Genomic DNA, 68981 nt, shown 5'->3' with positions numbered 1-68981 from the left:
GTGGGGATATGCAGAGCACATGGAAACAGCTTCCCAGAGCTGCAGCCAGAGCAAACTTGAGCAAAATGCTCTTCCCCAAGCAGCAGGTGGTAAGCAAGCACCTCCTAAGGAAGGCCAGCAAAAGCATGGGGCAAGGAAAGCTTAGCCTTCAGAAAGTCTTGGCAAAGCCAAGTCTGTTGGAGCTCAGTGCTCCCCCACAAGCAAGGCTGCTCTTTAGAGACTGGCATTTGGAAGAGCAGAAGCTTCACTTACTGTGCTCTCTTGAGGTGCTGCCTGCTCCTCCTGCCTGCTGCTGCCTGCTGCAGGATGCTGGGCAGGGCTGGCCCGGGGCCTCCTCTTCCTCACAGACCTCAGTGGCATCTCCACAAGTCCTTTGCCACACAGCAAATGCCTGAGCCTGGGCACCTTGCTGCAGCCAAGAGCAACCTGATGCTCCAGCGGCCCTGGCAAATGCTCCACTCCCCTGGGGGGGGTTGTTTGGGGGCATTTGTGCCCCCCAGGGCCTTTGTGACCTCACAATCACCCCAGGCTGTCACCAAGGCCCCAGACTGCATCCTGTCACCATGGGGGCACAGGGGGTGGCAAGCAGAGGAGCCTGGGCCACAGCAGGGCTGTCCCTCTAGCTTCCTTTCAATCCCTGCTGCACTCACAGCAGCTCTGAGGCTCTGGCTTCTCTTTGGGAGGCTCTTGGCAGTGGGGCCAGGGCAGGCCTTGCTTGCCTGCTCCTTTCCTCTCTCCTGGGCACCCATGCTCTGCCCTGCTTGCTCTTGGCCTCTCTCCCAGGCCTGGCCTCACTCCTGGGGCCCTGCAATGCTGCAGTGCTGCCAAGGTGCCAGCTCAGGCCACCTCCCCAGTGGAGACCCTCTCACCACTCAGCTCAGCTCCCCCTGCCCCCAGGGTGGCTGTGCCAGCACCCCCAGCTGCCTCCAGCCCAGGAACCACAGAAGGTTCCAGGGAGACCCTAGAGCAGCCTGCCAGAACCTGCAGGGGCTCCAGGAGAGCTGGGCAGGGACTTCTGACAAGGGCTGGCAGTGCCAGGAGCAGGCACAATGACTGCAGCTTGAGGACAGGAGCCTGAGACTGGAGATGAGGAAGAAATTCTTCCCACCAATGGGGAGAGGCAGGAACAGGCTGCCCAGGGGGGCTGTGGTTGCCCTGTGCCTGACAGTGTGCAAGGCTGGGTTGGATGAGGCCTTGGGCAGCCAGCTCTAGTGGGAGGTGACACTGCCTCTGGAGGAAGTGCTGCAATGAGATGATCTTGACAGTGCCTTGCACCCCAAACTAGATGCTTCTTGGGGTCCCTTTCAAACCTGACATCTTGACAGAAAGACAAAGCCAAAGCTAGTTACAAAAGGACTTCCAGAAATGCCTTTAGAAAAATAAACCAAGCCACAAGCAAACAGCAGAGAACAAATCTTCTCTAAATTCCTTTGTTCTGCTCCAGACCCCACAGCTCTGATCAACCTGGAGGCAAAGGCAGGGATGTGGCTGTTGGCCCAAGGAGCAGCCCCTGGCCCAGCACAGCTGAGGCCTTCCTGAGGGGCTCAGCTGGGGCTTGGGCTCTGTCCTGACAGGCACTGGATGTGCCACAGCCCTGGGACACGCTGGGCAGAGCAGGACTCTGCTGCCAGTGCTGAGCCCTGCCTGGCCTGAGGGTTACACTTGGGTGGCTGAGCCCCTTGCCCAAAGAGGGGGAGTGCTGAGGGCAGCAGGGTGGTGGCAGTTGTGCCAGCAGGAGAAGGGGAGCAGAGAGGTTCTCAGGGCAGCAGAGTGGTTGGGTTTGTGCCACCTTAGGAAGGGCACAGGGTGCTGTGTCCCTGCAGTGGAGATCACCGTCCCCAGCTTGGCAGCAGCTGACCCAAGCCAGATCTGGGCCGAGGATGGGGAGCACTCCCCTGCTTTGGTGGGGGGCCCTGGTCCACCTGCATTGTCTGCCCTCCCTCTCCATCAACCTCTACTGACCCCTCTGAACATTCATCTACCTCCAGCATCCCTTTCCCTGCCTGGACACCATGCCCCCTGTGTGGCAGTGCTGTGTCTAGCACTGCACAGAGACTGTGAAAGAATCCCTGCTGGGCAGTCTCAGCTGCTGAGTAGTTTCTCTCTCTCTGATTCACATCTTGCCTTGGATCAGCTACAGTGTGGCCCCAAGGACCAGGCAGTGATCTTAGCCCTGGGGAGGCCACACCTGGAGCACTGGGCTCAGTTCTGGGCCTCTCACTAAAAGGACATTGAGGGACAGAGCTGCTCAAGAGAAGGGCAACGAAGCTGGGGAAGGGGATCACAGTATCACAGTGTCCCAGTGTCCCAGTGTCCCAGTGTCCCAGTGTCCCAGTGTCCCAGTGTCCCAGTGTCACAGAGTCGCAGTGTCACAGTGTCACAGTGTCACAGTGTCACAGTATCACAGTGTCACAGTGTCACAGTGTCACAGTGTCACAGTCTCACAGCGTCACAGTGTCACAGTGTCACAGTATCACAGTGTCACAGTGTCACAGTATCACAGTGTCACAGTATCACAGTATCACAGTGTCACAGTGTCACAGTGTCACAGTGTCACTAAGGTTGGAAGAGACCTCAAAGATCCTCGAGTCCAACCTGGCACCACAGACCTCATGACTAGTCCATGTCAGCAAGTGCCACATCCAATCCCCTCTTGAACACCTCCAGGGATGGGGACTCCACCACCTCCCTGGGCAGCACATCCCAATGAGCAATGACTCTCTTGGTGAAGAACTTTCTCCTCCCCTCGAGTCTAAACCTCCCCTGGCACAGCTTGAGACTGTGTCCCCTTGTTCTGTGTGGAGAACAGGGCTGGGGAGGAGCAGCTGAGGGAGCTGGGGGTGTTGAGTGTGGAGAAGAGGAGGCTGAGGGAGCTCTCCTTGCTCTTGTGAGAATTTGTTTTTAATGTTTGGCTTTGGCCAGGGGAATTGCTGGGGACGGTGAGGTTGGTTGGTTGGTTGTGGTCTTTATTGTGCGGGGTTTGGGGAGAAAAAGCAGGAGGCAGAAGGCAGGAGCCTTTTGGCCTGGCTGTGCCTGGCTGTGTGGGCCCCCAGCAAATGTCAGGGGGATGGAAGTCACCCAGGAGTACCAAGCAGTGTGTGCTAGAGGCTGCCTCCAGTTGACTGGAGAAGGTCTCAGCAGCATCTTCTGCTTGATTTGCTGCTCTAGAGTAGATCCCCACAACAGTTTCACCTCCCTTCCACATCCCTTCATTTTGACCCACAAGCTCTCCACCTGCTCTGCCTCCCCCCTGGGTGGAACTCAGCACATTGCAGTTGCTCTGGCAGCCAGAGAGCAACAGCACTGCCTTGCCTGCTTGCTCTGAGTGTCCTGAGCAGGACAGAGCCAGCTGTGACAGCACTCCGGCCGTGGCAGCTGTGCCACCATGTCTCAGGGACTGCAGTGGAATCATAGTCATGCAGCCTAAGACAGATCTCCAGCTCCTGCTCACTCCCCATGCTCCATGCATTGCTCTGGAAGCATTTCAGAGGGAGCTAATCCTTTTGTTTTCACTCCTGCTGTCCTGCTGCTCCTGGCCACCTCCATGGCCACCAAGCTGCCAGTGAGCCCTGCAGGTGCTGATGGTTCCTTGTTGGCTCTTGCATCTCCCCCAGCACATGGCTCCCCATGCCCTGCCTGCCCTGCAGTAGCAGTGCAGCTGGCACACCACCTCTCCAGCATCCCAGCCTTGTTCCCAGCCAGCCTGCCTTCTCCCCTTTGCCCCTTGGAAGCCAGTTTCAAGCTGGATTGATGAGCCCAGCCAAGCCCTGCCATGTAAACCTCCTCCCCCTTGGACAGAGATGCACCCCACCTGCCAGCAGCAGGCCTGGCCTCATGTGGGGTGAGCCATGGTCAAAACCCCCAAAGTGCTCTTGGAGGCACCAGGCTCAAAGCCAAGAAGCGATCTGCTGAGTCCTCCTCAGTCTTTCTGGCTTGGGGCCTGCCCTTGGGAGGATAGAAGAGAGCACTGCCTGAGCTCCCACTGCCTTCAGCAGCTGACCCAAGGCCCTGCTGCAGTCTCTTTGGAGAGCCCTCAGCTGCCTTCTTTCAAGGGCCTCCTCACCTCTCTGGAAGGTTAACAATGGGCAAGAATCTGTGGGCTGTAGCAGGGGAGGAAGCCTTCTGAGCACATCCTTGGCCCGGGCCCTGGGCAGAGAGCAGAGTTGCCTTTGGAGTGGCTCAGGTCTGCAGATTGGACCTTCTGTTCCCCTCAGAAGGGAGTCAGCCAGAGCAATGCCTCTTCTCTCCTTCTGAGAGCAGATGTTTGGCTGCTAGGCTTGGGCTTGCTGAGGCTTGGGAAGCCTTCCAAGGCAGATGCTTGATGTCTCTGCTGGGCTGGCTGCACTTGCAGGGCATCCTAGCTGTTCTGCAAGGGCACCTGGGGGGCTGGGGGAGTAAGCGAAGCAACTCTGCTGCCACGCCGGGCAGGAACTTGTTGCCACTTGCCCCCGCTGAGGGGCAGGGGGGAGCTGGGCAAGGCAGGAGTCTCTTGGCTGCCTTGCCCATGGCCCTGCTGCACTCCCTCCTTTGCCTTAGGTTACTGCCTTCAGCCTGGGGGGGCAAGGCTACAGGGGCTATTGCCCTTCAGTGCTATTGCATAGGTGTTCCTGACTCTTCTTCAGGGCAGTCAGAGCCTGGCTGCAGCAGGCAGTGTCGCCCTCAGCTTGCCTGATGCTCCTCTAAGGCCAGCAGCTTCCTCTGTCAAGCTGTCAGCCTTGCTTTGAAGCTGTGCTGCAGGCCTGAGTAGAACTTGCAGCTGCTCAGCATGCACAGCTCCCTGCTAGCAAGGAGAGCCTGAGGCACTCCCTACAGCCAGCACCTGAACCACTGCATCCTCCTGGGGAGCTCCGTCTGGGTACCCACCTCCATTTGGGCTGCCATTAAAGGATGACCTCCTTCTGCCAGGCACAGCCCACACAGATCATTCTATTTGCACTGAGACCAGGACAAGGAATTATATATATTTGGGGGGTTTTTTATTGGTTTTTTCATTTTTTTTGGGGGGTATGGGGTGGTGTTTTTTGGGGGTTGTTGGGGTTGGGTTGGGTTGGGTTTGGTATATCTACAGTATTTACACAGTAGTTGAGTGAAGGCTCCACAGCTCAGGCTTTTCACTACTTCCTGCCCAGCACATGGCCTTGCCCTGAGAAGGGAATGAACTGCCTTGCAGCTTCCTCCTGGAGAAAGGGAAGAGGGACAAGAGGTTGTTAGCTCTGTGTGCTGCCTGTGCGTGGGGAAAGCTGAGCCCCTGCTAACTGCAAGCCCTGTGCAACTCCTCCCCCCTTTGAACAGCAGTGTGCTGGCAAAAGCCAGAGGAGCACAGCCTGGGGCAGTAGGTTTGCACAGGGCCCTGTGCAGCCTGGGGCTGGATCCACTTTTCCTTACCTCTCCTCGGGCTCTCCCAGCTGCTGGCTGAGAGTCTCTCTGGAAGGTGATTCTGCCCAGCTTGAAGTCGTAGTTTGGGATTCCTCTGGAAAAGAAGCAGCAGAGTGCCATGAAAGGAGGAATTTGAGAGCAGCTGAAGAGAGTGGCTGAGAGAGGTTGGGCAGCATGAAGTCAGCAGCTGCAGCTGAAGGAGCCAGGGGTGTCCCAGGCAGCCTAGCAGGGCTCCTTCCCTTGCTGAGAAGTGAGTGAAAGGGACATACCTTGGAGCGGCTGCTGGAGCTGCACGAGGCTCAGCATCTTCCTCCTCCTTGCCATCCAGCAGCCTGGGGCCTGCTGCAGCACAAAGTCCAGAGCCACAGGCACTGGGGCCTGCTTCAGCATCCTGTGAGGGAAGAGTCAGGTCCTGCATGCTGTTCCCGTGGGGATATGCAGAGCACATGGAAACAGCTTCCCAGAGCTGCAGCCAGAGCAAACTTGAGCAAAATGCTCTTCCCCAAGCAGCAGGTGGTAAGCAAGCACCTCCTAAGGAAGGCCAGCAAAAGCATGGGGCAAGGAAAGCTTAGCCTTCAGAAAGTCTTGGCAAAGCCAAGTCTGTTGGAGCTCAGTGCTCCCCCACAAGCAAGGCTGCTCTTTAGAGACTGGCATTTGGAAGAGCAGAAGCTTCACTTACTGTGCTCTCTTGATGCTGTGGCTCTTGGCAGCCCGGGGGAGGGACAATAACCACCTGGGGACAGAAGCAGCATGAAAAGAAGCATGACTGAGATCTCTTTCTCTTCATCACCAGCTCTGTCTCACTCTCCCTCAAGACTCCACAAACCAGCACTCCTCCATTTGGATCAGCAAAGACCTCAGCTTTGCTTCTTCAACACCAGCTGAACTGGGAAGTAGACAAACTAAGCCTCCCAGCAACGACTCTGAGCATGGCAAGGCAAGAGAGCAGCAAAGCAGCAGCCCACAGTAGCATTGGGCTTTGAATCAAGGCAGGGCTGCTACATCAGACCCAGGTGCTGAACCACCTTGACTGCAGGCCTCCAGTTCTGGCCACTAGAGACACCCGAAGGGACCTGCCGTGCAGCTCAGCCCCCTGGCCAGGGGTGGGGTTGCAAAGGAACCTGGGGGACTCTCAGATGATGTCCTCTCCTTTGGGGAGGACACAGCAGCAGCAGAATTCTCTCTCAGCCTTGACTTACATGGATGTCACAATCGGTGATGGACACCGCCTCAGCAGGTCTTGTCTGCATCACCCGAAGCTCATAGACCTGGCAGAGTGATGGAGAGAGAGAGATTGCCCATGGCACAGCTCCCCTTGTGCAGAGGGAAAGCTCTGCTGAAGCACAGCACCTTCCTCTCTTCCCTGGGGCAGGATTTCCCTTCTCAGCTCTACTCTACCTTCTCATTGTAGGTGATGGGCACAAGGTCTCCAGTGGTGAGGCAAGGCCAGTGCCTCAAGTGCTGTTCCAATCTGTGCAGGGGGTTAAGGTCAACCATCTGTGTGCAATGGCACATCAACACAAAACTCTGACCCTTCATCTCTCCAAGGTGGCCTAGAAGTCTTCAGGGCTGCAGAGAGCCTCTTGTGGAACAGCAGGCTGTGCAAGCTCCTCTAGAGCACACTCAGGCTCCTTGCACAGCCAGCCCAGGTTCAGGCTGCTTGCCTGCCAGCTCCCCTGTGTCCCAGGAGCTGGCAAGAGCTCTGCAGAGGAGCTCTCCACACTTTGGCTTTGCACAAACAGCAGCAGGGAGAGTGTGAGGCAAGCCTGCCCAGCTCTGCCTCAGCCTTGCAACGGGGAGAAAAGTGCTCCCTGGCTGCTAGGAAGGATACATTGCCCTGACATCCGTGATGCCCCAAAACTCTGGGCTCTGGGGCTGCAATGTGACCTGAGTGCACATTTGCAGCCGGACGCTCTTCACCCGCAGCAGCTCTCCCTCTTCCAGCTCCAGGAGCTGCATCACCTACAAGAATGAAGACAGTGCCCAATGTTTCTCAGCCCCTTGCCTTGCTGGGGCTGCTGCCAGGGAGCACAGCCTGCTGCAGCGCAACGAGCAGGCTGCTTTGCTCGCTGCGTTCAGCTCTCCTGGAGGGAAGCCTGAGCTGGGCCTGGCAGCTCGGGGAGGAACAGGAGCAGCAGAGACAGCCAGGGGCTCTCAGCAAACCTTCTCCCTCTTTCCTCTGGCACTGCCCATTGGCTGCTCCTGCTCCTCACCTTGCCAGGCCTGGTTCAGCCTCAGGCAACTCACCCAAGGTGGGAGGTAGCAGATGCCTTCCTCAGCCACAAATTCCAGCACCCCACAGTGAGTGCTGCGGTTGCGCCTGGCATTGGTCAGCTTGAAGAACATTGGGCAAGGGAGGTTGAGTTGGCCTGGGGAGAAAGCAGGACCAAATTGCCTCTGTTAAAGGCCAGTGCCACACTGCTGAAGCCTTTGGAGACTGCACATTACCAAGAGAAGAGGGCAGAGCCTAGAGGAGAGCATTGCCCTCACACCAGGATTGCAGCTCCTCCAGACCCCAGAGGCCAGGAAGGAGCCTGTGCAGCACTGAGCCAGTGATCCTCCTCCCCGCTGCAAAGCTGTCACTGCTTTTGTCCTCAAAGTCACTTTTGCAGCAGCCACAAGCAGCAGGTTGAGACCAAGAGTTTCCTGGCTTAGCTGTAAGCATTGCCCTGTGCACTGCTGAGAGCTGCTCAGCAGCTTGGCTCGTGCCCTGGGCAGCCCAAGTGTGTTGTTCCCCAGTCAAATATTCACTTACTGAGCTGAGCCAAGGCCGAGGGGGGCAGAATTACTGCAGAGAAGAAGGAGAAGACAGGATTAGGACGAGTGGCAAGGAGCAAAGAGCAAATCCCACCCCATTCTATTGTCCCTTTCTGAAAGTAGGATCTTCTCTGTTGGCCTTAGGGATGGAAAGACAGCAGGCCACGCTGTGTAACCTGACAGAGGGAGGAGATTGCTGTGAGCTGCTTCTGAAGGCAATGCTTCCTCCAGGCACTCTCTTGGCTTTGGCCTTACAGGTGCCCTGAACTGGAGGCCAGCTGAAAGCAAGCTGGCATCAGGCTGGCAGCCTGAAAACTCCCTTGGCCGATCTCTGGGCATTGGTCAAGCGGAGAAGTGAGGTGCAGCAAGGAGGGGCAAGAAGTCCTTAAGCAGGAACTGCCAGGGCTCCTAATGGCCCTGAGCTTTGAGCAGCAAAAGAATGTCCTGTGCTGCTGCTGAGAAAGCAGGCCCCACTGGGTGGGACTTTTCATGACACACTCGTGGGGATCAAGCCCTCAAGGCCTCCTCCTTCCTGCTTCAAGTGCCCCCGGGGGTGCCTGTAGCTGCAGCTGCCAAGCCAGCAGCACCTCTGCAGGCTGTTGAAGCTGCTCCTGCAGTCTGGGCCTAAAGCTCTCTCACTCTCAGGATTCAGAAGCCCTCCTCCCCCAGGCTGCAGCCCCAAGCCAAGGGCACCTACTCTTCCCGCCTGTCTGCACAGCAGGCCTGTGGCTAGCTCCAGCAGCCCTGAACACTGAGAAGCAGCGGTACTGGCAGGAGAACTGGAAGAGAAGAAAGGAGCAGAGCATGAGAAGAGGCATGGAGGGCACCCTGCAGGGCTCCAGCACGCAGCCCCGCAGCTGAGCTAAGGCCAGGCTGGGATCTCACACCGGCTTCTGGCGCCGTGCTGGACGCCGCCTTCTTCTGCGTCTCCTTGGCCGCTGCTCTTCAGCCAGCAGCTGCTGCTGCTGTGGCTCCTCCTGCCTCTCAGCTGGACTCCCTGAAAGGCCAAAGCAAACTCTTAGCCCTGGCAAGGGTGGCAGAGATGGCAGCAGAAGCCAGCAGCGTCTGGTGCTTCCAGCTGCCACGCTCCTGCTCCCCCAGGAGCCTCCCTTTTCCCCTGGCAAGGCCTGGGAATGGCTTGGGCACTTTGCCCTCTGCCAGGGAGGCTTCAGACAACTGTGCCCTGGCTCCAGCTGCCCGGGGCAGTGCTCTGGGCTCACCTGTCTCCTCAGGAACCTGATGGAGCCTTCTCCTTCTGCTAGGGGGAGGCCCATCCGAAGGTCCTGCCTGCTCCTCCTGCCTGCTGCTGCCTGCTGCAGGATGCTGGGCAGGGCTGGCCCGGGGCCTCCTCTTCCTCACAGACCTCAGTGGCATCTCCACAAGTCCTTTGCCACACAGCAAATGCCTGAGCCTGGGCACCTTGCTGCAGCCAAGAGCAACCTGATGCTCCAGCGGCCCTGGCAAATGCTCCACTCCCCTGGGGGGGGTTGTTTGGGGGCATTTGTGCCCCCAGGGCCTTTGTGACCTCACAATCACCCCAGGCTGTCACCAAGGCCCCAGACTGCATCCTGTCACCATGGGGGCACAGGGGGTGGCAAGCAGAGGAGCCTGGGCCACAGCAGGGCTGTCCCTCTAGCTTCCTTTCAATCCCTGCTGCACTCACAGCAGCTCTGAGGCTCTGGCTTCTCTTTCGGAGGCTCTTGGCAGTGGGGCCAGGGCAGGCCTTGCTTGCCTGCTCCTTTCCTCTCTCCTGGGCACCCATGCTCTGCCCTGCTTGCTCTTGGCCTCTCTCCCAGGCCTGGCCTCACTCCTGGGGCCCTGCAATGCTGCAGTGCTGCCAAGGTGCCAGCTCAGGCCACCTCCCCAGTGGAGACCCTCTCACCACTCAGCTCAGCTCCCCCTGCCCCCAGGGTGGCTGTGCCAGCACCCCCAGCTGCCTCCAGCCCAGGAACCACAGAAGGTTCCAGGGAGACCCTAGAGCAGCCTGCCAGAACCTGCAGGGGCTCCAGGAGAGCTGGGCAGGGACTTCTGACAAGGGCTGGCAGTGCCAGGAGCAGGCACAATGACTGCAGCTTGAGGACAGGAGCCTGAGACTGGAGATGAGGAAGAAATTCTTCCCACCAATGGGGAGAGGCAGGAACAGGCTGCCCAGGGGGGCTGTGGTTGCCCTGTGCCTGACAGTGTGCAAGGCTGGGTTGGATGAGGCCTTGGGCAGCCAGCTCTAGTGGGAGGTGACACTGCCTCTGGAGGAAGTGCTGCAATGAGATGATCTTGACAGTGCCTTGCACCCCAAACTAGATGCTTCTTGGGGTCCCTTTCAAACCTGACATCTTGACAGAAAGACAAAGCCAAAGCTAGTTACAAAAGGACTTCCAGAAATGCCTTTAGAAAAATAAAGCAAGCCACAAGCAAACAGCAGAGAACAAATCTTCTCTAAATTCCTTTGTTCTGCTCCAGACCCCACAGCTCTGATCAACCTGGAGGCAAAGGCAGGGATGTGGCTGTTGGCCCAAGGAGCAGCCCCTGGCCCAGCACAGCTGAGGCCTTCCTGAGGGGCTCAGCTGGGGCTTGGGCTCTGTCCTGACAGGCACTGGATGTGCCACAGCCCTGGGACACGCTGGGCAGAGCAGGACTCTGCTGCCAGTGCTGAGCCCTGCCTGGCCTGAGGGTTACACTTGGGTGGCTGAGCCCCTTGCCCAAAGAGGGGGAGTGCTGAGGGCAGCAGGGTGGTGGCAGTTGTGCCAGCAGGAGAAGGGGAGCAGAGAGGTTCTCAGGGCAGCAGAGTGGTTGGGTTTGTGCCACCTTAGGAAGGGCACAGGGTGCTGTGTCCCTGCAGTGGAGATCACCGTCCCCAGCTTGGCAGCAGCTGACCCAAGCCAGATCTGGGCCGAGGATGGGGAGCACTCCCCTGCTTTGGTGGGGGGCCCTGGTCCACCTGCATTGTCTGCCCTCCCTCTCCATCAACCTCTACTGACCCCTCTGAACATTCATCTACCTCCAGCATCCCTTTCCCTGCCTGGACACCATGCCCCCTGTGTGGCAGTGCTGTGTCTAGCACTGCACAGAGACTGTGAAAGAATCCCTGCTGGGCAGTCTCAGCTGCTGAGTAGTTTCTCTCTCTCTGATTCACATCTTGCCTTGGATCAGCTACAGTGTGGCCCCAAGGACCAGGCAGTGATCTTAGCCCTGGGGAGGCCACACCTGGAGCACTGGGCTCAGTTCTGGGCCTCTCACTAAAAGGACATTGAGGGACAGAGCTGCTCAAGAGAAGGGCAACGAAGCTGGGGAAGGGGATCACAGTATCACAGTGTCACAGTATCACAGTGTCACAGTGTCACAGTGTCACAGTGTCACAGTATCACAGTGTCACAGTGTCACAGTGTCACAGTGTCACAGTGTCACAGTATCACAGTGTCACAGTGTCACAGTACCACAGTGTCACAGTGTCACAGTGTCACAGTGTCACAGTGTCACTAAGGTTCGAAGAGACCTCAAAGATCCTCGAGTCCAACCTGGCACCACAGACCTCATGACTAGTCCATGTCAGCAAGTGCCACATCCAATCCCCTCTTGAACACCTCCAGGGATGGGGACTCCACCACCTCCGTGGGCAGCACATCCCAATGAGCAATGACTCTCTTGGTGAAGAACTTTCTCCTCCCCTCGAGTCTAAACCTCCCCTGGCACAGCTTGAGACTGTGTCCCCTTGTTCTGTGTGGAGAACAGGGCTGGGGAGGAGCAGCTGAGGGAGCTGGGGGTGTTGAGTGTGGAGAAGAGGAGGCTGAGGGAGCTCTCCTTGCTCTTGTGAGAATTTGTTTTTAATGTTTGGCTTTGGCCAGGGGAATTGCTGGGGACGGTGAGGTTGGTTGGTTGGTTGTGGTCTTTATCGTGCGGGGTTTGGGGAGAGAAAGCAGGAGGCAGAAGGCAGGAGCCTTTTGGCCTGGCTGTGCCTGGCTGTGTGGGCCCCCAGCAAATGTCAGGGGGATGGAAGTCACCCAGGAGTACCAAGCAGTGTGTGCTAGAGGCTGCCTCCAGTTGACTGGAGAAGGTCTCAGCAGCATCTTCTGCTTGATTTGCTGCTCTAGAGTAGATCCCCACAACAGTTTCACCTCCCTTCCACATCCCTTCATTTTGACCCACAAGCTCTCCACCTGCTCTGCCTCCCCCCTGGGTGGAACTCAGCACATTGCAGTTGCTCTGGCAGCCAGAGAGCAACAGCACTGCCTTGCCTGCTTGCTCTGAGTGTCCTGAGCAGGACAGAGCCAGCTGTGACAGCACTCCGGCCGTGGCAGCTGTGCCACCATGTCTCAGGGACTGCAGTGGAATCATAGTCATGCAGCCTAAGACAGATCTCCAGCTCCTGCTCACTCCCCATGCTCCATGCATTGCTCTGGAAGCATTTCAGAGGGAGCTAATCCTTTTGTTTTCACTCCTGCTGTCCTGCTGCTCCTGGCCACCTCCATGGCCACCAAGCTGCCAGTGAGCCCTGCAGGTGCTGATGGTTCCTTGTTGGCTCTTGCATCTCCCCCAGCACATGGCTCCCCATGCCCTGCCTGCCCTGCAGTAGCAGTGCAGCTGGCACACCACCTCTCCAGCATCCCAGCCTTGTTCCCAGCCAGCCTGCCTTCTCCCCTTTGCCCCTTGGAAGCCAGTTTCAAGCTGGATTGATGAGCCCAGCCAAGCCCTGCCATGTAAACCTCCTCCCCCTTGGACAGAGATGCACCCCACCTGCCAGCAGCAGGCCTGGCCTCATGTGGGGTGAGCCATGGTCAAAACCCCCAAAGTGCTCTTGGAGGCACCAGGCTCAAAGCCAAGAAGCGATCTGCTGAGTCCTCCTCAGTCTTTCTGGCTTGGGGCCTGCCCTTGGGAGGATAGAAGAGAGCACTGCCTGAGCTCCCACTGCCTTCAGCAGCTGACCCAAGGCCCTGCTGCAGTCTCTTTTGCCCCAACTCTAGCATATCAATTTCTTCTTCAAGCCCCTTTTTTTCAGTCCCTTTGCAAGGAAAGGCTCTGCTGGCAGCATTCCCGCAGGCAGGAGGTGAGGTGAGGGGGGCTGGGAAACTATGCCCAGGGAGCACACAAGGAACACACAGTGCACAGTGGAGAGTTACTTCTCAATGCACAGGTTTAGCTGAACGATTTTTCTGGGTTTGTGAGGCATTTTTAATAAGAGCAAGGCCAATGCCAAGTGCAGCCTTACATCCCACGTCCCCTTTCAGACCAGGGAAGTCACAGGTTCACGCAAAAAGCAGGCAGGCAGCCTGTAGGGAAGGCAAAAGGACAACCTGGTGGAGTCGCCGTCACTGGAGGTGTTCAGGAGGAGACTTGACAGGGTGCTTGGTTACATGGGTTAGTTGATTAGGTGGTGTTGGGTGATAGGTTGGACGTGATGATCTTGAAGGTCTCTTCCAAGCTGGTTTATTCTATTCTATTCTATTCTATTCTATTCTATTCTATTCTATTCTATTCTATTCTATTCTATTCTATTCTATTCTATTCTTTGGAGAGCCCTCAGCTGCCTTCTTTCAAGGGCCTCCTCACCTCTCTGGAAGGTTAACAATGGGCAAGAATCTGTGGGCTGTAGCAGGGGAGGAAGCCTTCTGAGCACATCCTTGGCCCGGGCCCTGGGCAGAGAGCAGAGTTGCCTTTGGAGTGGCTCAGGTCTGCAGATTGGACCTTCTGTTCCCCTCAGAAGGGAGTCAGCCAGAGCAATGCCTCTTCTCTCCTTCTGAGAGCAGATGTTTGGCTGCTAGGCTTGGGCTTGCTGAGGCTTGGGAAGCCTTCCAAGGCAGATGCTTGATGTCTCTGCTGGGCTGGCTGCACTTGCAGGGCATCCTAGCTGTTCTGCAAGGGCACCTGGGGGGCTGGGGGAGTAAGCGAAGCAACTCTGCTGCCACGCCGGGCAGGAACTTGTTGCCACTTGCCCCCGCTGAGGGGCAGGGGGGAGCTGGGCAAGGCAGGAGTCTCTTGGCTGCCTTGCCCATGGCCCTGCTGCACTCCCTCCTTTGCCTTAGGTTACTGCCTTCAGCCTGGGGGGGCAAGGCTACAGGGGCTATTGCCCTTCAGTGCTATTGCATAGGTGTTCCTGACTCTTCTTCAGGGCAGTCAGAGCCTGGCTGCAGCAGGCAGTGTCGCCCTCAGCTTGCCTGATGCTCCTCTAAGGCCAGCAGCTTCCTCTGTCAAGCTGTCAGCCTTGCTTTGAAGCTGTGCTGCAGGCCTGAGTAGAACTTGCAGCTGCTCAGCATGCACAGCTCCCTGCTAGCAAGGAGAGCCTGAGGCACTCCCTACAGCCAGCACCTGAACCACTGCATCCTCCTGGGGAGCTCCGTCTGGGTACCCACCTCCATTTGGGCTGCCATTAAAGGATGACCTCCTTCTGCCAGGCACAGCCCACACAGATCATTCTATTTGCACTGAGACCAGGACAAGGAATTATATATATTTGGGGGGTTTTTTATTGGTTTTTTCATTTTTTTTGGGGGGTATGGGGTGGTGTTTTTTGGGGGTTGTTGGGGTTGGGTTGGGTTGGGTTTGGTATAGCTACAGTATTTACACAGTAGTTGAGTGAAGGCTCCACAGCTCAGGCTTTTCACTACTTCCTGCCCAGCACATGGCCTTGCCCTGAGAAGGGAATGAACTGCCTTGCAGCTTCCTCCTGGAGAAAGGGAAGAGGGACAAGAGGTTGTTAGCTCTGTGTGCTGCCTGTGCGTGGGGAAAGCTGAGCCCCTGCTAACTGCAAGCCCTGTGCAACTCCTCCCCCCTTTGAACAGCAGTGTGCTGGCAAAAGCCAGAGGAGCACAGCCTGGGGCAGTAGGTTTGCACAGGGCCCTGTGCAGCCTGGGGCTGGATCCACTTTTCCTTACCTCTCCTCGGGCTCTCCCAGCTGCTGGCTGAGAGTCTCTCTGGAAGGTGATTCTGCCCAGCTTGAAGTCGTAGTTTGGGATTCCTCTGGAAAAGAAGCAGCAGAGTGCCATGAAAGGAGGAATTTGAGAGCAGCTGAAGAGAGTGGCTGAGAGAGGTTGGGCAGCATGAAGTCAGCAGCTGCAGCTGAAGGAGCCAGGGGTGTCCCAGGCAGCCTAGCAGGGCTCCTTCCCTTGCTGAGAAGTGAGTGAAAGGGACATACCTTGGAGCGGCTGCTGGAGCTGCACGAGGCTCAGCATCTTCCTCCTCCTTGCCATCCAGCAGCCTGGGGCCTGCTGCAGCACAAAGTCCAGAGCCACAGGCACTGGGGCCTGCTTCAGCATCCTGTGAGGGAAGAGTCAGGTCCTGCATGCTGTTCCCGTGGGGATATGCAGAGCACATGGAAACAGCTTCCCAGAGCTGCAGCCAGAGCAAACTTGAGCAAAATGCTCTTCCCCAAGCAGCAGGTGGTAAGCAAGCACCTCCTAAGGAAGGCCAGCAAAAGCATGGGGCAAGGAAAGCTTAGCCTTCAGAAAGTCTTGGCAAAGCCAAGTCTGTTGGAGCTCAGTGCTCCCCCACAAGCAAGGCTGCTCTTTAGAGACTGGCATTTGGAAGAGCAGAAGCTTCACTTACTGTGCTCTCTTGATGCTGTGGCTCTTGGCAGCCCGGGGGAGGGACAATAACCACCTGGGGACAGAAGCAGCATGAAAAGAAGCATGACTGAGATCTCTTTCTCTTCATCACCAGCTCTGTCTCACTCTCCCCCAAGACTCCACAAACCAGCACTCCTCCATTTGGATCAGCAAAGACCTCAGCTTTGCTTCTTCAACACCAGCTGAACTGGGAAGTAGACAAACTAAGCCTCCCAGCAGCGACTCTGAGCATGGCAAGGCAAGAGAGCAGCAAAGCAGCAGCCCACAGTAGCATTGGGCTTTGAATCAAGGCAGGGCTGCTACATCAGACCCAGGTGCTGAACCACCTTGACTGCAGGCCTCCAGTTCTGGCCACTAGAGACACCCGAAGGGACCTGCCGTGCAGCTCAGCCCCCTGGCCAGGGGTGGGGTTGCAAAGGAACCTGGGGGACTCTCAGATGATGTCCTCTCCTTTGGGGAGGACACAGCAGCAGCAGAATTCTCTCTCAGCCTTGACTTACATGGATGTCACAATCGGTGATGGACACCGCCTCAGCAGGTCTTGTCTGCATCACCCGAAGCTCATAGACCTGGCAGAGTGATGGAGAGAGAGAGATTGCCCATGGCACAGCTCCCCTTGTGCAGAGGGAAAGCTCTGCTGAAGCACAGCACCTTCCTCTCTTCCCTGGGGCAGGATTTCCCTTCTCAGCTCTACTCTACCTTCTCATTGTAGGTGATGGGCACAAGGTCTCCAGTGGTGAGGCAAGGCCAGTGCCTCAAGTGCTGTTCCAATCTGTGCAGGGGGTTAAGGTCAACCATCTGTGTGCAATGGCACATCAACACAAAACTCTGACCCTTCATCTCTCCAAGGTGGCCTAGAAGTCATCAGGGCTGCAGAGAGCCTCTTGTGGAACAGCAGGCTGTGCAAGCTCCTCTAGAGCACACTCAGGCTCCTTGCACAGCCAGCCCAGGTTCAGGCTGCTTGCCTGCCAGCTCCCCTGTGTCCCAGGAGCTGGCAAGAGCTCTGCAGAGGAGCTCTCCACACTTTGGCTTTGCACAAACAGCAGCAGGGAGAGTGTGAGGCAAGCCTGCCCAGCTCTGCCTCAGCCTTGCAACGGGGAGAAAAGTGCTCCCTGGCTGCTAGGAAGGATACATTGCCCTGACATCAGTGATGCCCCAAAACTCTGGGCTCTGGGGCTGCAATGTGACCTGAGTGCACATTTGCAGCCGGACGCTCTTCACCCGCAGCAGCTCTCCCTCTTCCAGCTCCAGGAGCTGCATCACCTACAAGAATGAAGACAGTGCCCAATGTTTCTCAGCCCCTTGCCTTGCTGGGGCTGCTGCCAGGGAGCACAGCCTGCTGCAGCGCAACGAGCAGGCTGCTTTGCTCGCTGCGTTCAGCTCTCCTGGAGGGAAGCCTGAGCTGGGCCTGGCAGCTCGGGGAGGAACAGGAGCAGCAGAGACAGCCAGGGGCTCTCAGCAAACCTTCTCCCTCTTTCCTCTGGCACTGCCCATTGGCTGCTCCTGCTCCTCACCTTGCCAGGCCTGGTTCAGCCTCAGGCAACTCACCCAAGGTGGGAGGTAGCAGATGCCTTCCTCAGCCACAAATTCCAGCACCCCACAGTGAGTGCTGCGGTTGTGCCTGGCATTGGTCAGCTTGAAGAACATTGGGCAAGGGAGGTTGAGTTGGCCTGGGGAGAAAGCAGGACCAAATTGCCTCTGTTAAAGGCCAGTGCCACACTGCTGAAGCCTTTGGAGACTGCACATTACCAAGAGAAGAGGGCAGAGCCTAGAGGAGAGCATTGCCCTCACACCAGGATTGCAGCTCCTCCAGACCCCAGAGGCCAGGAAGGAGCCTGTGCAGCACTGAGCCAGTGATCCTCCTCCCCGCTGCAAAGCTGTCACTGCTTTTGTCCTCAAAGTCACTTTTGCAGCAGCCACAAGCAGCAGGTTGAGACCAAGAGTTTCCTGGCTTAGCTGTAAGCATTGCCCTGTGCACTGCTGAGAGCTGCTCAGCAGCTTGGCTCGTGCCCTGGGCAGCCCAAGTGTGTTGTTCCCCAGTCAAATATTCACTTACTGAGCTGAGCCAAGGCCGAGGGGGGCAGAATTACTGCAGAGAAGAAGGAGAAGACAGGATTAGGACGAGTGGCAAGGAGCAAAGAGCAAATCCCACCCCATTCTATTGTCCCTTTCTGAAAGTAGGATCTTCTCTGTTGGCCTTAGGGATGGAAAGACAGCAGGCCACGCTGTGTAACCTGACAGAGGGAGGAGATTGCTGTGAGCTGCTTCTGAAGGCAATGCTTCCTCCAGGCACTCTCTTGGCTTTGGCCTTACAGGTGCCCTGAACTGGAGGCCAGCTGAAAGCAAGCTGGCATCAGGCTGGCAGCCTGAAAACTCCCTTGGCCGATCTCTGGGCATTGGTCAAGCGGAGAAGTGAGGTGCAGCAAGGAGGGGCAAGAAGTCCTTAAGCAGGAACTGCCAGGGCTCCTAATGGCCCTGAGCTTTGAGCAGCAAAAGAATGTCCTGTGCTGCTGCTGAGAAAGCAGGCCCCACTGGGTGGGACTTTTCATGACACACTCGTGGGGATCAAGCCCTCAAGGCCTCCTCCTTCCTGCTTCAAGTGCCCCCGGGGGTGCCTGTAGCTGCAGCTGCCAAGCCAGCAGCACCTCTGCAGGCTGTTGAAGCTGCTCCTGCAGTCTGGGCCTAAAGCTCTCTCACTCTCAGGATTCAGAAGCCCTCCTCCCCCAGGCTGCAGCCCCAAGCCAAGGGCACCTACTCTTCCCGCCTGTCTGCACAGCAGGCCTGTGGCTAGCTCCAGCAGCCCTGAACACTGAGAAGCAGCGGTACTGGCAGGAGAACTGGAAGAGAAGAAAGGAGCAGAGCATGAGAAGAGGCATGGAGGGCACCCTGCAGGGCTCCAGCACGCAGCCCCGCAGCTGAGCTAAGGCCAGGCTGGGATCTCACACCGGCTTCTGGCGCCGTGCTGGACGCCGCCTTCTTCTGCGTCTCCTTGGCCGCTGCTCTTCAGCCAGCAGCTGCTGCTGCTGTGGCTCCTCCTGCCTCTCAGCTGGACTCCCTGAAAGGCCAAAGCAAACTCTTAGCCCTGGCAAGGGTGGCAGAGATGGCAGCAGAAGCCAGCAGCGTCTGGTGCTTCCAGCTGCCACGCTCCTGCTCCCCCAGGAGCCTCCCTTTTCCCCTGGCAAGGCCTGGGAATGGCTTGGGCACTTTGCCCTCTGCCAGGGAGGCTTCAGACAACTGTGCCCTGGCCCCAGCTGCCCGGGGCAGTGCTCTGGGCTCACCTGTCTCCTCAGGAACCTGATGGAGCCTTCTCCTTCTGCTAGGGGGAGGCCCATCCGAAGGTCCTGCCTGCTCCTCCTGCCTGCTGCTGCCTGCTGCAGGATGCTGGGCAGGGCTGGCCCGGGGCCTCCTCTTCCTCACAGACCTCAGTGGCATCTCCACAAGTCCTTTGCCACACAGCAAATGCCTGAGCCTGGGCACCTTGCTGCAGCCAAGAGCAACCTGATGCTCCAGCAGCCCTGGCAAATGCTCCACTCCCCTGGGGGGGGTTGTTTGGGGGCATTTGTGCCCCCCAGGGCCTTTGTGACCTCACAATCACCCCAGGCTGTCACCAAGGCCCCAGACTGCATCCTGTCACCATGGGGGCACAGGGGGTGGCAAGCAGAGGAGCCTGGGCCACAGCAGGGCTGTCCCTCTAGCTTCCTTTCAATCCCTGCTGCACTCACAGCAGCTCTGAGGCTCTGGCTTCTCTTTGGGAGGCTCTTGGCAGTGGGGCCAGGGCAGGCCTTGCTTGCCTGCTCCTTTCCTCTCTCCTGGGCACCCATGCTCTGCCCTGCTTGCTCTTGGCCTCTCTCCCAGGCCTGGCCTCACTCCTGGGGCCCTGCAATGCTGCAGTGCTGCCAAGGTGCCAGCTCAGGCCACCTCCCCAGTGGAGACCCTCTCACCACTCAGCTCAGCTCCCCCTGCCCCCAGGGTGGCTGTGCCAGCACCCCCAGCTGCCTCCAGCCCAGGAACCACAGAAGGTTCCAGGGAGACCCTAGAGCAGCCTGCCAGAACCTGCAGGGGCTCCAGGAGAGCTGGGCAGGGACTTCTGACAAGGGCTGGCAGTGCCAGGAGCAGGCACAATGACTGCAGCTTGAGGACAGGAGCCTGAGACTGGAGATGAGGAAGAAATTCTTCCCACCAATGGGGAGAGGCAGGAACAGGCTGCCCAGGGGGGCTGTGGTTGCCCTGTGCCTGACAGTGTGCAAGGCTGGGTTGGATGAGGCCTTGGGCAGCCAGCTCTAGTGGGAGGTGACACTGCCTCTGGAGGAAGTGCTGCAATGAGATGATCTTGACAGTGCCTTGCACCCCAAACTAGATGCTTCTTGGGGTCCCTTTCAAACCTGACATCTTGACAGAAAGACAAAGCCAAAGCTAGTTACAAAAGGACTTCCAGAAATGCCTTTAGAAAAATAAACCAAGCCACAAGCAAACAGCAGAGAACAAATCTTCTCTAAATTCCTTTGTTCTGCTCCAGACCCCACAGCTCTGATCAACCTGGAGGCAAAGGCAGGGATGTGGCTGTTGGCCCAAGGAGCAGCCCCTGGCCCAGCACAGCTGAGGCCTTCCTGAGGGGCTCAGCTGGGGCTTGGGCTCTGTCCTGACAGGCACTGGATGTGCCACAGCCCTGGGACACGCTGGGCAGAGCAGGACTCTGCTGCCAGTGCTGAGCCCTGCCTGGCCTGAGGGTTACACTTGGGTGGCTGAGCCCCTTGCCCAAAGAGGGGGAGTGCTGAGGGCAGCAGGGTGGTGGCAGTTGTGCCAGCAGGAGAAGGGGAGCAGAGAGGTTCTCAGGGCAGCAGAGTGGTTGGGTTTGTGCCACCTTAGGAAGGGCACAGGGTGCTGTGTCCCTGCAGTGGAGATCACCGTCCCCAGCTTGGCAGCAGCTGACCCAAGCCAGATCTGGGCCGAGGATGGGGAGCACTCCCCTGCTTTGGTGGGGGGCCCTGGTCCACCTGCATTGTCTGCCCTCCCTCTCCATCAACCTCTACTGACCCCTCTGAACATTCATCTACCTCCAGCATCCCTTTCCCTGCCTGGACACCATGCCCCCTGTGTGGCAGTGCTGTGTCTAGCACTGCACAGAGACTGTGAAAGAATCCCTGCTGGGCAGTCTCAGCTGCTGAGTAGTTTCTCTCTCTCTGATTCACATCTTGCCTTGGATCAGCTACAGTGTGGCCCCAAGGACCAGGCAGTGATCTTAGCCCTGGGGAGGCCACACCTGGAGCACTGGGCTCAGTTCTGGGCCTCTCACTAAAAGGACATTGAGGGACAGAGCTGCTCAAGAGAAGGGCAACGAAGCTGGGGAAGGGGATCACAGTGTCACAGTATCACAGTGTCACAGTGTCACAGTGTCACAGTGTCACAGTGTCACAGTGTCACAGTATCACAGTATCACAGTATCACAGTATCACAGTGTCACAGTATCACAGTGTCACAGTGTCACAGTGTCACAGTGTCACTAAGGTTGGAAGAGACCTCAAAGATCCTCGAGTCCAACCTGGCACCACAGACCTCATGACTAGTCCATGTCAGCAAGTGCCACATCCAATCCCCTCTTGAACACCTCCAGGGATGGGGACTCCACCACCTCCCTGGGCAGCACATCCCAATGAGCAATGACTCTCTTGGTGAAGAACTTTCTCCTCCCCTCGAGTCTAAACCTCCCCTGGCACAGCTTGAGACTGTGTCCCCTTGTTCTGTGTGGAGAACAGGGCTGGGGAGGAGCAGCTGAGGGAGCTGGGGGTGTTGAGTGTGGAGAAGAGGAGGCTGAGGGAGCTCTCCTTGCTCTTGTGAGAATTTGTTTTTAATGTTTGGCTTTGGCCAGGGGAATTGCTGGGGACGGTGAGGTTGGTTGGTTGGTTGTGGTCTTTATTGTGCGGGGTTTGGGGAGAGAAAGCAGGAGGCAGAAGGCAGGCGCCTTTTGGCCTGGCTGTGCCTGGCTGTGTGGGCCCCCAGCAAATGTCAGGGGGATGGAAGTCACCCAGGAGTACCAAGCAGTGTGTGCTAGAGGCTGCCTGCAGTTGACTGGAGAAGGTCTCAGCAGCATCTTCTGCTTGATTTGCTGCTCTAGAGTAGATCCCCACAACAGTTTCACCTCCCTTCCACATCCCTTCATTTTGACCCACAAGCTCTCCACCTGCTCTGCCTCTGGACACAGGACTCAAGGTGTGGCCTAACCAGTGCAGTGTACAGGGGCACAATGACTTCCCTGCTCCTGCTGGCCACTCTGTTCCTGATGCAGGCCAGGATGCCATTGGCCTTCTTGGCCACCTGGGCACACTGCTGCTTCATGTTTAGGCAGCTGGCAATCAGCACCCCCAGGTCCCTTTAGGCCTAGAGAGGCTCTCTAGAGGCTCCCCAGGACTCTAGAGAGGCTGCATTTGGGCTCTAGAGAGGCTCCATAGAGGCTCCATAGGATGCTACAGAGGCTAGGGTTGGGTAGGCTAGGCTAGGGTGGGGTAGTCTCTATCTGGCAACAGAGGCATCTGTAGAGGCTCTCTCCAGGCTCTAGAGAAGCTTCTTAGGGCTCCTTAGGGCACTCTAGAGGCTCCACAGGGCTACTTAGAGTTCTAGAGAAGCTCCATAGAGCTCCATAGTGCTCTAGAGAGGCTCCTTAGAGGCTCTAAAGTGGCTCCTTAGGGATCTATAGAGGTTCTGTAGGGCTCTTTAGGGCACAGTAGAGGCTCCATGGGGCTCTATATTGGCTCCTTAGGGCTCTCTAGTGGCTCTCTAGAGGCTCTGTAGAGGCTCCATAGGGTTCCACTGGGCTATATAGAGGATCCTTAGGGCTCTAGAGAGGCTCCTTTGGGCTCCATGGGGCATTAGAGACAATACATAGGACTCTCTAGAGGCTCATTCAGGCTCTCTAGTGGCTTTCTAGAGGCTCCATAGTACTCCATAGGGCTACACAGGAGCTCTATAGAGGCTCTCTAGAGGCTCCATGGGGCTCCATAGGGCTCCATAGAGGCTCCATTGGGTATTACAGAGGCTGCATTGGGCTCTAGAGAGGCTCCATTGACACTATAAAGGGCACTACAGAGGCTCTCTAGAAGCTCCATAGGGCTCTAGAGAGGCTCCATAGGGTTCTATAGCAGCTGCATTGGGCTCTATAGAGGCTCTCCACAGGCGCCTCAGGGCTAGGCTAGGGTGGGGTAGGCAATGCTAGGGTGGGGTAGGCAATGCTAGGTGGGGGTAGGCTCTATCTGGCAACACAGGCATCCATGGAGGCTGCACTGGGCTCTAGAGAAGCTTCTTAGCGCTCCTTAGGGCACTCTAGAGGCTCCACAGGGCTCCATAGGGTTCTATAGAAGCTCCATAGGGCTCTAGAGAGTCTCCATAGGATGCTACAGAGGCTCCATAGGGATCTATAGAGGCTCCATTAGGCATTATAGAGGCTTCACTGGGCTCTATATAGGCTATATAGAGCTCTCTGGAGGCTTCAAAGGGCTCCATAGAGGCTCTCCCGAGGCTCCATAGGACACTACAGAGGTGCCTTAGGGCTCTATGGAATCTCTGTACAGGCTCTATAGAGGTTCCATAGGGCATTATAGAGGCCACGAAGGGCTCTATAAAGGCTCTTTGAAGGCTTCTTAGGACACTCTAGAGGCTGCATTGGGCTCTATGGAGGCTCTATAGAGCACCATGAAGCCTCTATAATGCCTAATGGAGCCTACCTAAATCCCTATGCAGACCTATGGAGCCTCTGTAGCATCCTATGGAGCCTCTACAGAGCCCAATACAGCCTCTATAGAACCCTATGGACCCTTCATAGAGACCTCTGGAGCCTCAATAGAGCCTCTGTAGAAGGTCTCAGCAGCATCTTCTGCTTGATTTGCTGCTCTAGAGTAGATCCCCACAACAGTTTCACCTCCCTTCCACATCCCTTCATTTTGACCCACAAGCTCTCCACCTGCTCTGCCTCCCCCCTGGGTGGAACTCAGCACATTGCAGTTGCTCTGGCAGCCAGAGAGCAACAGCACTGCCTTGCCTGCTTGCTCTGAGTGTCCTGAGCAGGACAGAGCCAGCTGTGACAGCACTCCGGCCGTGGCAGCTGTGCCACCATGTCTCAGGGACTGCAGTGGAATCATAGTCATGCAGCCTAAGACAGATCTCCAGCTCCTGCTCACTCCCCATGCTCCATGCATTGCTCTGGAAGCATTTCAGAGGGAGCTAATCCTTTTGTTTTCACTCCTGCTGTCCTGCTGCTCCTGGCCACCAAGCTGCCAGTGAGCCCTGCAGGTGCTGATGGTTCCTTGTTGGCTCTTGCATCTCCCCCAGCACATGGCTCCCCATGCCCTGCCTGCCCTGCAGTAGCAGTGCAGCTGGCACACCACCTCTCCAGCATCCCAGCCTTGTTCCCAGCCAGCCTGCCTTCTCCCCTTTGCCCCTTGGAAGCCAGTTTCAAGCTGGATTGATGAGCCCAGCCAAGCCCTGCCATGTAAACCTCCTCCCCCTTGGACAGAGATGCACCCCACCTGCCAGCAGCAGGCCTGGCCTCATGTGGGGTGAGCCATGGTCAAAACCCCCAAAGTGCTCTTGGAGGCACCAGGCTCAAAGCCAAGAAGCGATCTGCTGAGTCCTCCTCAGTCTTTCTGGCTTGGGGCCTGCCCTTGGGAGGATAGAAGAGAGCACTGCCTGAGCTCCCACTGCCTTCAGCAGCTGACCCAAGGCCCTGCTGCAGTCTCTTTGGAGAGCCCTCAGCTGCCTTCTTTCAAGGGCCTCCTCACCTCTCTGGAAGGTTAACAATGGGCAAGAATCTGTGGGCTGTAGCAGGGGAGGAAGCCTTCTGAGCACATCCTTGGCCCGGGCCCTGGGCAGAGAGCAGAGTTGCCTTTGGAGTGGCTCAGGTCTGCAGATTGGACCTTCTGTTCCCCTCAGAAGGGAGTCAGCCAGAGCAATGCCTCTTCTCTCCTTCTGAGAGCAGATGTTTGGCTGCTAGGCTTGGGCTTGCTGAGGCTTGGGAAGCCTTCCAAGGCAGATGCTTGATGTCTCTGCTGGGCTGGCTGCACTTGCAGGGCATCCTAGCTGTTCTGCAAGGGCACCTGGGGGGCTGGGGGAGTAAGCGAAGCAACTCTGCTGCCACGCCGGGCAGGAACTTGTTGCCACTTGCCCCCGCTGAGGGGCAGGGGGGAGCTGGGCAAGGCAGGAGTCTCTTGGCTGCCTTGCCCATGGCCCTGCTGCACTCCCTCCTTTGCCTTAGGTTACTGCCTTCAGCCTGGGGGGGCAAGGCTACAGGGGCTATTGCCCTTCAGTGCTATTGCATAGGTGTTCCTGACTCTTCTTCAGGGCAGTCAGAGCCTGGCTGCAGCAGGCAGTGTCGCCCTCAGCTTGCCTGATGCTCCTCTAAGGCCAGCAGCTTCCTCTGTCAAGCTGTCAGCCTTGCTTTGAAGCTGTGCTGCAGGCCTGAGTAGAACTTGCAGCTGCTCAGCATGCACAGCTCCCTGCTAGCAAGGAGAGCCTGAGGCACTCCCTACAGCCAGCACCTGAACCACTGCATCCTCCTGGGGAGCTCCGTCTGGGTACCCACCTCCATTTGGGCTGCCATTAAAGGATGACCTCCTTCTGCCAGGCACAGCCCACACAGATCATTCTATTTGCACTGAGACCAGGACAAGGAATTATATATATTTGGGGGTTTTTTTATTGGTTTTTTCATTTTTTTGGGGGGGTATGGGGTGGTGTTTTTTGGGGGTTGTTGGGGTTGGGTTGGGTTGGGTTTGGTATATCTACAGTATTTACACAGTAGTTGAGTGAAGGCTCCACAGCTCAGGCTTTTCACTACTTCCTGCCCAGCACATGGCCTTGCCCTGAGAAGGGAATGAACTGCCTTGCAGCTTCCTCCTGGAGAAAGGGAAGAGGGACAAGAGGTTGTTAGCTCTGTGTGCTGCCTGTGCGTGGGGAAAGCTGAGCCCCTGCTAACTGCAAGCCCTGTGCAACTCCTCCCCCCTTTGAACAGCAGTGTGCTGGCAAAAGCCAGAGGAGCACAGCCTGGGGCAGTAGGTTTGCACAGGGCCCTGTGCAGCCTGGGGCTGGATCCACTTTTCCTTACCTCTCCTCGGGCTCTCCCAGCTGCTGGCTGAGAGTCTCTCTGGAAGGTGATTCTGCCCAGCTTGAAGTCGTAGTTTGGGATTCCTCTGGAAAAGAAGCAGCAGAGTGCCATGAAAGGAGGAATTTGAGAGCAGCTGAAGAGAGTGGCTGAGAGAGGTTGGGCAGCATGAAGTCAGCAGCTGCAGCTGAAGGAGCCAGGGGTGTCCCAGGCAGCCTAGCAGGGCTCCTTCCCTTGCTGAGAAGTGAGTGAAAGGGACATACCTTGGAGCGGCTGCTGGAGCTGCACGAGGCTCAGCATCTTCCTCCTCCTTGCCATCCAGCAGCCTGGGGCCTGCTGCAGCACAAAGTCCAGAGCCACAGGCACTGGGGCCTGCTTCAGCATCCTGTGAGGGAAGAGTCAGGTCCTGCATGCTGTTCCCGTGGGGATATGCAGAGCACATGGAAACAGCTTCCCAGAGCTGCAGCCAGAGCAAACTTGACTGTTGTCGGACAAGAGGGGACATGGGTCCCAGGAACACCTGTGCAATTCAGGCCTTGAAGAATTCTCTGTTGATAATATACTGGCGGAGTAGGAGATGTGAGAAAGTGCTGATTGCTTGGTATGCTGAAGTCCAGCTGCCCCTGAGATGGGAGGCAAGCAAGATAAGGAGGAGGCGAGATCTGGGTAAGAGAGCAATTAGGCCGGATAGAAGAATTCCACAGAGTTGTGAAAACAATGATGTAACCTGTTAGAGAGAAACCAATAGTATGTTGCCAAGTGGGCATAATTATAGCAAACTGTATATAAGATGTGTCTGATGCTCAATAAAGTGGAATCCGCTGATCAAATTGGTCGTTAAAGCGGCCCCCTTCTTGCAGTAAGTGGCGCTCGAACACGGGATCCTAATGAAGTCAAACGTTAGGGTTTAAGAAGTTCTTCGGGATGTTGGGAGATTCGCAGTAAGCCGGGAGGCAAGAAGACGGCCAGCCCGGGGTAGCAGGACCGGAGGCTGCAAGAAAAGGGAAGACAGCCTTGAAGCCGAAGACGCTGTAGAGCCGGAAACTGCTTAAACGAGGACTGTGCGCACAGGTATTAACGTTTAAATACGGACATGGATAGGCAGGCAGCGTATGATTTATTTATATGCTTGTTAGAAAAGCGACAGTGTAAGTTAAATTTTACAAAGGAGTTGGTGCCGCTGTTAAGCTATGCAGGAGAGTTAGGATATTTTAAGGACCCAAATGAGGTGTTTGAAAGATTGCAGTGGAAAAAGTCTGGACAAGACTTGTGGCTGCATGGCTTAGATGATGAAAAACGAGCAAAGGAGTGTGGAAAATGGTGGAAGATGGTTATGACAGCATTGGATCAGCATCGTGCTGAGCAAATGGCAGCTTATCAAGCCAGGGTACGATTAGATTATACAGACCCAAATGGAGCAAGTGTTACACATGCTGGGTTGCCTTTGTCAGAAGAGGTTCAGGATTATTTAAGAAAGGAGAAGGCTGCGTGTGTAAAAGGGTTAGGTGGCAGAGTCGAATTACAATCTGTAACACAGGACTCTGCTGAGGAGCCTTCCCCGTCTCTTTTAGCTGAGCAAATTGTACAGGAGAAGAAAGTAGGTGAGGGAGAGGAGACAAACAGGGCGATAGATCCTGGAGGTGGTGTTAAAGATCATGTAAGAAAGCACACAGAGTATTGGCGAAAGGTTGCAGAACACTTAAATGCCGAAGGAGATCAGGAAGGGCTTAGCCGGCTGGCTGCTTCACATCAAGCTTTTCCAGTGATGTATACACAGGTCCCTGGGGAGCAAAATGTTTTTCAGGCTGATGTAACCCAATTGCCATGGAAATTGTTATCTCAATTACGACAGACTGCGAGTCAGTTTGGGGTTCAATCTGAACCAGCTAGACAGATGATTGATTTTATTTATATGAACTATAATATGTTACCTAGAGATTCTTATAATGTTATGAAGCTGATCCTAACAGCATCTCAATTTATGACATTTTTGAATGAGTGGGAACACCTAGCTAGACAATCAGCTGGAGTACAAAGACAGCAAAACGATCCATTATTTGGTGTAACAGTAGATCAGTTGTGTGGAACGGGACAGAATGAGAGACCAGAGTTACAGGCACTTTTACAGCCGCCTGTTTTGCAAGCATCAGCCCAGATAGTAAGGATGGCTTTTGACAAGCAGAAGGATGGAAATGCAAATCCTCACTATATGGGAATTAAGCAAGGTAGACAGGAACCTCTTGGTGAATTTGTGGATAAGTTGCTTGCTGCACTTAGAGCAGCAAGCGTAGGAGAAGGTATCCGAGAGGCAATTTTAAGGCAGTGTTTAATGCAGAATGGGAACCAGCAGACGCAGCAGCTTATTACATCAGCAGATCCTAGATGGACGGTAGCCGAATTGTTGCAGAGGGCTCAGGACTTGCCAAGCAATCCGATGGCCATGTTGACGGAGGTGATTGATAAGGGATTACAAAAACAGGCTGAGGTGTTGTCAATGACAATGACAAAACAGCTTGAGCATAGTCAACAGGTTATGGCAGCCTTAGTACCTTTGCGCACAGACTCGAAAGGGCAGGGCCGACCCTATAAGCAGTCATCAGACGAAATACAGTGTCATCGAAAAGCGTAAGGCGGAGATATTGTCTAAAGTAATGCCCGGACTTTTGGCCCATAGATCCGCTTTAGGGCATTTCCCTAGCGGAGATAGTTATTTTGATGAAGCTTGTTGGAGAGAATACAGGAACAAGTTGTGGGACTTGGTTATAGATGGTCATAAAACTGCTGTAAAGCTGCAAAAGTCGTGGCGAGAATGCATGAACTGTGTTAAAACCTACGAACTGAAACAGCGAATGGCTGCTGCAGTTAGAGCAACTTTGTCAGGACGAGATGCAGCGCCAGGTGTATCTGAGTTGCAGCTGAAAGATGTGTCTGAGAACTGTCGACCGATCGACCGGGGCCGCCCCCGATACATCTTGCGGCGACCACACCGCGTTTACCAGCCGTCACCACTGCCGTTTGCACACAGCGGGGAACCTTCCTCTGACATCACCAGTGACGGCTCGGATTCGGAAGACAATACCGGCAGCGAGGAATTCAAACAGCGCTGACTTTGCTTTACGGCCCCTCTTAGAAAAAATGGAGCGCTTGGAGGCTCGCGGTTACAGCGTTCCTGCCACCGCACTCCTCCCGCGAGCCCTGCCGGCCCCCGCGGACACCGACGGCTCCGACCAAGGCGGTACCGGCTGACGCACCACCGACACCGACAGCACCGACAGTAGCAGCGGAGCAGCTGCCACGGCAGCAGCCCCCACCCCTTTCCCCCGCAGCGGCTTTAGCCGCACTACTCTGTTTTGATTTAAAGCAACAGTACTCATTTTGTCATTTCTGATTGTAACGTCTTTCAGAGATTTGTTATTCAGAGTTTTGTTAAGTTTTTCTAATAAGCATAATGAATAAGTAAGCATTTGGTATTTATAAGTACTTAGTACATAGTGATTGCAGTAAGGTGTATGCACTTAGTTAAGAGTTCAAATTGTAAGATTTTCTTTTGGTTCGAACCTTCTTAGTTGTCTGCCTAGGCATTTCAAAGGAGCTCCATGTAATATAGTTAAGGAATGTATAAACAGCTTTTAATTTTGGAAAGTGTTTTTTCGTTAATGTAATAATTTTATTTCTTTTTAGACACTGATTTGATGGATTAATTTTAACATAGTTTTTTAAGGTTTTAAGGATTTTTTGGTATTAGCATAAGTTAAGGTTTGTAGTAAATAGGTATTAATTTTAACAACTATTCCTTCACTAATGTGCAGAAGAACCAAGACTGAGAGGAAACAGCATTTCCCATGAAGTCAAACATCGATCACAATAACTGTTCTGATAATCTGGGGTCAAAAGCATCAATCAAAAAATATTTTGTCCTGAATGCTGAATTTGAAAATAGGCAGTTTGGGCTGGTAAATACAGAAAACCTATTTTGTGCTGAGAAAAAGGATTTAAATCCCCATGGAAAATTATTGAAAGGGATTGGCATAAGTGGGAAATAAAGACTAGAGAAATTTTAGTTGGGAAATCTCAGGAATAATTAAAAGGATTAGTAAAAGGAAAAGTAAGAGACATAAGATTTTGAAGGAAGAGGAATTGAAATAACAAAAGCACAATGGGAAATGGTAAACAAACTAACCAAGGAAGTAGAGAAGAGACTCCAAATGGAATTTTGAAGTGGGTTAAGGAGTTAAAAAATCTGTAGGGCTCCTGAAGAATGTAACTGCTGCCGAGAAGAAAATACACCCGGCTGCTGGTTGCACCCCAGCAGGCCGAGGAGGCAGAGTTCACATATACTTGGTGGAGCCTAATTTTGATCCTAACCCTATTTGTACATAAGTAGTCCAATCGAAATCAAAAACCACATTCCCATGTGTGGAATCTTGATCAGACCGGAGAGAAAAGACTTGAACTTGAAAAAGCAATGGTAAATTTTTCTGCTACAGTTGAAATCATGATGAATGCAAGCATAGATGCAATAAAAGTGCAGCAAATTGAAATCAATAGTCTCTCGAAAATATCTACTCAGAATAGATTAGCTTTGGATTTTTTATATGTTAAGGAAGGGGGTGTATGTGTAGTCATAAATGTAATTTGTTGTAGTTATGTTAATCTAGATAAACGAGTGAAAACAGATTTACAGGCGATTGTAAACCACAATCAGATATTACATCAGATTTCTTTAGATGATACTTCTTGTGGATTTAAAGAAATATGGGATAAATTAACTTTCTGGTTACCAAATCTAAATTGGCTTAAACATTTGTTTGTAATACTGTTGGAACAATTGTAATATTGCTATGCATAATACTCTGCAATTGTTGTTACAAAATACTAAGACCTTTAAGTAAGATTGCTCATGTCAACGAGTTACAAGTAGAGAATTATGATCAGAATGTGATCAGAACAGATGACCTTAATTATGATCCAATTAAGAAGGTTCTGAAATATCTGGAAATTTTAACACAAATCAATGGTGACAAAAAAAAAAAGGGGGGAATTGTGATGAATATACTGGTGATTCGTGTTAAAATTGTAAGACTTAGAGTGCACTGGGATTAAGGGTCAGGATCTTGTGAGGCCTGTTTAGAGGGTAAAGAGAAAGAAACCTATCTTGCAGACTTGCAAGGACACTGTCTGGTTAATTGGAGACATCACGGCTGAGAAGGAGCTGTCTTAAAGATAAACATTCAGAACTGGGAATTTGTTTTCTTCAGATAAGAAGCCTGCACAATTGAGCATGTGTGAAAGTGGATGCTCTGACCCTTACCACACTGAATGTAGGGAGAAGGGATTTGACCACCTATTCTAAGACTATCATATGCCTCCCTTCTATTTAGCATAAGTTTGCTTATATAGATGATGAAACTATATAAGATGAAGAAAACTATTGTAAGGTTGCTTTTTGGGTGAAGTTGGTACCAATAAGAGATCAGTATTACTAGGATGAGCAAAAACACATTATTATGGGTAATTTTATATTGGGCAAAGCAATGAAGCTCTTTTGCTCTTGCTGATTGCCTGCAAGTTTTCTGTCTGTGAAGCTAGAGCCTGGCCAGATCTACCTTTACAGATTAAAGAAATCTTGCTACCATTAAACAAATTATGATTTTTGACCATCCTAGAGAAAATAAAGATGCAACATAACAGGTAATAATGAATTGATTGAACTTTTTCAGACATGTCTGATAGGGATACCCAGACTTAATGTAAATATGTTTGTTAATTATAGTAGTAAGTTTTAAGGTTCTTAGGTATTATTGTACTCATTTTGATTATTGTTAAACTTGTTTATAATTGTATTATGCAAAGTGTTCAAAGAATAACTTCCAAGGCCTTACTTGCACAAAAGAAAAACGGGGGAATTGTTGTCGGACAAGAGGGGACATGGGTCCCAGGAACACCTGTGCAATTCAGGCCTTGAAGAATTCTCTGTTGATAATATAGTGGTGGAGCAGGAGCTGTGAGAAAGTGCTGATTGCTTGGTATGCTGAAGTCCAGCTGCCCCTGAGATGGGAGGCAAGCAAGATAAGGAGGAGGCGAGATCTGGGAAAGAGAGCAATTAGGCCGGATGGAAGAATTCCACAGAGTTGTGAAAACAATGATGTAACCTTTTAGAGAGCAACCAATAGTATGTTGCCAAGTGGGCATAATTATAGCAAACTGTATATAAGATGTGTCTGATGCTCAATAAAGTGGAATCCGCTGATCAAATTGGTCGTTAAAGCGGCCCCTTCTTGCAGTAGGGCAGTGCTCTGGGCTCACCTGTCTCCTCAGGAACCTGATGGAGCCTTCTCCTTCTGCTAGGGGGAGGCCCATCCGAAGGTCCTGCCTGCTCCTCCTGCCTGCTGCTGCCTGCTGCAGGATGCTGGGCAGGGCTGGCCCGGGGCCTCCTCTTCCTCACAGACCTCAGTGGCATCTCCACAAGTCCTTTGCCACACAGCAAATGCCTGAGCCTGGGCACCTTGCTGCAGCCAAGAGCAACCTGATGCTCCAGCGGCCCTGGCAAATGCTCCACTCCCCTGGGGGGGGTTGTTTGGGGGCATTTGTGCCCCCCAGGGCCTTTGTGACCTCACAATCACCCCAGGCTGTCACCAAGGCCCCAGACTGCATCCTGTCACCATGGGGGCACAGGGGGTGGCAAGCAGAGGAGCCTGGGCCACAGCAGGGCTGTCCCTCTAGCTTCCTTTCAATCCCTGCTGCACTCACAGCAGCTCTGAGGCTCTGGCTTCTCTTTCGGAGGCTCTTGGCAGTGGGGCCAGGGCAGGCCTTGCTTGCCTGCTCCTTTCCTCTCTCCTGGGCACCCATGCTCTGCCCTGCTTGCTCTTGGCCTCTCTCCCAGGCCTGGCCTCACTCCTGGGGCCCTGCAATGCTGCAGTGCTGCCAAGGTGCCAGCTCAGGCCACCTCCCCAGTGGAGACCCTCTCACCACTCAGCTCAGCTCCCCCTGCCCCCAGGGTGGCTGTGCCAGCACCCCCAGCTGCCTCCAGCCCAGGAACCACAGAAGGTTCCAGGGAGACCCTAGAGCAGCCTGCCAGAACCTGCAGGGGCTCCAGGAGAGCTGGGCAGGGACTTCTGACAAGGGCTGGCAGTGCCAGGAGCAGGCACAATGACTGCAGCTTGAGGACAGGAGCCTGAGACTGGAGATGAGGAAGAAATTCTTCCCACCAATGGGGAGAGGCAGGAACAGGCTGCCCAGGGGGGCTGTGCTTGCCCTGTGCCTGACAGTGTGCAAGGCTGGGTTGGATGAGGCCTTGGGCAGCCAGCTCTAGTGGGAGGTGACACTGCCTCTGGAGGAAGTGCTGCAATGAGATGATCTTGACAGTGCCTTGCACCCCAAACTAGATGCTTCTTGGGGTCCCTTTCAAACCTGACATCTTGACAGAAAGACAAAGCCAAAGCTAGTTACAAAAGGACTTCCAGAAATGCCTTTAGAAAAATAAACCAAGCCACAAGCAAACAGCAGAGAACAAATCTTCTCTAAATTCCTTTGTTCTGCTCCAGACCCCACAGCTCTGATCAACCTGGAGGCAAAGGCAGGGATGTGGCTGTTGGCCCAAGGAGCAGCCCCTGGCCCAGCACAGCTGAGGCCTTCCTGAGGGGCTCAGCTGGGGCTTGGGCTCTGTCCTGACAGGCACTGGATGTGCCACAGCCCTGGGACACGCTGGGCAGAGCAGGACTCTGCTGCCAGTGCTGAGCCCTGCCTGGCCTGAGGGTTACACTTGGGTGGCTGAGCCCCTTGCCCAAAGAGGGGGAGTGCTGAGGGCAGCAGGGTGGTGGCAGTTGTGCCAGCAGGAGAAGGGGAGCAGAGAGGTTCTCAGGGCAGCAGAGTGGTTGGGTTTGTGCCACCTTAGGAAGGGCACAGGGTGCTGTGTCCCTGCAGTGGAGATCACCGTCCCCAGCTTGGCAGCAGCTGACCCAAGCCAGATCTGGGCCGAGGATGGGGAGCACTCCCCTGCTTTGGTGGGGGGCCCTGGTCCACCTGCATTGTCTGCCCTCCCTCTCCATCAACCTCTACTGACCCCTCTGAACATTCATCTACCTCCAGCATCCCTTTCCCTGCCTGGACACCATGCCCCCTGTGTGGCAGTGCTGTGTCTAGCACTGCACAGAGACTGTGAAAGAATCCCTGCTGGGCAGTCTCAGCTGCTGAGTAGTTTCTCTCTCTCTGATTCACATCTTGCCTTGGATCAGCTACAGTGTGGCCCCAAGGACCAGGCAGTGATCTTAGCCCTGGGGAGGCCACACCTGGAGCACTGGGCTCAGTTCTGGGCCTCTCACTAAAAGGACATTGAGGGACAGAGCTGCTCAAGAGAAGGGCAACGAAGCTGGGGAAGGGGATCACAGTATCACAGTATCACAGTGTCACAGTGTCACAGTGTCACAGTGTCACAGTATCACAGTGTCACAGTATCCCAGTGTCACAGTGTCACAGTGTCACAGTGTCACAGTATCACAGTGTCACAGTGTCACTAAGGTTGGAAGAGACCTCAAAGATCCTCGAGTCCAACCTGGCACCACAGACCTCATGACTAGTCCATGTCAGCAAGTGCCACATCCAATCCCCTCTTGAACACCTCCAGGGATGGGGACTCCACCACCTCCCTGGGCAGCACATCCCAATGAGCAATGACTCTCTTGGTGAAGAACTTTCTCCTCCCCTCGAGTCTAAACCTCCCCTGGCACAGCTTGAGACTGTGTCCCCTTGTTCTGTGTGGAGAACAGGGCTGGGGAGGAGCAGCTGAGGGAGCTGGGGGTGTTGAGTGTGGAGAAGAGGAGGCTGAGGGAGCTCTCCTTGCTCTTGTGAGAATTTGTTTTTAATGTTTGGCTTTGGCCAGGGGAATTGCTGGGGACGGTGAGGTTGGTTGGTTGGTTGTGGTCTTTATCGTGCGGGGTTTGGGGAGAGAAAGCAGGAGGCAGAAGGCAGGAGCCTTTTGGCCTGGCTGTGCCTGGCTGTGTGGGCCCCCAGCAAATGTCAGGGGGATGGAAGTCACCCAGGAGTACCAAGCAGTGTGTGCTAGAGGCTGCCTGCAGTTGACTGGAGAAGGTCTCAGCAGCATCTTCTGCTTGATTTGCTGCTCTAGAGTAGATCCCCACAACAGTTTCACCTCCCTTCCACATCCCTTCATTTTGACCCACAAGCTCTCCACCTGCTCTGCCTCTGGACACAGGACTCAAGGTGTGGCCTAACCAGTGCAGTGTACAGGGGCACAATGACTTCCCTGCTCCTGCTGGCCACTCTGTTCCTGATGCAGGCCAGGATGCCATTGGCCTTCTTGGCCACCTGGGCACACTGCTGCTTCATGTTTAGGCAGCTGGCAATCAGCACCCCCAGGTCCCTTTAGGCCTAGAGAGGCTCTCTAGAGGCTCCCCAGGACTCTAGAGAGGCTGCATTTGGGCTCTAGAGAGGCTCCATAGAGGCTCCATAGGATGCTACAGAGGCTAGGGTTGGGTAGGCTAGGGTGGGTTAGTCTCTATCTGGCAACAGAGGCATCTGTAGAGGCTCTCTCCAGGCTCTAGAGAAGCTTCTTAGGGCTCCTTAGGGCACTCTAGAGGCTCCACAGGGCTACTTAGGGTTCTAGAGAAGCTCCATAGAGCTCCATAGTGCTCTAGAGAGGCTCCTTAGAGGCTCTAGAGAGGCTCCAAAGGGCTCTCGAGAGGCTCCATAGGGTTCTAGAGAGGCTCCATAGGCCTCCAGAGAGGCTCTAGGGAGGCTCTAGAGGGGTCCCTAGGGGTGTATAGAATCTGTGTAGAGGCTCCCTAGGGCTCTCTACAGGCTCTACAGAGGCTCCTTAGGGAACTGTAGAGCCTCCACAGGGCTACTTAGGGCTCTAGAGAAGCTCCATAGGGCTCCACAGTGCTCTAGAGAAGCTCCATAGGGCTCTCTAGAGGCTCTAAAGTGGCTCCATAGGGATCTATAGAGGTTCTGTAGGGCTCTTTAGGGCACAGTAGAGGCTCCATAGGGCTCTATATTGGCTCCTTAGGGCTCTCTAGTGGCTCTCTAGAGGCTCTGTAGAGGCTCCATAGGGTTCCACTGGGCTATATAGAGGATCCTTAGGGCTCTAGAGAGGCTCCTTTGGGCTCCATGGGGCATTAGAGACGATACATAGGACTCTCTAGAGGCTCATTCAGGCTCTCTAGTGGCTTTCTAGAGGCTCCATAGTACTCCACAGGGCTACACAGCAGCTCTATAGAGGCTCTCTAGAGGCTCCATGGGGCTCCATAGGGCTCCATAGAGGCTCCATTGGGTATTATAGAGGCTGCATTGGGCTCTAGAGAGGCTCCATTGACACTATAAAGGGCACTACAGAGGCTCTCTAGAAGCTCCATAGGGCTCTAGAGAGGCTCCATAGGGTTCTATAGCAGCTGCATTGGGCTCTATAGAGGCTCTCCACAGGCGCCTCAGGGCTAGGCTAGGGTGGGGTAGGCAATGCTAGGTGGGGGTAGGCTCTATCTGGCAACACAGGCATCCATGGAGGCTGCACTGGGCTCTAGAGAAGCTTCTTAGGGCTCGTTAGGGCACTCTAGAGGCTCCACAGGGCTCCATAGGCTTCTATAGAAGCTCCATAGGGCTCTAGAGAGTCTCCATAGGATGCTACAGAGGCTCCATAGGGATCTATAGAGGCTCCATTAGGCATTATAGAGGCTTCATTGGGCTCTATATAGGCTATATAGAGCTCTCTGGAGGCTTCAAAGGGCTCCATAGAGGCTCTCCCGAGGCTCCATAGGACACTACAGAGGTGCCTTAGGGCTCTATGGAATCTCTGTACAGGCTCTATAGAGGTTCCATAGGGCATTATAGAGGCCACGAAGGGCTCTATAAAGGCTCTTTGAAGGCTTCTTAGGACACTCTAGAGGCTGCATTGGGCTCTATGGAGGCTCTATAGAGCACCATGAAGCCTCTATAATGCCTAATGGAGCCTACCTAAATCCCTATGCAGACCTATGGAGCCTCTGTAGCATCCTATGGAGCCTCTACAGAGCCCAATACAGCCTCTATAGAACCCTATGGACCCTCCATAGAGACCTCTGGAGCCTCAATAGAGCCTCTGTAGAAGGTCTCAGCAGCATCTTCTGCTTGATTTGCTGCTCTAGAGTAGATCCCCACAACAGTTTCACCTCCCTTCCACATCCCTTCATTTTGACCCACAAGCTCTCCACCTGCTCTGCCTCCCCCCTGGGTGGAACTCAGCACATTGCAGTTGCTCTGGCAGCCAGAGAGCAACAGCACTGCCTTGCCTGCTTGCTCTGAGTGTCCTGAGCAGGACAGAGCCAGCTGTGACAGCACTCCGGCCGTGGCAGCTGTGCCACCATGTCTCAGGGACTGCAGTGGAATCATAGTCATGCAGCCTAATGTTGTCAGGCAAGAGGGGACATGGGTCCCAGGAACACCTGTGCAATTCAGGCCTTGAAGAATTCTCTGTTGATAATATAGTGGTGGAGCAGGAGCTGTGAGAAAGTGCTGATTGCTTGGTATGCTGAAGTCCAGCTGCCCCTGAGATGGGAGGCAAGCAAGATAAGGAGGAGGCGAGATCTGGGAAAGAGAGCAATTAGGCCGGATGGAAGAATTCCACAGAGTTGTGAAAACAATGATGTAACCTTTTAGAGAGCAACCAATAGTATGTTGCCAAGTGGGCATAATTATAGCAAACTGTATATAAGATGTGTCTGATGCTCAATAAAGTGGAATCCGCTGATCAAATTGGTCGTTAAAGCGGCCCCCTTCTTGCAGTAAGTGGCGCTCGAACAGGGACCCTAATGAAGACAAACGTTAGGGTTTAAGAAGTTCTTCGGGACGTTGGGAGATTCGCAGTAAGCCGGGAGGCAAGAAGACGGCCGGCCCGGGATAGCAGTACCGGAGGCTGCAAGAAAAGGGAAGACAGCCTTGAAGCCGAAGACGCTGTAGAGCCGGGAACTGCTTAAACGAGGACTGTGCACACAGGTATTAACGTTTAAATACGGACATGGATAGGCAGGCAGCGTATGATTTATTTATATGCTTGTTAGAAAAGCGACAGTGTAAGTTAAATTTTACAAAGGAGTTGGTGCCGCTGTTAAGCTATGCAGGAGAGTTAGGATATTTTAAGGACCCAAATGAGGTGTTTGAAAGATTGCAGTGGAAAAAGTCTGGACAAGACTTGTGGCTGCATAGCTTAGATGATGAAAAACGAGCAAAGGAGTGTGGAAAATGGTGGAAGATGGTTATGACAGCACTGGATCAGCATCGTGCTGAGCAAGTGGCAGTTTATCAAGCCAGGGTACGATTAGATTATACGGACCCAAATGGAGCAAGTGTTACACATGCTGGGTTGCCTTTGTCAGAAGAGGTTCAGGATTATTTAAGAAAGGAGAAGGCTGCGTGTGTAAAAGGGTTAGGTGGCAGAGTCGAATTACAATCTGTAACACAGGACTCTGCTGAGGAGCCTTCCCCGTCTCTTTTAGCTGAGCAAATTGTACAGGAGAAGAAAGTAGGTGAGGGAGAGGAGACAAACAGGGCGATAGATCCTGGAGGTGGTGTTAAAGATCATGCAAGAAAGCACACAGAGTATTGGCGAAAGGTTGCAGAACACTTAAATGCCGAAGGAGATCAGGAAGGGCTTAGCCGGCTGGCTGTTTCACATCAAGCTTTTCCGGTGATGTATACACAGGTCCCTGGGGAGCAGAATGTTGTCCAGGCTGATGTAACTCAATTGCCATGGAAATTGTTATCTCAATTACGACAGACTGCGAGTCAGTTTGGGATTCAATCTGAACCAGCTAGACAGATGATTGATTTTATTTACATGAACTATAATATGTTGCCTAGAGATTCTTATAATGTTATGAAGCTGATCCTAACAGCATCTCAATTTATGACATTTTTGAATGAGTGGGAACACCTAGCTAGACAATCAGCTGGAGTACAAAGACAGCAAAACGACCCACTATTTGGTGTAACAGTAGATCAGTTGTGTGGAACGGGACAGTACGAGAGACCAGAGTTACAGGCACTTTTACAGCCGCCTGTTTTGCAAGCATCAGCCCAGATAGTAAGGAGGGCTTTTGAAAAGCAGAAGGATGGAAATGCAAATCCTCACTATATGGGAATTAAGCAAGGTAGACAGGAACCTCTTGGTGAATTTGTAGATAAGTTGCTTGCCGCACTTAGAGCAGCAAGCGTAGGAGAAGGTATCCGAGAGGCAATTTTAAGGCAGTGTTTAATGCAGAATGGGAACCAGCAGACGCAGCAGCTTATTACATCAGCAGATCCTAGATGGACGGTAGCCGAATTGTTGCAGAGGGCTCAGGACTTGCCAAGCAATCCGATGGCCATGTTGATGGAGGTGATTGATAAGGGATTACAAAAACAGGCTGAGGTGTTGTCAATGACAATGACAAAACAGTTTGAGCATAGTCAACAGGTTATGGCAGCCTTAGTACCTTTGCGCACAGACTCGAAAGGGCAAGGCCGACCCTATAAGCAGTCATCAGACGAAACACAGTGTCATCGAAAAGCGTAAGGCGGAGATATCGTCTAAAGTAATGCCTGGACTTTTGGCCCATAGATCCGCTTTAGGGCATTTCCCTAGCGGAGATAGTTATTTTGATGAAGCTTGTTGGAGAGAATACAGGAACAAGCTGTGGGACTTGGTTATAGATGGTGATAAAACTGCTATAAAGCTGCAAGAGTCGTGGCGAGAATGCATGAACTGTGTTAAAACCTACGAACTGAAACAGCGAATGGCTGCTGCAGTTAGAGCAACTTTGTCAGGACGAGATACAGCGCCAGGTGTATCTGAGTTGCAGCTGAAAGATGTGTCTGAGAACTGTCGACCGATCGACCGGGGCCGCCCCCGATACATCTTGCGGCGACCACACCGCGTTTACCAGCCGTCACCACTGCCGTTTGCACACAGCGGGGAACCTTCCTCTGACATCGCCAGCGACGGCTCGGACTCGGAAGACAATACCGGCAGCGAGGAATTCAAACAGCGCCGACTTTGCTTGACGGCCCCTCTTAGAAACAATGGAGCGCTTGGAGGCTCGCGGTTACAGCGTTCCTGCCACCGCACTCCTCCCGCGAGCCCTGCCAGCCCCCGCGGATACCGACGGCTCCGACCAAGGCGGTACCGGCTGACGCACCACCGACACCGACAGCACCGACAGTAGCAGCGGAGCAGCTGCCACGGCAGCAGCCCCCACCCCTTTCCCCCGCAGCGGCTTTAGCCGCACCACTCTGTTTTGATTTAAAGCAACAGTACTCATTTTGTCATTTCTGATTTTAACGTCTTTCAGAGATTTGTTATTTAGAGTTTTGTTAAGTTTTTCTAATAAGCATAATGAATAAGTAAGCATTTGGTATTTATAAGTACTTAGTACATAGTAATTGCAGTAAGGTGTATGCACTTAGTTAAGAGTTCAAATTGTAAGATTTTCTTTTGGTTCGAACCTTCTTAGTTGTCTGCCTAGGCATTTCAAAGGAGCTCCATGTAATATAGTTAAGGAATGTATAAACAGCTTTTAATTTTGGAAAGTGTTTTTTAGTTAATGTACCAATTTTATTTCTTTTTAGACACTGATTTGATGGATTAATTTTAACATAGTTTTTTAAGGTCTTAAGGATTTTTTGGTATTAGCATAAGTTAAGGTTTGTAGTAAATAGGTATTAATTTTAACAACTATTCCTTCACTAATGTGCAGAAGAACCAAGACTAAGAGGAAACAGCATTTCCCATGAAGTCAAACATCGATCACAATAACTGTTCTGATAATCTGGGGTCAAAAGCATCAATCAAAATAATTTTGTCCTGAATGATGAATTTGAAAATAGGCAGTTTGGGCTGGTAAATACAGAAAACCTATTTTGTGGTGAGAAAAAGGATTTAAATCCCCATGGAAAATTATTGAAAGGGATTGGCATAAGTGGGAAATAAAGACTAGAGAAATTTTAGTTGGGAAATCTCAGGAATAATTAAAAGGATTAGTAAAAGGAAAAGTAAGAGACATAAGATTTTGAAGGCAGAGGAATTGAAATAACAAAAGCACAATGGGAAATGGTAAACGAACTAACCAAGGAAGTAGAGAAGAGACTCCAAATGGAATTTTGAAGTGGGTTAAGGAGTTAAAAAATCTGTAGGGCTCCTGAAGAATGTAACTGCTGCCGAGAAGAAAATACACCCGGCTGCTGGTTGCACCCCAGCAGGCCGAGGAGGCAGAGTTCACATATACTGCTGGAGCCTAATTTTGATCCTAACCCTATTTGTACATAAGTAGTCCAATCGAAATCAAAAACCATGTTCCCATGTGTGGAATCTTGATCAGACCGGAGAGAAAAGACTTGAACTTGAAAAAGCAATGGTAAATTTTTCTGCTACAGTTGAAATCATGATGAATGCAAGCATAGATGTAATAAAAGTGCAGCAAATTGAAATCAATAGTCTCTCGAAAATGTCTACTCAGAATAGATTAGCTTTGGATTTTTTATATGTTAAGGAAGGGGGTGTATGTGTAGTCATAAATGTAAGTTGTTGTAGTTATGTTAATCTAGATAAACGAGTGGAAACAGATTTACAGGCGATTGTAAACCACAATCAGATATTACATCAGATTTCTTTGGATGATACTTCTTGTGGATTTAAAGAAACATGGGATAAGTTAACTTTCTGGTTACCAAATCTAAATGGGCTTAAACATTTGTTTGTAATATTGTTGGAACAATTGTAATATTGCTATGCATAATACTCTGCAATTGTTGTTACAAAATACTAAGACCTTTAAGTAAGATTGCTCATGTCAATGAGTTACAAGTAGAGAATTATGATCAGAATGTGATCAGAAGAGATGAACTTAATTATGATCCAATTAAGAAGGCTCTGAAATATCTGGAAATTTTAACACAAATCAATGGTGACAAAAAAAAAAAAAAGGGGGGAATTGTGATGAATATACTGGTGATTTGTGTTAAAATTGTAAGACTTAGAGTGCACTGGGATTAAGGGTCAGGATCTTGTGAGGCCTGTTTAGAGGGTAAAGGGAAAGAAACCTCTCTTGCAGACTTGCAAGGACACTGTCTGGTTAATTGGAGACATCACGGCTGAGAAGGAGCTGTCTTAAAGATAAACATTCAGAACTGGGAATTTGTTTTCTTCAGATAAGAAGCCTGCACAATTGAGCATGTGTGAAAGTGGATGCTCTGACCCTTACCACACTGAATGTAGGGAGAAGGGATTTGACCACCTATTCTAAGACTATCATATGCCTCCCTTCTATTAGCATAAGTTTGCTTATATAGATGATGAAACTATATAAGATGAAGAAAACTATTGTAAGGTTGCTTTTTGGGTGAAGTTGGTACCAATAAGAGATTAGTATTACTAGGATGACCAAAAACACATTATTATGGGTAATTTTATATTGGGCAAAGCAATGAAGCTCTTTTGCTCTTGCTGATTGCCTGCAAGTTTTCTGTCTGTGAAGCTAGAGCCTGGCCAGATCTACCTTTACAGATTAAAGAAATCTTGCTACCATTAAACAAATGATGATTTTTGACCATCCTAGAGAAAATAGAGGTGCAACATAACAGGTAATAATGAATTGATTGAACTTTTTCAGACGTGTCTGATAGGGATACCCAGACTTAATGTTAATATGTTTGTTAATTATAGTAGTAAGTTTTAAGGTTCTTAGGTATCATTGTACTCATTTTGATTATTGTTAAACTTGTTTATAATTGTATTATGCAAAGTGTTCAAAGAATAACTTCCAAGGCCTTACTTGCACAAAAGAAAAACGGGGGAATTGTTGTCGGGCAAGAGGGGACATGGGTCCCAGGAACACCTGTGCAATTCAGGCCTTGAAGGATTCTCTGTTGATAATATAGTGGTGGAGCAGGAGCTGTGAGAAAGTGTTGATTGCTTGGTATGCTGAAGTCCAGCTGCCCCTGAGAAGGGAGGCAAGCAAGATAAGGAGGAGGCGAGATCTGGGAAAGAGAGCAATTAGGCCGGATAGAAGAATTCCACAGAGTTGTGAAAACAATGATGTAACCTTTTAGAGAGAAACCAATAGTATGTTGCCAAGTGGGCATAATTATAGCAAACTGTATATAAGATGTGTCTGATGCTCAATAAAGTTGGAATCCGCTGATCAAATTGGTCGTTAAAGCGGCCCCCTTCTTGCAGTAGTTGTGCTCATAGTAAAGAACTTCTTCCTCATCCAATCCAAACCTACCCTGCTCCAGTTTCAAGCCACTGCCCCTGGTCCTCTGGCTGCATACCTTTGGAAACAGCTCCTCCTCAGCCCCCTTCAGCCACTGGAAGGCTACTGTAAGGTCTCCTTGGAGCCTTTGCTCCCCAAGCTGAACTCCTTCAACTCTCCCAGACTGTCTTTATAGGAGAGATGCTCCACGCTGCTGCTCTCAGCTTTGTGGCCTTCCTTGGGGCCTCTTGGTATAGAATCATTGAATCACTAAGGGTGGAAAAGACCTCAGAGATCATCAAGTCCAACCTGCCACCCAACAGCTCCTGACAACTAAACCATGGCTCCAAATGCCAAGGTTGAACACCTCCAGGGATGGTGACTCCACCACCTCCCTGGGCAGCACATCCCAATGGCCAATTTCTCCTCAGCTCCAGCCTGAATCTCCCCTGGCACAGCTTGAGACTGTGGCCTCTTGTTCTGCTGCTGGGTGCCTGGGAGAAGAAACCAACCCCCACCTGGCTACAACCACCATTCAGGGAGTTGGAGAGAGCAAGAAGGTCTCCCCTGAGCCTCCTCTTCTCCAGACTAAACAGCCCCAGGGCTCTCAGTCTCTCTTCACATGGGAGATCCTCAAGTCCCCTAAGCATCCTCCTGGCTCTCCCTTGGACTCTCTCCAGCAGGTCTCTGTCTCTCTTGACCTGGGGAGCCCAGAGCTGGACACAGGATTGCAGCTGTGGTCTGAGCAGGGCAGAGCAGAGGGGGAGCAGAACCTCCCCAGCCCTGCTGGCCACACTTTCCTTGCTGCACCCCAGGACCCCATTGGCTCTCTTGGCCCCCAGGGCACATTGCTGTCCCATGCAGAACTTGTCCACAAGGACTCCATGGAGCTGCTCTCCAGCAGGACAGCTCCTAACCTGTCCTGGTGCCTGCTGTTACTCCTCCCCAGATGCAAGACCCTGCTCTTGTCCTGGCTGACCTCCATGAGGTTTGCCTGCAGCCAGCTCTCAGCTCTTCCAGAGTTCCCTGGATGACAGCACAGCCTGAGGGGTGTCAGCCACCCCCACCCCCCAGTTCTGACTTCAGCACCTCACAAGAATTAAAGATGATTGGTGAAACTCAGGTGGTTGACACCTGAGCAACAAATGATTTGGCATTCTGAAGGTCTCAAAAGAACCTTGGTTTGTTTTGCCCTTTCCCTGAGGACTCCTAGCTGATCTTGCCCTGTCTGCAAGCACAGGTAGCATGAAGATTGATGTGAGAAACTCACCTTGTGTGGCTGGCAGTGGGAGAGGTTATCAAATTGCTGGCTGTGAGGCACAAGGGGAAATGGTTTGGAACAGGGGATCAAAAGAAGTGAAGAGAGTATTTCGTTGTCTGGAGCTCCTCACAGGAGCCCTGAGCAGCATCCAGGCTCCCACAGGCAGCACATCCTTGAAGAGGTTGAAACAGGACCTGGGAGTGCTGGGGGGCAGCAAGCTCTGCATGGGACAGCAATGTGCCCTGGGGGCCAAGAAGGCCAACGGGGTCCTGGGGGGCATTCAGGGGAGTGTGTCCAGCAGAGCCAGGGAGGTTCTCCTCCCCCTCTACTCTGCCCTGCTGAGACCCCACCTGGAATATTGCATCCAGCTCTGGGCTCCCCAGGTCAGGAGGGACAGGGACTGCTAGAGAGAGTCCAAGGGAGGGCTGCAAGGCTGCGGAAGGGACTGCAGCACTGCCTGGGGAGGAGAGGCTGAGAGCCCTGGGGCTGTTGAGTCTGGAGCGGAGAAGGCTGAGAGGGATCTGATCAATGGCTATCAAGAGCTGAGGGCTGGGGGTCAGGAAGGAAGGGACAGGGACAGCCTCTGCTCACTGTGCCCTGGGATAGGCCAAGGGGCAATGGATGGAAACTGCAGCACAGGAGGTTGGGGATGAAAGAAGAGAGCCCTTTGGTTTCAACTTCCCCCTGTGAAGATGAGTGGGGCTGCCTGATCCACAGAGGCTAAGAAGAAGAACCCCAGAGCCCCTGCGATGATGGTAGAGAGGGGGAAGGCAGACTAGAGCCCAGGCCAGGAGGAATGGCCTGGCCCAGGCAACCCCCGAGGGAGCCCCAGCCCCAGGGTCCCCCAAGGGGAGGGAAAAAGCAGCCAGAAAAGGTCTGAAGAACCAAAAACCAAACCTTTAGTGAACAACACAAACAGAGGGGGGAACCGCGCCGCAGAGGGGAGGGGACAGGGCCGGGAACCGCGAAGTGGGGTAGGGGGAACCGAGCTGCAAAAAGGGACGGGGCCGGGACGCTGCAGACGGGACGGGGCCGGGGCCAGGGAAGCCGCGGACGGGGACCGGGGTGGGGACCGGGGCAGGGACGGCGCGGACGGGGACCGGGGGCAGGGACGGGGCGGACGGGACGGGGCCAGAGGCAGGGGCGCGGCGGACGAGACGGGGGCAGGGACGGCGCGGACGGGACGGGAGCAGGGACGGGGGCAGGGACGGCGCGGACGGGACGGGAGCAGGGACGGGGGCAGGGACGGCGCGGACGGGACGGGAGCAGGAACAGGGGGCAGGGACGGCGCGGACGGGACGGGAGCAGGGACGGGGGCAGGGACGGCGCGGACGGGACGGGAGCAGGGACGGGGGCAGGGACGGGGGCAGGGACGGCGCGGACGGGCCGGGACCAGGGACCGGGGCAGGGACACGGCGGACGGGAGGGGCCCAGGGACCGGGGCAGGGACGGCGCGGACGGGACGGGCCCAGGGACCGGGGCAGGGACGGCGCGGACGGGACGGGCCCAGGGACCGGGGCAGGGACGGCGCGGACGGGACGGGCCCAGGGACCGGGGCAGGGACGGCGCGGACGGGACGGGCCCAGGGACCGGGGCAGGGACGGCGCGGACGGGACGGGCCCAGGGACCGGGGCAGGGACGGCGCGGGACCAGGGACCGGGGCAGGGACGGCGCGGACGGGACGGGACCAGGGACCGGGGCAGGGACGGCGCGGACGGGACGGGACCAGGGACCGGGGCAGGGACGGCGCGGACGGGACGGGACCAGGGACCGGGGCAGGGACGGGATGGGGACCGGGACCGCGGGCAGGGACGCCGCCGACGGGACCTCCAGCTCGGGCTGGGGTCCTGGCTGCTGAAGTTTTCACTGGATGGGGGCTGGAAGGAGAGAAGTTGCTGCCGAAGCCTGGGAGCACTCTGGGGCTCCTCTTGCTGCACTGCCGTTCACAGGGCCTGAAGGATGCTCCGGGGCTGCAGAGAGAGGAGAGAAGGGCATCAGGCAGCTCTGGGGCACAAGCAGCAAACGCAGCTCCCCTCCTGAGGCACACCCAGGCACTGGCACCTCCCTGCTCTCCCGCCCTCCCCCCAGCACCAACCATGCCCCTGCCAGGGCTTTGCCTCGCAGCTGGCACAGGGCTGGCACAGCAGCAGGCTGCAGGCTGCCGCGGGGCAGGGCTCACTCCTGGCTGAGTGGTTCCCAGGGCAGCCTCACCTGGGCTGCAGAGGACAGGGCAGCTCTGTTCCTGCTCTGGAGTTCCACTGCCCACTCTCCGGGGGGCAAAGGGCTCTGGGAAAGGCAAAGAGGCCATTGGCACCCAGGCAGGCTCAGGGCAGAGGCCACAGGCAAGGTGCAGCTGCAGCCATGGAGCAGGGCCCACACTGGGGAGCACAAGCAGCTGCTGGCAGCTCTCTCACCTCTCAGCTGCCTCCTGCTTCAGGGCAGAGGCTCTGCAGTCCACAGGGAGCCTGGGCACAGAGGGTGTCCGTGGGGCACAGGCCAGCTTGCAGGGCCTGCAGGCAGGGCAGAGATGGTTAGTGCCAGGGGGGATCCTGACTGCCCCTGGCACGGGGCTGGGAGGCACCTGGGTGCTGCGTGGCTCCCTCCCTGGGGGCCAGGGGTCGCACTCGCACCGTGACGGCCACGGCGCCCTCCTGGGGGGAGGGACCAGCACCATGGCGGCGACGACGACGCAGGGCTGAGGGCACTGCCCCTGGGGTCCGCACAGCACCGCTCCAAGGACAGCACTGGCTGAAGAACACAGCTCCGGGCTCCAACGTCCTGAGGGCGCACTCTCGGGAGAAAAAAAGGTCAGGCAGGGAGGGGAAGCGGCGGAGGGGGAGCCGCAGGCTGGAGAAAGCCTGGACACCCCCAGCCCCCCACCCGGGACCCTGCTCCCACACCCCCCCTGTGGTAACTCCCACCGGTACCCCCGAGAGCTGCCCTTCCAATACCCTCCAGCCCTACAGGTTCCCAGCGTCTGCAAGGATCCTACATCACCCTGGGGTCCCCACAGCCACCCTAACGCTCCTACAACCGCCCCGGGACGCCCCCACATCCAGAGCCCTGATCCCTGATCCCCAACCCCCTCCCCACGCCCACACCCCCGGCCTCTAGCCCTTCCCGGCGCCCTCCCCAGCTTCCCCCCGGCGCTGCCACCGCCGCCTCCAGCACTCCCTGCCTCCCCCAGCCCCCGCTCCCCGCAGCCGTCCCCATCCCTCTGCCTCGCCGCTCCCGGGGCCCCAGCGCTACTCACCGCCGCCTGCGCCGCAGGGCTTCAAACGCTGCCGCCGGACACGCCCCCTGCGCTCACCGGCCGGTGCCCGAACGCAGCCCCCCATTGGCTCTCCAACGCCGACAGCCCCGCCCCCTCCCGCCCGCGCAGAGCACCATGGGAGCCGTAGGCCGCCGGGGCCCGGCCGCCATCTTTGCCCTCAGCCCCAGCCCTGCCCTGGCAGCTTCTCCTCCCAGCTCCCTGCCGGCAGCTCCGGCCCCGACCAGCCCCCGCGGCCAGCCCAGCGCCGCCTGCCCCTCAGCAGCGCTGAGAAGCCAGCACCGGGCACCCACCAGGGCCCGCACGGGGCACGCCCAGGGCTGTCCACACCTCCCCAGGGGCTCTGCTCTCTCACCCGGGGCTGGAGGCACTCTGGGGCTGCTCCTGCTGCGCTGCTGCTCAGAGGGCCTGAAGGATGCTCTGGGGCTGCAGAGAGAGGAGAGAAGGGCAGCAGGCAGCGCCGGGCACACCCAGGCCCTGGCAGATACCTGCTCTATTGCCCTCCCCCAGCACCAACCATCCCCATGGCAGGGCTGTGCCTCCAGCTGGCACGGGGCTGGCACAGCAGCAGGCTGCAGCCACCCCCCAGCACCAACCATCCCCATGGCAGGGCTGTGCCTCCAGCTGGCACGGGGCTGGCACAGCAGCAGGCTGCAGCCACCCCCCAGCACCAACCATCCCCATGGCAGGGCTGTGCCTCCAGCTGGCACGGGGCTGGCACAGCAGCAGGCTGCAGCCTGCCCCAGCACCAACCATCCCCAGGGCAGGGCTGTGCCTCCAGCTGGCACGGGGCTGGCACAGCAGCAGGCTGCAGCCACCCCCCAGCACCAACCATCCCCATGGCAGGGCTGTGCCTCCAGCTGGCACGGGGCTGGCACAGCAGCAGGCTGCAGCCACCCCCCAGCACCAACCATCCCCATGGCAGGGCTGTGCCTCCAGCTGGCACGGGGCTGGCACAGCAGCAGGCTGCAGCCTGCCCCAGCACCAACCATCCCCAGGGCAGGGCTGTGCCTCCAGCTGGCACGGGGCTGGCACAGCAGCAGGCTGCAGCCACCCCCCAGCACCAACCATCCCCATGGCAGGGCTGTGCCTCCAGCTGGCACGGGGCTGGCACAGCAGCAGGCTGCAGCCACCCCCCAGCACCAACCATCCCCATGGCAGGGCTGTGCCTCCAGCTGGCACGGGGCTGGCACAGCAGCAGGCTGCAGCCACCCCCCAGCACCAACCATCCCCATGGCAGGGCTCTGCTCCAGCTGGCACGGGGCTGGCACAGCAGCAGGCTGCAGCCACCCCCCAGCACCAACCATCCCCATGGCAGGGCTCTGCTCCAGCTGGCACGGGGCTGGCACAGCAGCAGGCTGCAGCCACCCCCCAGCACCAACCATCCCCATGGCAGGGCTCTGCTCCAGCTGGCACGGGGCTGGCACAGCAGCAGGGCTCACTCCCAGGGCAGCCTCACCTGGGCTGCAGAGGCCTTGGCAGCTCGCTGCCTGCTGCGCAGCTGGGGGATGCGGCTCCGCTGTCCACCCCCGGGGGGGCAAAGGGCTCTGAGGGAGGCAAAGAGGCCATTGGCACCCAGGCAGGCTCGGGGCAGAGGGCACTGGCAAGGTGCAGCTGCAGCCATGGGGCAGGGCCCACAGTGGGGAGCACAGGCAGCTGCTGGCAGCTCTCTCACCTCTCAGCTGCCTTCTGCTTCAGGGCAGAGGCTCTGCAGCCCACAGGCAGCCTGGGCACAGAGGGTGTCCGTGGGGCACAGGCCAGCTTGCAGGGCCTGCAGGCAGGGCAGAGATGGTTAGTGCCAGGGGGGATCCTGACTGCCCCTGGCACGGGGCTGGGCCCTGCCCTGTCCCCATTTCCAGCTCTCCTCACTCTGAGCTATTTGCAGAGCCCCAGAAGCAAGGAGGTCTCCCTGGGGGTGTCCTGCACCACCAGGGCCAGGTGGGGCTCAGCCTCTGCACAGCCACAGGGCTCCAGAAGAGCCAGAGCCTCTTTGCTGCACCAGCCAAAAGCCACCCCAAAGATGCCCAGGCCCCCAAGGGCACAGCCCTGACCCCCAGTGCCAGGAGAGCAGATGCCCAGCCTGCTCCCAGCCAGCACTCCTGAAGCAATCTGGAGGATGCTCCAGGGCCAAAGGGAGGAGCAGGAGCAGGAAAAGCTTCCCTTGGAATGCTCTCTGCCCTGTGCAGCCGTGCCCAGGTGAGCTCAGCCTGTGCCTGCTGGCCAAGTGCCTCCTGCCCACCCTCTGCCCTCCACAGAGCTGCAGCCATCCCCACAGGAGGCACCCAGCCATGGAGGGCAGGATCCCCAAAGCCACAGGGAAGGCCCCAGGGCAGCACTCACTTGGGCACCGAGAGGGCATCCTGCTTGTGCTGCCAGCCTGGGGGCTCCAGGCCCCTGCAGCCCAAGGGCTCAGGGCTGCTGCCTGAGGCTGGCAGCCTGCAGACCTGGTAGGTGACATTGAGCTCATGGCTCCTGGCAGCAGCTGCAGCCCTGGGGCAGAGAGAGACAGAGCCAAGGAGCAGTCAGGGGCTGAACCTCAGCCCCTGGCACCCAAGACAGGCTCAGCACCACCAGCAGCACCTCTGAGCCCCCTCCTCAGCTGGGGCACAGCCTGGGGGGAGCTCTGGGCCAGGCAAGCTTTGAGGCAGAGCTCATCCCTGGGGCAGCTACGTGCAGGAGGAGGGGGCACACACTGTGCCAGGGCAAGTGGCACACAGGGGGGCCTTCTGCTTGGCTTTTTCTCTTCAGCAACCCCTGCCCAGGTGAGCTCAGCCCACTGCTGCCCACCCCCCAGCCCTGTGCCCCCTGCCCACCCTCCCTCCCCACAGAGCCGCAGCCACCCCCCCAGGAGGCACCCAGGGGGTCCCCAACCCCGCAGGGAGGGCCCCAGGGCGGCACTCACTTGGGCACCGAGAGGGCATCCTGCTGCCGGAGGAGGTCCTGGCTGGGGGGCTCCAGGCCCCTGCAGCCCGGGGGCCCAGGGCTGGCTGAGGCTGGCAGCCTGCACACCTGGGAGGTGCCATCCAGGTCAGGGCCCGGGGGCAGGGCACAGCCCTGGGGAGCTGCCAGCGGCGCCAGGGGCAGGCGGCTCCGGGAGAGCCTCTCCGGGCACAGGCTGGAGCCGCAGGGCCAGGCTGGCAGCGCCACAGGGGCTGGGGGGGCTGCAGCCGGGGGGCAGGGGCTGGGGGGGCTCTGTGCCGCCCTGGCAGCCTCTGCCAGCTGCCCACTCGGCCGCCGGCGTTTGGGCCGCGGGGAGAGGCTGCAGGCAGAGGCCGGCTGGGCAGGAGTTGGCATCTCAGGGGACCTCCTCCTCTTCCCGATGGGGCTGAGGGCCAGCAGCCTGGCACTGCTGAGCGCAGCCAGGTGCTGCCAGCCTGGCAGGGGAGAGCTGGTCACGGGGGCGCCAGGCACAGCCACGCAGCTCTCGGCTGGAGGAGCAGAGCAGAGACCGAGTCAGCTCCCTGGCTGCAGCTCCCAGGCCCTCCCCCCCTGCCCCCCACCCCCCTCAGCTCTTTGCTGGGACTGCCCCAAACCACACCAAGCCCAAGAGCCAGCACCAACCATCCTGGGCCCAGAGCAAGTGCCCCGGGGCAGGGCCTGGCCTGTGCCCAGCAGCAGCCTCTGCAGAGCCAGGCTCTGCTGCTGGCCTCATGCATGGGCACCGAGGATGAGGAGGAAGAGGTCAGCCCTGCCCAGACACAGGCTGCCAGCAGCCAGGCCACAGCTGGGCTGAGCGGGGCAGATGCAGCCCAGAGCAGTCACCCACAGGAGATAAAGGCAGGCTCAGCCCCCACTGGGTGCCAGGGCAGGAGAAACTTCTGCCCCTGCCCTGTGCCCACAGCTGGCAGCTGCCCCCCACCACCCCCCAGCCCTGCAGCAGAGCCTGGGACAGAGGAGAGAGAGGGCACCAACCTGGATCCTCAGCAGCACTGCCCTGCTGGCTCCTCTGGGCTGGGCTGGCCCTGCTGGCCTCTGCAGCCCTCCCTGGGGAGGAGGCCTGCTCCTGGCTGGCAGCAGCCTCCTGAGGGGCCAGGGGCTGCAGTGCCTCAGAGGCCACAGCAGCAGCAAGGAAGCTGCCAGCCTGGGGCAGGGACTGCTGCTCTGGGGAGGAGCTCCTGGCAGCAGCTGCAGCCCTGGGGCAGAGAGAGACAGAGCCAAGGAGCAGTCAGGGGCTGAACCTCAGCCCCTGGCACCCAAGACAGGCTCAGCACCACCAGCAGCACCTCTGAGCCCCCTCCTCAGCTGGGGCACAGCCTGGGGGGAGCTCTGGGCCAGGCAAGCTTTGAGACTGAGGGGTGCCCAGGCTGGCACTGCAGGACCTGAGCTGGGAGATCACCTGTGGGCTGCAGGGCACCCAACAGCAGCCCCAGAGCTGTGCTGGGCCTCAGGCACACAGCACAGGCAGCCTCCCTCGGGAGACCTTCCCCCTGCCAGGACATTGGGGCACAGACAGCAGCAGGTGGTGCCAGGGCAGCACCTCGGGGAGCAGAGGCAGCAGCAGAGCCCTGGGGGAGGCAGCTCCAGGCCTGGCAAGAGGCACTGAAGGCTCTCAGCTGCTGTGCCTGGAAACCTTCCCTGCTGACCCTTCCAGGGGAGCTTCTCCCCTGGGACTGGCTCTCTAGGAGCCAAATCCCACCTCAGAGGGCAGGCACTGCTCTGTAAGCCAAGGCCTGGGCCCTCCCCCACCTCCAGCACCCTCAGGGGGCTGCACACCACAGGAAGGTTGAAACTCTCTGAGCAGCCAGGAGCAAGTGGCACAGGGAGGGGGCACAAGGACACTCACCCCTCTGGCTGGCTGGCAGTCAAGCCCTGCAGGAGGGGGGCTGCTTCCTTTGCTTCCTGCTGCACATCTGCCTGCTGGATGGCTGGGGCAGACCTTTCCTCTGCAGCCTGCAGCAAGCCCCCAGAGCAGCATCAGGCCAGAGCTGAGCTGAGCCTGGGCCCCCAGCTGCCCCTTCCCTGCCAGGCTCAGAGCTTTCTCCAGCACTCCACAGCCCAGCACCTGCTGAGCCCAGACCTCCCAGAGCAGCTCAGCTCCTGCCCTCTCCCAGCCTGCCCAGTGCAGCCCAGCAAGGTACCTGAGCTGGGTCCCATCACCAGGCCAAGCCCTCCTCTCACCTCCTCCAAGGCCAGCTGCAAGGCAGCAGGACACCCAGCTGCCAGCTCCTGCTGCTCTCCAGCACTCTCCCCACCAGGGAGCTCCAGGCACGCCTCGGGCACAGCCTCCTCCACCCTACACAAGTCACAGCAGCAGCCCCTGAGCCAGGGAAGAGCCTCTGGGGAAGCCATCCCTTGGCCTACCAAGGTTTGGGATGGAGCCAAGGGCAGCTTTGGCCTTTGTCCCCCAGCTCTGGGGGCTGCCAGGCTCCTCACTCCAGCTGGGCAGCGGAGAGGCTGTGGCACAGCAGCAGAGCAGCTCAGCTGCGTCCTGGCAGCCACTTGGGCTGCAGCCAGCAGCCAAACTCTGCAAGCTCCTGGCCCTGGGGGACCCCAAGGTGCCAGCCCAGGCTCCCTCCCTCCTGCCCAGCAGCCTCACCTGGGCAGCTCCAAGGGGCTGGAGCCGAGGGCAGGCAGCGGCTCTGGCGCCTGGCTCTGTGCCCCGCGGGCAGCATCCTCATAGGCACGGAGCTTGGCCTGCAGCTCTGCCACCTGTGAGCAAGGGGCAGCCCTGGCTCAGAGCATGCCCTGAGCCCCAGCAGCTCAGCAGGCTGGGTGCCAGGCAAAGCAGAGCCGCAGACAGAGCCCAGCCCTGCCCCCGGCAGCTCACCTCCGCTCTCAGCTGCGCACACAGCACAACGTACGGACAGACGTGGGAGTCCGGGCTCGGCAGGTTGCTCTTGAGCTGCGGGGAGAGGGAGGAGCGGAGCTGAGAGCAGCACCGGGACAGCTCCTTCCCCTCCGCTGAGGCGGCAGCGGGGCAGCTCCTCAGCCTGCCCTGGGCTGGTGGGGCCCGAGGGGCTGCAGCTGACTCTGAGAGGGGCTCCAGAGGCAGCCCGGCTGCAGCAGGGAGGCAGCAGCCCGCAGCAGCCTGCCCCAGGCTCCTTCCCGGGCAGCCCCAGCAGCTGCCGGCCGCGGGGCGAGGTGCTCACCGAGACCTGGATCTCCTTGGCCCTGCTGGCATACTTGAGGGTGTTGAGGGTGTCCTGGCAGCAGAGCGGCGAGGGGCTGAGGGCAGCCAGCATCAGGGTGCGGCAGTTGCCGCCGATGGAGTCCTTCAGCAGCCGCGTCAGCTTGCTGTCCCGGTACGGGACGTGGCTCTGCTTGCCCTGCCCGGCACAGCGAGGCTCCGCTCAGGGGCTGGCCCTCGGCTCCCAGCCCCCGGCTCCCAGCCCCGGCCAGGCCCAGCCCACGGCAGCTCTGCCGTGGGGACGGCGCTCAGGGCCCCTCAGCGGCAGCCTCACCTTGGCCCCAGCCAGCGCCTGGATGACGCTGAGCAGGGCCAGCAGCGAGCGGTTGATGCTGGCTCCCTCCCGCAGCCGCTCGCCGCTGGTCTTGGCCACCGCGGCTCGCTCCGAGCCGGCCAGGTCGACCAAGCTCATCTTGGCCACCCGCACGGCCCCAGCGAGGCCCTCGGCGCGGTCCTGCTGCTTCACGTAGACCTGGCAGGGCACACAGAGGGCAGGCTGCAGCTCCGCAGGGCGCTCGGGCTCGCCGCTCGCAGCCGCGGCAGCAGCCCTGGCACGCCGGCCCTGGCACAGCATCGCCGCCTGCCCCCCTCCGGGCAGCGGTGCCAAGGGCTGCCCCAAGCACCACCCCTCACCTGCAGCACGGCGTGGGAGCGGGAGGAGGAGGCGTTGGCATCGGTGGCATGCTGCGTGCGGTTCCTGCTGCCCCCGAGCAGCATCTGCAGGAGCTGCTCTGCCGAGCTGGGCTGGCGGGGAGCAGGCAGAGGGCAGGGATCAGCGCAGCCCCGGCACGGGCACCGAGCGCCCACAGGCTGAGGCCTCCTGCGCCCCTGCAGGGCTCCTCTGGCCTCGGGCTCAGCGCTGCTGCCAGCCGGCACCCACCCAGCCGGCACCCCCGGGGCCCCGCAGCCCCTGCCCCGGGGCCCCGCAGCCCTCCCCTCCCCCTCCAGCTCCCCCGGTCCCAGCTGGCACCCCTGGGGCGGGCACAGCGCTGCCCACACCTTGTGCCTGCTTCCACCCCCACCTGCTGGATGGAGAGGCCCTGAACCACAGCTCCTCTCTCAGGATCCTCCCGGATGGGCAGAGGGCCCTTGGGCTCCAGCAGGTCACGGATCTGCTCGTTGTAGACCTGCAGCAGGCAGCTCCAGCTCAGGATGAGGCTTGGGGCCCCAGAGGGCAGCAGGCAGAGGAGCTTGGGACCCCAGGGCCTGCTGCCCACCCAACAGCACCTCTGGCACCTGCCGCCAGCAGGAGCAGCTGAAGGTGCCCTAAGGCAGGGGACAGCTCAGGAGGCTTCAGCAGCCAGGCACTGAGCCACTGCTCCTCCAAAGCCCTTGCAGCCAGGAAGCCCTCATTGCCCTGTGGCCCCCAGCTCCAGAGGGGGCAGGCCAGCAGCACCAGCCCGGCAGCCTGCTTCCAGTCTGGGGCTGCCCTGGGCACAGCTGGCAGCACAGGGGTAGCCCTGGCACTACAAGCCCAGACCTTGGAGGTGGTGGCCTGGCAGCAGGAGGGGCACAGCTGGGCACAGCCTACCTCCAGGTAGGAGACCAGGACCTCGCAGCTCTTCTGCTCCTGCCTGGCCTCCAGCCTCCTGAACAGCTCCTCCATGGTGAGGTAGATGATGCCAGGGCTGTTCTCCGAGCCCAGCATGGTGTAGGTTTTCCCTGCTCCGGTTGCTCCGTAGGCAAACACTGGGAGGAGAAAGGGAGGAGCCCTGAGAGCAGCCTCCATCGACAGCAGCACTGGGGGGATGCTGCCAGCTCTGCCTCAGCTGGGGACACAGCCCCAAACCCAGCTCCTGCTGTGGGGCACTGCTGCCTCCCACTCACATCCTGTCCAGCAGGGCCCCCGGGGCCCTCTGCACCAGCCTGCTGCCCAGCCTGCACAGGGCTCCCAGCTGATGCCACCCCACAGGCAGGACTCCACACTCATCTGGGCTTGTCTCTGCTCTCCTCTTGCTGGCCTGGGCCCTGCCTGCCCCCAGAGCCCTCGGATGACATCTCCAGGCCAGCACTGGCCCTGTCCCGGCCACACTTGTCACGGCCCCAGCTTGGTGCCAACAACAAGGTCAAGGCTTTCTCTTTCTGCAGAGCCGCTGCGTCCCCACTGCTGCCACAGCCGCTCAGGGCTTCTGGAACCAACCCCCAGCTCTGCTGAGCCCACCCAGAGCAGGGGCAGATGGGCAGGAGCTCCTGCAAGGGCCAGAGCAGGCTGCTAGGGCTCACCAGAGCAGTTGTAGCCGTCGAGGAGAGTATCGACCATCTGGCGGGTGGTGTGCTGGAACACCTCCTCCTGGGTGGCCTGCTCAGCAAAAACCCGGTCGAAGAGGAACTTCTGATGTTTGCCTGGGTTCTTGCCGCGGCCAGCAGGCAGCACACCGCCGGAGGCACCAGGGTCGAACAGGAGGGTGTGATGGTCGACCACCCTCAGCAGCGGGTGCTGCGCGGCTCCCTCGCCGGGGGCCGGGGGTCGCACTCGCACCATGACGGTCACGGTGCCCTCCTGGGGGGCAGGGGCCGCCGCCATGGCGGCGGCGGCGACGAAGGTGACACAAGGCTCAGGGCACTCCCCTTAGGGTTCGCACAGCACCGCCACAAGAAAAGCACCGCTCGAAGGAAAGCGCCGGCTGAAGAACACCGAAGAACACAGCTCTGGGCTCGAAAGTCCTGAGAGTGCACTCTGAGAAGAGACAACAAGGGTCAGGCGGGGAGGGGAAGCGGCGGAGGGGGAGCCTGAGGCTGGAGAAAGCCTTTACCTCTCGAGCCCGGAGCCTGCTCCCGAGCCCCGCCTGCCCTAACCGCCGCCGCTGCCGCCGGGGCTGCCGTTACACCCCCCCAGCCCTGCGCCTTCTCCCCGTCCGGAAGGAGCCTGCATCCCCTGCGGGTCCTCACAACCGCCCCAACGCTCCGACCCCACCGCGGGTCCCCAGAGCCCCTCCACAGCCTCGGCCGCGATCCACCGGCCCCGGCCCCGCCACGCTCCCCGGGCCCCGGCCCCGCCACGCACCCCCGGGCCCGCGACGCTCCCCCGGCCTCGGTCCCGCGACGCTCCCCCGGGACCGGCCCCGCGACGCTCCCCCGGGACCGGCCCCGCGACGCTCCCCCGGGACCGGCCCCGCGACGCTCCCCCGGGACCGGCCCCGCGACGCTCCCCCGGGACCGGCCCCGCGACGCTCCCCCGGGACCGGCCCCGCGACGCTCCCCCGGGACCGGCCCCGCGACGCTCCCCCGGGACCGGCCCCGCGACGCTCCCCCGGGACCGGCCCCGCGACGCTCCCCCGGGACCGGCCCCGCGACGCTCCCCCGGGACCGGCCCCGCGACGCACCCCCGGGCCCCGGCCCCGCGACGCTCCCCCGGCCCCGGCCCCGCAACACAACGCTCCCCCGGGCCCGGCCCCGCAACACAACGCTCCACAGCCTCGGTCCAGCAACGCTCCCCCGGCCCCGGCCGCGCAACGCAACGCTCCCCCGGGCCCGGCCCCGGCTCCGCAACGCTCCACAGCCCCGGCCCCGCAACGCTCCCCCGGCCCCGCACCCAGCACTGCCCAGGGCGCTTCCACCGCCGCCTCCCGCAGCCCGCCGCAGCCCCGCAGCCCCCACAGGCTGCCCCTGACCTCGCAGGCTGTCCCGGATCCCGCAATGCTGCCTCAGCCCCGCAGCCCGCCTCAGCCCCGCGGAACCCGCAATCCTGCCTCAGCCCCGCAGTCCCCGCAGTCCTCCCCTGCCCTTCCAGGCTGCCCCCGGCCCCCGCAGCCGTCCCCATCTCTCTCCCGTAGCCCTTGGGGCACCGGAGCGCCTCTTACCGCTGCTTCCACCGATGAGGGCTCAAACAGTCCCGCCGACCACGCCCCCTGCGCTCATTGGTCAATCGTCGAGCAGAGCCTCCCATTGGCTCTTCAGCAACGCGAGCCCCGCCCGCTCCCGCCCACGAGCCCCGCCCGCTGCCGGCCGCTCCGCCCGCGAGCCGCGGCCGCTCCGCGCAGTGCACCATGGGAGCTGTAGGCCGCCGGGGCCTGGCCGCCATCTTTGCCCTGAGGAGCCAGCCCCGGGCACCCCTCAGGGCCTGCAAGGGCTCCCCCGCCCCGGCCCCGGCCCCGGCCCCAGCGCTGCCCACACATCGCCAAGGGCTCTGCTCTCCGAGCCGGGGCACGGAGCACTCTGGGGCTCCTCTCGCTGCGCTGCCGCTCAGAGGGCCTGAAGGCTGCTGCGGGGCTGCCGAGAGAGCAGAGAAGGGCAGGAGGCAGCGCTGGGCACAAGCAGCAAACGCAGCTCCGCTCCTGCCGGCTGCCACAGTCCCTGTCCCGAGCAGAGGCTTTGCTTCAGAGGGCAGCTGGCAATCAGCTGCTTAACCCAGCCCCACGCTGGCCCCGAGCTCCTTGCCCAGCTGCTGCTCGTGGGGCAGGAGTTGCAGTAGGGAACCAGAGAGCTGCAGGGCAGTGCTGAGAGGTTCTGCTCTTGAATCCTGCCCTGCAGGTCCTGACCTGCTGCCCTGGCTCTGCTGCAGGCACCTGGTCCCCATCCTCACTCCCAGCCTGAGGCATAGATTGCTCTGCCTGCCCTGCTGCCTGCATCAGCTCTGTGCCTGCTGCCCACCCCCGGGGGGCAAAGGGCTCTGAGGAAGGCAAAGAGGCCATTGGCACCCAGCCAGGCCCGGGGCAGAGGCCTCCCTGCAGCCCCATGTCCCCTGGGTGCCAGCTCTGGGGACCCAGAGGCTCTGGGGAGCAGAGGGCTGGTGGCACTGAGGCTGCTGGATTGCCTTTCGTGCCCAGCCAGCTCTGTGCCCTTGGGGCTGTCCTGGGCCGCTGGCAGCAGTGCCAGGCAGGGCTTCTGCCCACACAGACAGCTGCTCTGGGGCACCGAGGTACCCCACAAGTGGCACTTGGCATCCCCACCCTGCCCCCCAGGGACAGCCCCAGGGACAGTGGCTGTGCCAGCCCCTGGGCTCAGGGCACCTCCAGCCCCACAGACTCCCTGAAGGCCCCCAGGGGGCACAGCCCTCACAGGGTAGGGGACAGTGTGGGGGCTTCGGGCTGCCCCTGAGCTGCCAAGCAGCTCCCCAGGGATTCCTCTTTGCCCAGCTCCTCCCCAGCCAGGATCCAAGCACAGAAAGTGTGGAGTCTCCTTCTCTGAAGCCTTTCCATCCCTGTCTGGATGTGTTCCTGTGGTTTGGCTGTGGTGCTTGGGGCTATGCTTGAGGGGTGACCCTTGCAGAGCAGGGTTCTGGGTTGGCCTTGGTGACCCTGAGGCTCTTTTGCAACCTGAGTGTTTCTGTGACTCTGTGACTGGCAGTGTGGAACCACAGCATCCCAGGTCTGTTGAGGGTGGAAGCAGCTCTGCTCCTTCTGATGTCATTAGAATACACAAACACAGCTCCTGGCCCACAGCTGCCCAGCTCCAAGGCAGACCATGCCTTGGGCCCAGACCCCACCTCAGGCACTCCTCCTTGGGCATGAGTGGAAGCCTTACTCTTGGGGGCAGGAGGGGGAGAAAGAGGAGGAGTTTGGACACAGGCAGGTGTGAAGCTGGTTATAACAGAGGTCTCCTTTTCAATGGGACAGGTTACAAGAAGAAGAAGAAGAAGAAGAAGAGGCTGCCACAAGAAGGCAAAGAATACCCAGGAGGAAAGCTTTCCCCACCAGGATCCAGAGAAGATCAGAAGGAGCAGCAGGACTGCACCAGAGAGACAGCTTTGGACCCTCACAGTGGTGGTAGCCATAAACTTCTTCCTCTCTTCACTTGACCTTTCCACCTTTCTCCTCTCACTTTTCCCTACCTATTGCACACCAGCTTATGGGCAAACAGTGCCAGAGGGCACTGCCAGCAAGTCTGCTGCTGGCACCAAGCTGGGAGGAGTGGCTGACACACCAGAAGGTTGTGCTGCCATGCAGCAAGACCTGGACAGGCTGAGAGCTGGGCAGGGAGAAATTTGATGAAGTTCAACAAGGGCCAGGGGAGAGTCTTGCACCTGGGAAGGAACAACTCCATGCAGCAGTACAGGCTGGGGACTGAGCTGCTGGAGAGCAGGGAAGGGGAAAGGGACCTGGGGGTGCTGCTGGATGGGAGGTTGAGCATCAGCCAGCAATGTGCTCTGGTGGCCAAGAAGGCCAAGGGCATCCTGGGGTGGGTTAGAAGGGCTGTGGTGAGTAGGTCAAGAGAGGTTCTCCTCCCCCTCTGCTCTGCCCTGCTGAGGCCACATCTGGAATCTTGTGTCCAGTTCTGGGCTCCTCAGGTCAAGAGGGACAGGGAGCTGCTTGAGAGAGTCCAGCACAGAGCCACAAAGATGCTGCAGGCAGTGGAAGATCTTCCTTAGGAGGAGAGCCTGAGGCAGCTGAGGGCTCTGGAGCTTGCAGAGGAGGAACCTGAGGGTGAGCTCCTTGCTGTGGCTAAAGCTGTGCAGGGGGAGTGCCCAGAGGCTGGAGCCAGGCTCTGCTGGGGGATGCCCAATGGCAGCACAAGGGGCAGTGGTGGAAGCTGAGGCAGAGGAAGTGCCATGGAAAGAGGAGGAAGAATTTTTCCCCTGTGAGGGTGAGAGAAGCCTGGAGCAGGCTGCCCAGGGGGGTTGTGGAGTCTCCCTCTGTGGAGCTATTCAAGACCTGCCTGGCTGTGTTGCTGTGTGAGCTGCTCTGGGTGCTCCTGCTCTGGCAGGGGGGTTGGCCTGGATGAGCTCTGGGGGTCCCTTCCCCCCCTGGCATTCTGTGATGACACAGTGAAGGTTCACTGTTGATGGCAGTGAACCCCTGGTGTAGTCTCCTGAGTTGTTGCATTTGAGATCACTCTCACAAAGCACCACCAGTCCCCTGTCTGGACCATGACTCACATCCACAGCTCTCTGAGATACTTCCAGGGATGTGACTCTACCACCTCCCCAGGCAGCCTTCCCTATGATTCTATGATTCAAGGGCTTGCTGTGCACTCTCTCTGCCAGATTACATCTTAGGAGGACTTTCAGTGACCACAGCCCTGGCATGACACCTGCCCTTGCTCATTGCAGGCTCCACTCCCTCAGTTATGGCCCATAAGGAGTTGCTTGTGGGTGCTATTTCATTTGGAGGGGAAGCAGACATCTCTAATGAATATTTCCTTTCTTTTGGAGCTCCTGACACAAGGAGCTGGTCTGTAATTAGTTACTGGTGGTTTCCAACAATAAGTCTTGCAGCAGCAAGGAGGAGGAAGCTATGTCCTGAAGAATTTAGTAGCTAGAGGATTCCTGCAGGAGATTGACCACATCCAAGTGCCAGGTGCTGCACATTGGCCACAGCAACCCCAGGCAGTGCTACAGGCTGGGCTCAGAGTGGCTGAGAGCAGCCAGGCAGAGAGGGACCTGGGGGTGCTGGTGCACAGCAGCTGAACATGAGCCTGCAGTGTGCCCACAGGGCCAAGAGGGCCAAGGGCATCCTGGCCTGCATCAGGAGTAGTGTGGCCAGGAGGAGCAGGGAAGTCATTGTGCCCTGTGCTCAGCACTGCTTAGGCCACACCTTGAGTCCTGTGTCCAGTTCTGGGCCCCTCAGTTTCAGAAGGACATTGAGAGACTTGAAGGTGTCCAGAGAAGGGCAATGAAGCCAGGGAGGGGTCTGGAGCACAGCCCTGGGAGGAGAGGCTGAGGGAGCTGGGGTTGCTTAGCCTGGAGAAGAGGAGGCTCAGGGGAGACCTCCTTGCTCTCTACAACTCCCTGAAGGGAGGTTGTAGCCAGGTGGGGGTTGGTCTCTTCTCCCAGGCAAGCAGCACCAGAACAAGAGGACACAGTCTCAAGCTGTGCCAGGGGAGGTTTAGGCTGGAGGTTAGGAAGAAGTTCTTCATAGAGAGAGAGATTGGCCCTTGGAATGTGCTGCCCAGGGAGGTGGTGGAGTCCCCATCCCTGGAGGTGTTCAGGAGGGGATTGGATGTGGCACTTGGTGCCATGGTCTAGTCATGAGGTCTGTGGTGACAGGTTGGACTCGATGATCCTTGAGGTCTCTTCCAACCTTGGTGATACTGTGAGCCTGTGATACTCTGATGCTGTGATACTGTGAAGTTTCTCAATGTCCTTCTTAAACTGAGGGGCCCAGAACTGGACACAGGACTCAAGGTGTGGCCTAAGCAGTGCTGAGCACAGGGCACAATGACCTCCCTGCTCCTGCTGGCCACACTCTTCCTGATGCAGGCCAGGATGCCATTGGCCCTCTTGGCCACTTGGGCACACAGCAGACTCAGGTTCAGCTCCTGTCCACCAGTACCCCCAGGTCCCTCTCTGCCTGTCTGCACTCCAGCCACTCTGTCCCCAGCCTGTAGCTCATTAGAGAACATTTCTGGTCCCTGACAAAGCAGTAAAAGCTCATATTACCAAAACTGCCCAGGGATTCTTTCTTTGCTCACATAGCTCTGCTTTCATTTGGGGAAACTCGAGGACAAGGTTAGTAGATTGACTTTTGTTCAGCTAAGTGCCATAAATTGGACCTGAGTGCTCCTGTATGGCTGGTTTCCATCACTGCAGACACTGAAGGCTTTTGAGGAGGCATGGGGGTGCACTAGAAGAGCATCAAGCACTCAGGTCCTAATAAATCTGGGGAAAAAGTTTTGTTTCCACCTCAGCTTCTCTGTTCTGTGGTCTGACAGTGCCTCCATCCAGGGCAACATGAAGACTTTGAAGCAGGCAGAATGTTTTAGGCTAGCTTGGGTCATTAAGCATGCATTCCAGACACCAGTGGCACGTTAGCACTTGGGGTCAACACCTGCTGATGGCATCAGGATGTTTGCATCTCCTCTGAGCCCTCCATAGTCATGGCTTAGAGACAGTGTGTTGGATTGGACGGGCTTCTTCTGGTGTTCATAGAAACACAGAATCAGCCAGGCTGGAAAAGACTTCAGAGATCATCAAGTCCAACCTGTCACCACAGGCCTCATGACTAGACCATGGCACCAAGTGCCACATCCAATCCCCTCTTGAACACCTCCAGGGATGGGGACTCCACCACCTCCCTGGGCAGCACATCCCAATGGTGAATGACTCTCTCAGTGAAGAACTTTCTCCTCACCTCCAGCCTAAACCTCCCCTGGCACAGCTTGAGACTGTGTCCTCTTGTTCTGCTGCTGGGTGCCTGGGAAAAGAGACCAACCCCCACCTGGCTACAACCTCCCTGCAGGGAGTTGGAGAGAGCAAGGAGGTCTCCCCTGAGCCTCCTCTTCTCCAGGCTAAACTGCATTCTTGTAGTAAGATCCCCATTGCCCATCTATGGTGTAGGCTAGATGATGTATGCCTTCAAGGACCACAGATGAAGGTAAACCCCAGGAAAATGCTCCCTTCCCTCCTTCCTATGAACCCCCAAATGCACAAAGCCTCTTCTTAATTCTTGCTGCATTTCCTTTTCACTTGTCAGCACTTGCCAGAGGGTTTCAGACTTTCACATGAATTTGCCAAACTATAGAGCAGCCACCTGCTGTCCTCCTGGGTCCCACTTTGGTTGGTGACTGTATGCTGGGGGTTTGCTTCCTGTGGCTTGAGGCTTGCTTCTTTGGGGCTTGGGTTTCCTTCCTTTCGACTGGGGGTTTACAGAACCAAGGGCAAGGTCCTGCAGCTGGCTCAGGGCAATCCCAGGCACTGCTAGAGGCTGGGCAGGGACTGGCTGGAGAGCAGCCCTGAAGAAAAGGCCTTGGGGGTGCTGGGGGAGGAGAAGCTCAAGAGGAGCCAGCAGGGAGCACTTGCAGCCCAGAGAGCCAAGCAGAGCCTGGGCTGCAGCAAGAGAAGTGTGGCCAGCAGGGCCAGGCAGGGGATTCTGCCCCTCTGCTCCACTCTGCTGAGACCACAGCTGCAGCTCTGGGGCCAGTGCTGGAGCCTCTGTGCCAGGAAGGCTCTGGAGGTGCTGGAAGGTGTCCAGAGAAGGGCCACGAGGAGGAGCAGAGGGCTGGAGCTGCTCTGCTGTGAGGACAGACTGAGGGAGTTGGGGTTGTGCAGGCTGGAGAGAAGGCTCTGAGGAGACCTCATTGTGGCCTTGCAGGATCTGCAGGGGGCTCCAAGAAAGCCGGGGAGGGACTTTTGAGGGTGTCAGGGAGGGATAGGACTGGGGGGGATGGAGCAGAACTAGAAGTGGGGAGATTGAGACTGGCTGTTAGGAAGAAGTTGTTGGCCATGAGGGTGGTGAGAGCCTGGCCCAGGTTGCCCAGGGAGGTGGTGGAAGCCTCCTGCCTGGAGGTGTTTGCAGCCAGGCTGGATGTGGCTGTGAGCAACCTGCTGTGGTGTGAGGTGTCCCTGGCCATGGCAGTGGGCTTGGAACTGGCTGAGCCTTGAGGTCCCTTCCAGCCCTGACACTTCTGTGATTCCTTCCTTTGGGCTGGGTTATTTTTGTTTGTGGTTTTCTCTCAGGTGGTCCTGCTCTGAGCAGGGGGGGGGGAGCTGGAGTAGATAATCTTTCAAGGTCCCTTCCAACCCCTAACAGTCTGTGATTGTCATTGGACCTTCACCCCACTCACCATCAACCTGCTTTTTAAAGTAGTCTTTGATATTTCTCCATCACTTCCACAACAATATTAAGGCTTCTGATTATTTTCCCTTTTGGTCATGGCTGTGTGACTCAAACCATTGAGCAGCTGCAGTACATCCCATAAATGGCCATTCACTTTAAGAGAGCCCTTCCAATGCTCTAGGCAACTGAGCCTAGAGCAAGCTCTGCCCCACTCCCCTGATGAAAATTGAGTTTATCCCTAGTTCCCTTTGACCCTATAAAGTGCATCCCCAGGACAGGCTCTTCTGAAATGAGTTGTATGTGGTCCTAAGTTATCTTTTAGGTTGGGACTAGGAGCTTGGCTTGGGTTAGGTATCTTGGAGCCACTGGGAACAAGAAAATACTATTGGCACTGTTAATGTACAATATTAATGTGCAATTTTATTCCTTTGGAGTCTCTCCTACAAAGAAGGCATTGAGGGGCTGGAGCAGGTCCAGAGAAGAACAACAAAGCTGGTGAAGGGTCTGGAGAACAGGGCTGGTGGGGACGGCTGAAGATACTGGAGGTGTTCAGCCTGGAGAAGACCTCCTTGCTCTTTACACTTCCCCAGAAGGAGGCTGAATCAAGGTGGGGCTTGGTCTCTTCTCTCTAGTAACAACTGATAGGACAAGAGGCAATAGCCTCAAGTTGCACCAGGTTAGAGATCAGAAGAAACTTCTTCACTGCAAGGGGTTTTGACCACTGGAAGAGGCTGCCCAGGAGGGTGCTTGAATGCTCATCCCAGGAGATGTTTCAGAGATGTGGTGCTGAGGGCCATGGCTTAGCACCAGACTTGGTATAGAATAGGATAGGATAAAATATAGGATAGGATAGGATAGGATAGGATAGGATAGGATAGGATAGGATAGGATAGGATAGGATAGGATAGACCTGACCAGGTTGGAAGAGAACTTCAAGATCATCCAGTCCAACCTATCACCCAGCACCAGATAATCAACTAAACCATGGCACCAAGTGCCTCATCCAGGCTCTCCCTAAACACCTCCAGTGATGGTGACTCCACCACCTCCCTGGGCAGCACATCCCAATGGCCAATCTCTCTCTCTATGAAGAACTTCTTCCTCACCTCCAGCCTAACCTCCCCTGGCACAGCTTGAGACTGTGTCCTCTTGCCCTGCTGTTGATGATTGTTGGACTCAACGACCTTAAAGGTCTTCTCTAAGCCACACATTCCACGTGATTCCACATAGTCTGTCTCTGTTCACACCTAAGATGCTTTCACCTATTCTAAGTCAGTCCCCATCCAGGGCAATTCCCTTCCAGCCTGCTGTTTCTAGGAAGAGGAAGCACAAGTTGCACATAAAAATCAGCATTCTCCTTGAAAGAGCTGCTAAGATGCACTCAAAAGAGATTAGGAGAACATAATGAACCCCTCTGATCATCAGGAAAAGTGAGGTGTTTGGCAGTAAGGTGTTTATGGCCAGCTAGGTAGCTGGCTTTCAAATCCTCCTGCCATAAATTATTAATTACCTGAATGCTTAATTCTCTACATGCCCCAGGAGGGATTGCAGCTGTGCCTCTGTTTTGGTACAAGCTGAAGGATTGCCTTTTGCTGCCTCTGTAGCTCATCTCTTTCCCAAGTTTGGAGCTACTTGCTTACCCCTTAGCAACCAAATGGATCCATTTGTTAGCAATGTTTTCTCCATAAGCAAAAAGATGCTCACTTAAATAGCTCATTTGCATACTTCTCAGATCTCGGTTCTGCTAAAGCCATCATCAGGCTGTTAGCAAAACTGCTCTGAGCCCCAGGTGGCACTAAGGAGTCTGTCAGAGGCATATGTCAGGAGTGGTACCCACAGCAACGTTTCTAATGACCTTTGGGTGACAAACATGCAGGCATCAGCACACTAAAGAAAAAGTAAAGCATCATTTACAATCACTCAGTGATTTCAAGACAGTTGGAGGGTTTGGAGTTCTTTCTTTGCTTTTGGGGCATTTTCAGTGTGAATTGTTAGAGGAAAAGAGGTTCTGTGCCCAAGTGATTGAGGCAAACAGCAGGATCTCCTCTCCTCTCCTCTCCTCTCCTCTCCTCTCCTCTCCTCTCCTCTCCTCTCCTCTCCTCTCCTCTCCTCTCCTCTCCTCTCCTCTCCTCTCCTCTCCTCTCCTCTCCTCTCCTCTCCTCTCCTCTCCTCTCCTCTCCTCTCCTCTCCTCTCCTCTCCTCTCCTCTCCTCTCCTCTCCTCTCCTCTCCTCTCCGAACCTCTCCTCTCCTCTCCGAACCTCTCCTCTCCTCTCCGAACCTCTCCTCTCCTCTCCGAACCTCTCCTCTCCTCTCCGAACCTCTCCTCTCCTCTCCTCTCCGAACCTCTCCTCTCCGAACCTCTCCTCTCCGAACCTCTCCTCTCCGAACCTCTCCTCTCCGAACCTCTCCTCTCCTCTCCGAACCTCTCCTCTCCTCTCCTCTCCTCTCCTCTCCTCTCCTCTCCTCTCCTCTCCTCTCCTCTCCGAACCTCTCCTCACCTCTCCTCTCCTCTCCGAACCTCTTCTCTCCTCTCCGAACTTCTCCTCTCTGAACCTCTCCGAACCTCTCCTCTCCGAACCGAACCTCTCCTCTCCTCTCCGAACCTCTCCGAACCTCTCCTCACCTCTCCTCTCCTCTCCGAACCTCTCCTCTCCGAACCTCTCCTCTCCGAACTTCTCCTCTCCTCTCCTCTCCGAACCTCTCCTCTCCTCACCTCTCCTCTCCTCTCCGAACCTCTCCTCTCCGAACTTCTCCTCTCCGAACCTCTCCGAACCTCTCCTCTCCCAACCTCTCCGAACCTCTCCTCTCCCAACCTCTCCTCTCCTCTCCGAACCTCTCCTCTCCTCTCCGAACCTCTCGTCTCCTCTCACTGCACTCTACCTGGCACCCACAGCTGTTGGTGATTCTTGACTACTTGACCGTCCCCCACAGCAAAGTCCTGGCCAAGCTGTCAGCCCCTGGCTGGGACAGCAGCTCTCTGAGCTGGATTAGGAACTGGCTGGAGGCTGAGCCCAGAGAGTGGTGGTGAATGGTGCCACAGCCAGCTGGCAGCCAGGCACCAGTGGTGTGCCCCAGGGATCAGTGCTGGGCCCTGTGCTCTTTAACATCTTTATTGGTGATCTGGATGAGGGGATTGAGACAGACATCAGCAAATTTGCAGATGACACCAAGCTGGGAGCAGATGTTGGTCAGTTAGAGGGCAGAAGGGCTCTGCAGAGGGGCCTCAACAGGCTGGACAGATGGGCAGAGTCCAAGGGCAGGAGATTGAACACATCCAAGTGCCAGGTGCTGCACATTGGCCACAGCAACCCCAGGCAGAGCTACAGGCTGGGGTCAGAGTGGCTGAGAGCAGCCAGGCAGAGAGGGACCTGGGGGTGCTGGTTGATGGTAGGCTGAACATGAGCCTGCAGTGTGCCCAGGTGGCCAGGAGGGCCAATGGCATCCTGGCCTGCATCAGGAAGAGTGTGGCCAGCAGGAGCAGGGAGGTCATTGTGCCCCTGGACACTGCACTGGTTAGGCCACACCTGGAGTCCTGTGTCCAGTTCTGGGCTCCTCAGTTTAAGAAGGACATTGAGAGACTTGAAGGTGTCCAGAGAAGGGCAAGGAAGCTGGGGAGGGGTTTGGAACAGAAGCCCTATGAGGAGAGGCTGAGGGAGCTGGGGTTGCTTAGCCTGGAGAGGAGGAGGCTCAGGGGAGACCTTATTGCTCTCTCCAACTCCCTGAAGGGAGGTTGTAGCCAGGTGGGGGTTGGTCTCTTCTCCCAGGCAAGCAGCACCAGAACAAGAGGACACAGTCTCAAGCTGCACCAGGGGAGGTTTAGGCTGGAGGTTAGGAGGAAGTTCTACACAGAGAGAGTGATTGCCCATTGGGATGTGCTGCCCAGGGAGGTGGTGGAGTCACCATCACTGGAGGTGTTCAGGAGGAGACTTGATAGGGTGCTTGGTGCCATGGGTTAGTTGATTAGGTGGTGCTGGATGATAGGTTGGACTTGATGATCTCGAAGGTCTCTTCCAACCTGCTCTATTCTATTCTATTCTATTCTATTCTATTCTATTCTATTCTATTCTATTCTATTCTATTCTATTCTATTCTATTCTATTCTATTCTATTCTATCCCATCCCATCCCATCCCATCCCATCCTATCCCATCCCACCCCACCCCACCCTACCCTACCCTACCCTACCCTACCCTACCCTACCCTACCCTACCCTACCCTACCCTACCCTACCCTACCCTACCCTACCCTACCCTACCCTACCCTACCCTACCCTATCCTATCCTACTTGACTACTTTTGACCATTACTCCTACTCTTGATTATTACTGCTGGCATGCAGCCTACAAACTGTTTCTACCTAGAAACACAGCTCAGACAGCACAGGTTCCCAGGCTGCATTGGGTTGGAAGGGACCCTTCTCAAACATCATCTTGCCCAGCCTCCCTGCAGAGGGCAGGCATAAGCACCTCTAAGGGTAGGGAGAAGCTTTGCTCATCTAGAATTTTCTGGCTGTTGGCAAAAGCCACACACTGGCCCTTGGCTGAACACTAAGTCATGCTCCAGGTCACTCCCCTTTGGGCAGCAGCAGCAGTTTTTTGTGCTAAGGCAGGAGTATGACTCATGGCTGTGTTCATCTCTCCGTGCCTCTTTCCTCTGGGTCTCTGAGAAACTAGATAAGCTCTGGCATTAGGATCTTAGCTCCCACGAGGGGAAAGTGAATTTCTTCAGACAAATGTTACAGGCACTGAGAAGTTTGAATTACTATGGGAGAGGAGAATTCAGCCAACAGCTATTTGAAAGTGGAGGTGGGAGGCAAGAGGATTGTTTTCCTGTCACCAGGGACAAAAGAAAGTGCAGGACCAAAAGACTTAGAAGTGAAGCAAAACACTCCCAAAGACTACAAC

At 56.7% G+C, this 68981-nt stretch overlaps 1 protein-coding gene and 2 long non-coding RNA genes across 3 annotated transcripts; all 3 read right to left on the bottom strand.

Annotated features, from left to right (window-relative positions):
- Positions 1-45792: 45792 nt before the first annotated feature.
- Positions 45793-47168, bottom strand: LOC137458552 (uncharacterized). Its single transcript, XR_010991820.1, has 4 exons — positions 46878-47168; positions 46662-46757; positions 46459-46533; positions 45793-46217 (listed from the first exon to the last, which is right to left on the bottom strand). It is a non-coding gene; the product is annotated as an uncharacterized lncRNA (long non-coding RNA).
- Positions 47169-48983: 1815 nt separating this feature from the next.
- LOC137458554 (uncharacterized) lies at positions 48984-50519 on the bottom strand. Its single transcript, XR_010991821.1, has 4 exons — positions 50421-50519; positions 49859-50008; positions 49194-49289; positions 48984-49065 (listed from the first exon to the last, which is right to left on the bottom strand). It is a non-coding gene; the product is annotated as an uncharacterized lncRNA (long non-coding RNA).
- A 14-nt stretch (positions 50520-50533) lies between these two features.
- LOC137458555 (kinesin-like protein KIF18B) lies at positions 50534-56369 on the bottom strand (the record flags this gene model as incomplete). Its single annotated transcript, XM_068169987.1, has 12 exons — positions 55869-56369; positions 55177-55334; positions 54668-54772; positions 54279-54389; positions 53920-54117; positions 53608-53784; positions 53286-53360; positions 53055-53167; positions 52637-52751; positions 52302-52408; positions 51431-51651; positions 50534-50946 (listed from the first exon to the last, which is right to left on the bottom strand). Coding segments are annotated over exons 1-12 (2094 nt in total), but the record flags the coding sequence as incomplete, so codon positions are not given.
- Between the last annotated feature and the right edge of the window lie 12612 nt (positions 56370-68981).

Source organism: Melanerpes formicivorus, unplaced genomic scaffold (genome assembly GCF_026170545.1).
Source record: "Melanerpes formicivorus ecotype bairdi unplaced genomic scaffold, bMelFor1.0.p_v2 SCAF_259, whole genome shotgun sequence".
NCBI classification, from domain to species: Eukaryota; Metazoa; Chordata; class Aves; order Piciformes; family Picidae; genus Melanerpes; species Melanerpes formicivorus.
Note: the sequence above shows the minus strand (reverse complement) of the source record. Positions and strands in the feature narration are given on the sequence as shown.